This window comes from Chenopodium album, chromosome 8 (assembly GCF_948465745.1).
Source record: "Chenopodium album chromosome 8, dcCheAlbu1.1, whole genome shotgun sequence".
Taxonomy (NCBI): Eukaryota; Viridiplantae; Streptophyta; class Magnoliopsida; order Caryophyllales; family Amaranthaceae; genus Chenopodium; species Chenopodium album.
Genome location: NC_137841.1, coordinates 72155647 through 72211572, shown reverse-complemented (window position 1 = coordinate 72211572; position 55926 = coordinate 72155647). Strand labels below are relative to the sequence as shown.

At 33.4% G+C, this 55926-nt stretch overlaps 5 protein-coding genes across 6 annotated transcripts; 3 read left to right on the top strand and 2 right to left on the bottom strand.

The window, feature by feature from the left end:
- Positions 1–21788: 21788 nt before the first annotated feature.
- LOC145555477 (LEAF RUST 10 DISEASE-RESISTANCE LOCUS RECEPTOR-LIKE PROTEIN KINASE-like 2.7) lies at positions 21789–22945 on the top strand. The gene is made up of 2 exons (XM_081617213.1): positions 21789–22590; positions 22920–22945. Exons 1-2 carry the CDS (start codon positions 21789–21791, stop codon positions 22943–22945), a joined length of 828 nt encoding a protein of 275 aa, XP_081473339.1.
- A 132-nt stretch (positions 22946–23077) lies between these two features.
- LOC145642263 (LEAF RUST 10 DISEASE-RESISTANCE LOCUS RECEPTOR-LIKE PROTEIN KINASE-like 2.1) lies at positions 23078–27394 on the top strand. Its single transcript, XM_081693383.1, has 3 exons — positions 23078–23825; positions 25529–25573; positions 25669–27394. Exons 1-3 carry the CDS (start codon positions 23108–23110, stop codon positions 26799–26801), a joined length of 1896 nt encoding a protein of 631 aa, XP_081549509.1. The 5' UTR covers positions 23078–23107; the 3' UTR covers positions 26802–27394.
- A 25-nt stretch (positions 27395–27419) lies between these two features.
- LOC145642264 (protein PAM68, chloroplastic-like) lies at positions 27420–28164 on the bottom strand. The gene has a single exon (XM_081693384.1). It carries the CDS (start codon positions 28084–28086, stop codon positions 27487–27489), a length of 600 nt encoding a protein of 199 aa, XP_081549510.1. The 5' UTR covers positions 28087–28164; the 3' UTR covers positions 27420–27486.
- An 890-nt stretch (positions 28165–29054) lies between these two features.
- On the bottom strand, positions 29055–34771 carry LOC145642262 (uncharacterized). The gene is made up of 5 exons (XM_081693382.1): positions 34621–34771; positions 32160–33014; positions 31099–31299; positions 30118–30313; positions 29055–29486 (listed from the first exon to the last, which is right to left on the bottom strand). The coding sequence occupies exons 2-5, from the start codon at positions 33009–33011 to the stop codon at positions 29302–29304; spliced, it is 1434 nt and encodes a 477-aa protein (XP_081549508.1). The 5' UTR covers positions 33012–33014; positions 34621–34771; the 3' UTR covers positions 29055–29301.
- Positions 34772–39054: 4283 nt separating this feature from the next.
- On the top strand, positions 39055–44507 carry LOC145642261 (uncharacterized). Of its 2 annotated transcripts, none has more exons than XM_081693381.1 (11): positions 39055–39208; positions 39590–39662; positions 39747–39869; positions 40224–40344; positions 41664–41789; positions 42084–42193; positions 42281–42464; positions 43011–43199; positions 43496–43723; positions 43824–44016; positions 44128–44507. In XM_081693381.1, the coding sequence occupies exons 2-11, from the start codon at positions 39628–39630 to the stop codon at positions 44229–44231; spliced, it is 1413 nt and encodes a 470-aa protein (XP_081549507.1). In that variant the 5' UTR covers positions 39055–39208; positions 39590–39627; the 3' UTR covers positions 44232–44507. The 2 variants fall into 2 exon arrangements, with proteins under 2 accessions (XP_081549507.1, XP_081549506.1); XM_081693380.1 differs by having other exon boundaries at positions 44125–44507.
- The last annotated feature ends 11419 nt before the right edge of the window (positions 44508–55926 follow it).

Below are 55926 nucleotides of genomic sequence, written 5' to 3'. Positions count from 1 at the left end.
ACGTGAATGTTTTAAAGCAATGTTTCTTCCTTTTATTATATTTTTTTGTTACATTTATAGTGATCTTGTGTAATTAAGCAATGATGTTTTTTTTAGCAATTGTAATGATTATTTAGTGTGAAAATTGTCATATGTCACAATCAAAATAATGAAGTAAATGTTATCAATTTGTTGACGGATCACTTTCAAACAATTAAAAAGTGTATACTTGTCAAAGGAATTTTCTATGTTACAGAATATGAAATTGTAATAAATGTATTGTTTCTTCTCAAATCCTTAACAATCTAGCATCACGATTTGATAAGGTCCCCTGAAATATAATCATTGACTTGTATTTCATTCTATATAAAACATTTAAATGAAAAGTCTTCATTTGTAAATAGTCGTTATTGATATGCGACATATCTTATATAAAATACTAGAAGACGGTAAAGAGCTTGTCAATATTATAATCTCTTTCACTTGCAAATAGTGTTTAACTTGAGCCCTTATTAAACGACTTATATCAAAGTCAATTTTAATTTTTGTATGAAGTCATAAACCAAAGGCAGGTCATAAACTCTTGCTTTTTCATATTTTTTCATTTGGTTAGTACATTAGTTAGTAACCTTATATATGTTACATAAAAACGGTAGAATATAACTTCCTTAATTAGTAACAGATAATTCTGATTCATGAAATTAGGTATAGCCATTAAAAAGAGCATTTAGTGTAAGATTTCATAGTGTCATACATGAACAACAATAATGACGTAAACATTATAAATTTTGTTGACGGATCACCTTCAAAGAGTTAAAAGAGTCAGTTTACTTGTCAAAGCAACTTTCTATGTTACGGGGTATTAAATTATAGTAAGTGTATTATTTATTCACAAGTCCTTACTAGACTAGGATCACGTTTTCATAATTTCCTTTACAAAAATAATCGTGACCTGCATTTCAAACTATGTAAAAAAAAGTCAACTAAAAAGTCTTATATTGTATATAGTCCTTATTGATATGCGACATATCATATCTTATACTACCTCCGATCCAATTTACTCGCAACAAAGGAATATTTTATGTCTCACAAATAATACCCCTTTGTTGCGAGTAAATTGGACCGGAGGTAATATAATACAACCATCCCCCCCCCCCCCCCACCTCACCCCCAAAACCATCTTTGTTCATTTTGTTAGTACAGTAATTAGTAACAATGTATATGTGACTGAAAAACTGTAGAATATATAACTTTGTTAATTAGTAACAGATAAGCTGATTTATGAAATTATTTATAAACACAATGAATAATTAAGAAATGATAACTCTTTAGCTATTGAAAAGATCATTTAGTGCAAGATTTCATAGTGTCATACATGAGCAACCCTTATTTTAGTTGACACTAATAGATTTGTTGACGGATCACCTTAAAACAGTTAAAAGAGTTAGTTTACCTGTCCAAGGAACTTTCTATGTAACGGAGTATTAAATTGTAAATAGTGTTTTATTTCTTCAAAATTCCTTACAAAAATAGCATCACGATTTGACACATTCCTTTGAAAAATTAATCATCGGCTTGAATTTAATTCTTTGTAAATAATGTAACTGAAAAACTTAATTCTTACTATACTTGTTATTGTGATGATATTTCTTCTTCTTCTTCATCTATTATTATTATAAGATTATTATTATGACCATTATTAGTATGTTTATTATTACTATAATTATTAGTACTATTATTATTATTATTAATACCCCCCCACCCCATCTTTGTTCAATTGGTTAGTACATTAATTAGTAACAATATACATGTAACTGTAAAACTGTAGAATATAAAACTTTGTTAATTAGTAACATGGAATGCTGGTTCGTGAAATTAGTTATAGAGAAAAAGGATAAATTAGCAATGAAAAGTCTTCAGCTATTGAAAAGATCATTTAGTGTAAGATTTCAAAATGTCAAACATCAGCAATAGTAATGAAGTAAAATTATTACTATTATTATTATTATTATTATTATTATTATTGTTGTTGTTGTTGTTGTTGTTGTTATTATTATTTAACTTTGTTAGTACATTAATTAGTAGCAATGTACATGTGACTGAAAAACTGTAGAATATATAACTGTCTTATTTAGTAACAGAGAATCTGATTCATTAAATTAGTTATAAACACAATGGATAATTTAGCAATGTTAACTCTTTAGCTATTGAAAAGATCATTTAGTGTTAGATTTCATAGTGTCATACACGACACTAATGAAATTGACCCTAAAAAATTTGTTGACGGATCACCTTCAAATAGTTGAAAGAGTTAGTATACCTGTCCAGGGAATTTTCTATGTTACGGAGTATTAAATTGTAACAAGTGATTTATTTCTTCACAATTCCTTACAAGACTAACATCACGATTTTACATATTCCTTTGAAAAATTAAGCATCACATTGAATTTAATTCAATGTAAAAAATGTAATTGAAAAGTCTTATTTTGTATATAGTCTTATTGATATGCGACATATAATCAAATATATATATATATATATATATATACAACAATAAACGACGGCATAATTCTTTTTCTCTCGAAAACAGTGTTTTAAAGTTGTAATAAGTTAATCATGAGCTCATAAATCGGCATTATTTTTTATTGCCTTTCTCACAATACTTGTTAATGTGATTATGTTAGTTCTTCTTCTTATTCATCTATTATTATTGTTATTATTATTATTATTATTATTATTATTATTATTATTATTATTATTATTATTATTATTGTCAATACCCCCTCCCACCCCATCTTGTTCAATTGATCAGGACATTAAATAGTAACAACATGCATGTGACTGAAATACTATAGAATATATAACATTCTTTATTAGTAACATGAAATATTGATTCGTGAAATTAGTTATAACAGAAAAAGATAATTTAGCAATGATAAATATGTAGCTTTTGAAAAGAGCATTTAATATAAGATTTCATCGTGTCATACACGAGCAACAATAATGACGCAAACATTATAAATCTTGACGATGGATCACCTTCAAATACTTAAGAGACTTAGTTTACTTGTCCAAGGAACTTTCTATGTTACGGAGTATGAAATTGTAATTAGTGTTTTATTCATTCAGAATTCTTTACAAGACTAGCATCACGATTTGACATATTCCTTTGAAAAATAAATCATTGGTTTGAATATAATTCCATGTACAAAATTTAACTCAAAAAGTCTTTATTTTATTTTATTTATCATTTTTATTATTGTTATTATTATTATTATTATTATTATTATTATTATTATTATTATTAATGAAAAGTCTTTATTTATTTATTTATTTATTATTATTATTACTATTATTATTATTTTACTACCCCCACCTTGTCTTTGTTCATCTGGTTAGTACTTTAATTAGTAACAATATACATGCGACTAAAATTCATAGCAAATATAAGTTCTTTAACTAGTAACAGATATTTCTGATTCTTGAAATTAGTTATAAATAAAATGGATAATTTAGCAATGATAAGTCTTTAGCAATTGTTATATTCATTTGAAATATATTTTGTTGACGGATCAACTTCAAAGCGTTAAAACCCGTTAGTTTACATGTCAGAGCAACTTTCTATGTCACGGATTTTTAATTTGAAATAAATGTATTATCTATACTTATATATTAAAAAGCGTATAATAAAAACGTTTATGTGCCACATGGCACCCTCGCCATGTCATCTTTTAACTATGAGCATATTCTAATAAAAATGTCTCTTATGAGATTTGAACTCACAACCACAAAAATATGCATTAGATGTCTTACCATCTTATCAATATATTAATCATGGTTTTACACTCGACTCATAAATGTATAAGTATATGGATGGGATGGAGATCTGAACATTTAATTTAATAAATGAAATTCTTAAAAAAAAAAAAAAAAATTGATCCTATGATTTACTAATTATGATCATCGAGATAATACATACAAGCAAGAACATTTAACAATTGTTATAAATTTTAGTTACTTAATTATTTTGATAATAATTATGTCTTTATCTTCATTATGTTATACGAAGTAAATTATATACAAAGGATATGTCTATATAACTTTTTGACAAGAAAAACATGTTTACATAATTAGTCAATAGTTGTTCCATATATAATTAGTTTATTCAAAGGTTTATTGAGAAACTATTACAATTATAAACAAATAATGAATAAATAAATAAATAAATAAAAATGAACCTACCTATTCAATTACAAGTGTTTAAAAAAATAACTCGTGACATCGCCCAGGCAACACACTAGTTTCTTGATAAGTGTTTTATTTGTCCACTTATCATGGCATTTTTAGCACAATTTTGTTGTCATTTTTCCCTCTTTACCCCCCTTTCCGACTCCTTTTTGTGTATGATTACAACTTTTGGCTTCCCCGTTCCTTTTTATGTGTGTGTTCGTGTTTGTAGATGCAAGGAGAAATTGGTCATATAGCATGAACATGAAGAACTATATTGGAAGCAAAGCACAAGAGGAGAGGGCGTGCAACCCCTTAGGAGAGGGCGCTCCTACCCCAAGCTTCACAATCTGCCTCTCTTTATTCCCAGCTAGGAGAGGGCGTGCACCATAGTAGGAGCGGGCGCTCCTACCCCAAGCGCCACAATCTGCCTCTCTTTATTCCCAGCTAGGAGAGGGCGTGCACCATAGTAGGAGCGGGCGCTCCTCCCTGATCTTCCACAAACTGCCTCAAATTGCTGCAGAAGGAGAGGGCGCGCAAGATTCAGGAGAGGGCGCTCCAGCCTGAGGAGCGGGCGCTCCTCTATGTAGGAGCGGGCGCTCCTACATGCAGACCCGACTTTTTGGGCGGATTTTACAATGTTATTTCGGGGTGTATAAATACGACCCTTGGCTTCAGTTTTCTGCATCTTCTTCCTTGGAGAAGATCACCTTCTTCCCTTTAGTCTTCTTAGGCCCTTAACTCTCTAAACTCTTATTAATTAGCTTAGTTTCTCTCAAACTCTATCATTGAAGTAGATTAATTGAAGTTTGTATTCTTCCTTTCAACATTTTCTCAACCTTGAAGCTTCATTAGTAATCTCTTTCCTCTATCCCTTACTCTTTATTTTCTGTTTTTAATTCCTTGAATTGTAGATTTCTCTCTTAATCTTGGTTAATTGTTGTTGCATGTTCAATCTACTTTGTTCTTACTACTCTCTTCAATTTGTTAGATTAATTTTGAATTTAGATATTGTTGTTAGAATGTTCTTCACCATGTTTAGTGAGTAGTTTCTTAACTAGGGGTTGGGTGGAGACCCAACCAAGCCATGGGTTAATTGATGTTTGTGTTTGCATGTTCATTTTGGGTTGATGATTGATTGTTAAAGAATTGGTTAATTGCATGTGTAATTGGATGGCCACTTATTGCTCATGTATTCACTTCTATGCTTGCATTGAAAGATGAGGTCTAGATGTGAGCCATTTCTTGTATGATTATGCTAAATTCCTCTTGATTACGGTACCTCGTTTGGATGATGTAGTAGTCTTAGTTGCGGTAATTAGGAGAGAAATCCCAATTATTTGTGCCTTAGTACTATCTCGAACCGATCGAAAGACAAACCCGAGTTAGTAGTCTACTTCCCATCGTTAAAACTTGGTTGGCCTATCTTGTTAGTCGAGTTTAGTTTAGGAATGCTTAGTGTTGTAGTTTCGAGAGAAGTGAACCTTTTCTTGTATGATTAAACCGAATTTCTATCTTGATTACGGTTCCTTGTTTGGATGATGTAGTAGTCTTAGTTGCGATAATTAGGTGAGAAATCCCAATTATTTGTGCCTTAGTACTATCTCGAATCGATCGAAAGACGAACCCGAGTTAGTAGTCTACTTCCTATTGTTAAGACTTGGTTGGCCTATCTTGCTAGTTGAGTTTGGTTTAAGAATGCTTAGTGTGGTGGCTTCGAAAGAAGACAATGTTGAGTGCCCTCTCTATCACCCAATTTGTGTTCGTGCTTGCCTATTGTTTTGATTCATTGGTTTGGTTGGTATCGATTCCCATTTCCCCCTAGTGTTTGTCTCCATAGTAGTTATCTAATCGAAACCTCCTATTTGTGACCGGACTAGATTACAACCGTTTCATATTCTCGGTGTACTCATACCCATTCCCTGTGGATACGATCCTTTACTTGCCCTAGACTTGTCTTAGGTTAGTTTAGGTAGAAATAGTGTTTGGCTTGAGGGTGATCGTCCAACGACCGAATATCCCTCTACCATTTCTTCTCAAATCCTTCCTACACTAGCATCAAGATTCCATGATTTTCTTTGAAAAATAATCATTGGTTTGAATTTAATTCTATGTACAAAATTTAACTGAAAAGTCTTTATTTTATTTTATTTTATTATTTATTATTATTATATGTTGTTCGCGGATGATATCGTTTTGGTGGATGAGACTAAGGACGGGGTTAATGTTAAGTTGGAGCAATGGAGGCAAAGGTTGGAATCTAGAGGGTTTAAGCTAAGTCGGAGTAAGACTGAATATTTGGTATGTCGTTTTGGCACTCAGAGGGGGACAAGCAATGAAGTGGTGAGTTTGGATGGAAAGGATTTGACCATGAGTGAATGTTTTAAGTATCTTGGGTCGATCATCCAGAAGAATGGTGACATTGATCAAGACGTAACCCACAGAATTAAGTCAGGGTGGCTTAAATGGAGAGCGGCCACGGGAGTGTTATGCGACCGCAGCATTCCCCTACAGTTGAAGGGAAAATTCTACAGGACTGCCATAAGACCAGTGTTGCTCTATGGTACAGAATGTTGGGCTTCTAAGAAAGAGCATATTAAAAAGATGGAGGTTACGGAAATGCGCATGTTAAGGTGGATGTGTGGAAACACTTTAAGAGATAGAATCAGAAATGAGGTTATTCGCAAGAAAGTAGGTGTGGCAGACATTGCAGATAAATTAAGGGAAAATCGTCTGCGTTGGTTTGGACATGTAAGACGGAGACCCGTGGGTGCACCGGTGCGAAGAGTGGAAGAGTGGGATCATGGAGGGATTAAACGAGGAAGAGGGAGACCAAAAATGACTTGGTTGGAAGGAGTGAGGAAGGATATGAAGTGCATGGATTTACGTGAGGATGAAGTTTTGGATCGTAAGGGATGGAGGAGAAAGATTTATGTTGATGACTACACGGAATAATCATATTTGGTTCATGTTAGCCGACCCCACTTTTGGGATTAAGGCTTTGATTGATTGATTGATTGATTGATTTATTATTATTATATCAATGAATACTTTTAGGTTACTATAATATTATGTATCTAATAGCATATGTGAATTGAAGTACTTCGTATTTACCAAAATAATATGTATCGTGATAAAATAAACTACAACTTTTTACATATTCTTAATGGGGCTCTCTAAATCTCTGTAATCAAATGTTACGTATTAGTAGTTAAACGAAATCAAATTAACAAATTAAATCTATCTATATCTATAAGTAATCAAAAACTCTAACCAGAAACGACACATGTTCCCATTTAATTACACTTCTCTATATTATTCTCTAATCCAAGTACCGCATGTGTTATTGCATTTATTAATATTTTAAGTCTATTTCTAAGTCGTCTTTCATTAAATTTATACTTCATCTTCACCTCTCCTCTTCAATTCAACTTTTTCCTTTTCTGTTTTTAGTTTTAGCTCCTCCAGGCCACCCCCTTTATTTAAGACTCCTTTTCCTCGAGGACGTGAAACAAAAAGTAATAAATCTAATATATGTATGTAATGGGGAGTTTTTTCCCGAGGTTTTAGAGAGCCGCATAGGATATAATTTTCTTATTGTGCCATGTAAAAATATAAATTTTATTAGTATCTAAATTAATAATAGATTATTAAATCTTTTATAATTAAATAATTCATATGGCACGTAAGCAAAATTGACAAAAGTGATTTTAATATTTAAATTATAATTAAACAATTCAAATGTCACGTAAGAAAAATTGGCGAATGAGAGTTTTAAATTTAAATTAATTAAACATAAAATAAAATATTTTTGATATTAAGAACTTTATCTAAATATATAACCAATTTTAGCACAGTAATTTAAAAAAATTATTTTAAAAAATCTAGTTATAATCTAAGGACACGATATTATCAATATATATAAGTGGCCTTTTTTTTATAAAACTAATAAAGCAAACTATATATTTCACGTCTTATTATTTTAATTTCTTTTATTTACAAACAATGACCGGAGCATCGCCAGAGCCAAAAACTAGTTAAGAGATAATAAGTTGTTCTATGTTACGGAGTATATATACATATCTCATTCATGTGTACTACAATTTAAAAAACGCTAGTATAAGTAGTTAATTTGTACATAGTACATGTTGGGATAGGTAAATTTACTCAATTAAGTAGCAAATAAATGTGAAATGAATAATACAAAATTAAGGTTATATCTAAGACGATTTACTTTTTACACGATCAATCAAATGATATGATTTTACTTAAGCATATATGCAAATATACTCCAATATTCTATTTTCTACCATAAATTATAAATTCAAATTTTGTAACCTTGTACTATTATATTTATTATAATTATTATATAGCGTAGGATAACTATTATTAGCAGTTCTTATTGAAGGATCTATGTCGTTTATAGTCGTTGTTTAAGATTAATTTGATTTTTACATGATTATTTAGGAACAACTGTTTGATAAGTGTTAATTTCTGTACATATAACATAACCTAACAAGTCCATTTGTTTTCGGGGTTTCAGGGTATATAGTCTGCAAATTGCTAATATAAAAGGTTATTTACTATACTCATTACTAGTAAACGCTAATATAAATAGTTAATTTTTTGTTAATAATCAAGGTCGGTGTAGGATTTTTTACTAATTTAATTAGTATTTGATTAGTATCCAACACATTTGAATTTGAACATGATTAATGGAAAAATATGATTTTACTTAAACAATTGTTATTGTTACTAATTATATATGTATCTTTGTATCATCCAAGAAAGTCGCAAGGACTGAAATTTAATTACCCGTTCAAGTTCAGAATCTAGTTCGAAAATTCGTGGAAATCTTAATACGAGAAACGAATGACATTAATTCTATATAAAGTATATTTTATCTAAATTGATATCATATACTGGAATGTTCAACCTCAATTGTTAAATCTGGAAAAACGAGATAGATAAGAGCAGTGAAATTCATTTAATTAAATTAAACACATGTTAGAAATAAATCGATCATGGTGGATTGTTGATTGTTCAAAATCGAATTCGTTTGTCCAATACACATGCTCGGGAATAGAAAATTCTTATAACTTCATCTGAGTAACAATTGTCGGCGCTGGATTCCGTAATCTTCACCGGCGTCCTGTTCATCTTCTCCGGCGTCGTGTTCATCTTCTACGGCGACGTTATCATATTAACCTGTATAATGGTTGTGATACCATCAATGATAAAATAATAGAAATTTTAGAAAAAAAAAAAATAAATAAAATTTTGTGCATTAAATGCAGTTAGGCGCCAAGAAATTTGGCCAGCCATTTTCCCGCTTCCAGTAGCTTGTTAGCGCCAATGAGGGTGAAATTTTCCCCCCTAAAATTCCCTCTTCTTTTTTTGGCTCTTGCTTAGGTGGCAGCATCTCATTGGGAATGTATATGGAGCCCACATACAGTGAATGTATGTGTATCACTGTCCGGCTACTATATAAGTTGGATGTGCTATAATTGTCATGATTATAACTCGCAGTTACCCAAGGACTGTTTTTGTGTGAAAATGTGTGCATAATATCATAAGGCAGATAATGTCACTCAAAGGCTACTATATAAGTTGGATGCACTATTATATGTCCGTTGTGATTATCAATTGTAAATATTGAAAGACCGTTCCTCTTTAAAAACTTGTTGATAACCTTATAGCACACTTAATATGGAATAAAGATTAGAAGAGTACTCTATAAGTAGCCAAGTAGGGTTGCACTATGTTATGTCATGGGATTTAATTTTTGTTTCTTCTTATTATTAATTTTTTAAAATGCCCTGCAGAACACAGATTATGAGTATGAGGATTGTAATGATCTGATCGTTTCTGGAATGGATAACAATTACGCTTGTCATTGCAACTTCACTGCCAAACCTGAATCAGCGCCTTTCAAGCCTGGTGATTTTTCCACCAAACTTTTCTTTGCGGAATTCATGGATACACCTGCTGCGTTTTCGTCCCTCACTTTTTGCAGTATGCTAGAGGGTAAGGCCTCTCATCATCATTTTACCTATGTTTTTAATACTCAACATTTAAGTGTATATTCTTTTATATTTTACCCATCTCATGTAAACTAATTACTTTTCCAGTCTTACCTGGCCAACCTTCTAAGGACAGAGCTGAGAGACTAGATTTGTCTTGGGTTGTTAGGTTGCGTTACTGATAATGTAAATCTGTATAACATAACTGAGTTTAAATCGATGAATAATATTTTGGATGGCATGGTTTCTTGTTGGTGTATCATTAGATCCTTGATATTTTGTAGTTTTTTTTGTCTGTCGTAGGATTCAAAACGAATGACCTCCTTGTCCCGCAAAATGTATGCCTTTGTATTGTGTAATGCCTTTAATCTTACCTAATGTTTGGTGTTAGTGCTCCGTACGATCAGTATTTTGCTGCTTGATTTGAGTTCTTTGTGATTATGCTCATTATGCCATACATACTATCATAGTTAACACAACCTTTGTGTTTTTTTTTTTGGTTCATGCTGCCGTCTACTTTTTTTTGTATGTAGTCAGAAATTACTAATTAGTGTATCATTTTTGTTTTGGCTGTATTTTTTTATTTTATTTTGTCTCATGAAATTACTGATGCCAGTCTGTTCCTCCTCCTAAACCCAAGGCTCTCATATGACTTTATGCTGAGGGCAGAGGGGAGTGATGAAGGGCTTAATGGTTACATTTTTTTTTTTTTTGAACGGGGCTTACTGGTTACATGATTACATCATATTCTTCCAAAATCTAGCATAGGTCTCAAGGAAGTGTGTGAAATTATTTTTATGAAAGTTATATGAAATTTGTAATATAATAAAACCTTGTTGATGCCCTAAATATTGGAGTGTGTGAGGCTGCTGTGTGATCTGAGGGGTATGTGTTGGCTGTGGCAGGCCTTGATGCTTTCCAAATTCGCAAATAGGCCTGATTGTGGAGCAGTGGGTTTGTATGTATGCTTACTTGCTTAGTTGGTCCCCTGTTTTTTTTAATAGAAAAACTAACACTGTCTCATTCAGTAAGTTATAATGAAAATGAACACATCTCTCTCACACACAATCATGGCTCCTTAATTTCTGATGGTCTACTTTACTTGATGTCCTATAGGTGCCGAAGCTGCATGCGAAGGCGACTGCTCGATATGCCCTGAAGGGTTTATTACTCATCCGGCATCTTTCAAAAGTGGCTTAAAAAAGTCCTTGATGTGAGCATGATGTACAAGAATGTGGGTTGCTGGCATCTAATATCATTAGCAACTAGTGTGGAATTTGAAGTTCATATGGAGTAGTATAAATATTTGTGTTGGAGACGCTAGGCACAACTAAAATATTTGTATAAACTAGGTTCATAAGAGTTGCAAAAGTGTCTTCATGTCATTTTTTCTATTTCATACCTAAGTTTTCACGATCTTTGCACCATTGCCATTGTGCCCCAATTGCTTGGAAAGATTAATATTTTTGGGTCAAGTTAATTTTCCGAGTCAGCAAATTAGCGTCTTTTTTAAAAAAATTTACTCCCAAGTAAGACTCATTTTCATAATGTTAGTCTTACTTTTTATTTTGGACTTTCCAAAGAGAGTCCTATATTACTCTCATTTTAATGGTCCTTGTGCAAAAATGATCAAATTGGTTTACTCTTTTACGAAGTGAGCAACATCAATTTACTTTTTATTGCAAATTCTTTATTGATTATAACCTTAATGCGCATTAATTTACTTTTAATTGCCTGATGAAGTGATTAGTCATTGAACCATGAGCTCCAGCCTAATTGTTCACTTGACAAGTATGTATACTGTTTTAAAATCAGAAGTTTTTAGCATGGAATACATTACTTAAGATTGCAGTCTTGCAGTAAGATTGTAGGACACGTATTTTGCACTTCGACATTAAGCCTCACAACATACTGTTGGATGCAAAATTCTGTCCGAAAATCTCAGATTTTGGCTTAGCTAAATCATATGTACAAACAAAGAGTTTGATGAAATATTTGCTTTGGAAGGATTTGTTTGTATCTATATATAGCTATTCTGCATGAAATAAACAACAGATAATCAATTTACGTTACTAGCTTCCTCATCAATTTACGTTTACAATAAATACTTCTCAGCTAAATCATTTCATCAAGAAATACGTAGAATTAAGTAGTAACCCCTTAAAAATGTATCAATTTGTGTTATTCTAACCTGAATTATGCTTAAATCAATAGTAATATCAATCTCATTATCTCATAACTGCTCTGAAATTTTATTTTATTTTTTATAATTTAAATATCAAAACGTTTGACAGATTTGCCAACAACGTATTCAATCTAGTGGAATAATCAAGATCAAGTCAAACTTGTACGTCAACAGTCAACAGTCTACATCTAATTTTCTTTGTTTAATCAACTAGTGCCTTCATATACTCTAAACACTGCACTTTTCTATTCACTTAACCAACCATCTACCAAATATGGCTCCTTTTCATCTGCCAATAATACTGTCCATGACAATATTCATGGTTATTTTCTGTTTTCCAACCTGTTTTGGCAGTGACCTACAATTGTATGATAGCTGTGGGAATTACTTCAGGTCTGGCAATGTCAAAGCTGGGTTTCCCTTCTGGGGAGGCGACACTAGGCCGAAGGAATGTGGATTCCCGGACTTAGAGCTCAGTTGCGAAAACAATGCTACCACTACTATACAAAGCAAGGGTATGAAATTTCATGTCCTTGACATCAATCAAAATACACAAGTTCTGAAGATGGCCAGGGAGGATTTTCTTCAAGGAATTTGCATGCAGAAATTTATAAACACCACTATTGATCCCGAGCTATTTGATTATGCGCCTGGATCCCGTAATCTTACGGTTCTATACGGGTGCCCCCCTCCTTATACGCCTGATCCTAGTCAATTTACTTGCAAAATCTATGGTACTAATGACACTGATGGTTATCCGGTAGAAGGAGCGATTGGCCCAAGTGGGTGTTTTGCTAGCATTGTGGTCCCAGTTGTTGATTCTTCAGCTGCACAAATAGGGAAGTGGAGTTCGAGTCAAATCATTGGGAAAGGGTTTGAAGCAATCTATAAGGTTCAGGGTGAAGATTTATGTGTTGAATGTGAAGCATCGAAGGGTAGATGTGGTTTTGATCTTAGTAAAAATAAGATATCGTGTCTTTGCCTAGATGGAAGTATTGGAGATACACCATGCAACAACTCAATACCTTCTACTAAATCAGGTATGTTTTCACACTAAATCGAATGCATTGCATTGGTATGTGTTTATGTACAGTATGTGCATATAAAACTGGCTGTTAATTAAAGTCAGAAATCATCTGCTGCTGGTATATAGCCTAGTGTTTTTTATTCTTAAATCATTAGATTTACTTTAGGACATGCTAAGTGTATGAGACTAATAATTCGATTTTTGTCCACCCAAAGGCTGTATCCCTATGTCCATCGTGTGTTCTAATCAGAAAATGCAGGTGTTAAAACCTCATTTTTGACTAAACAACTTCAAAACAATCTGTCTAAGTTCTGGATCCTGGTTTTCTTTCGTTTTGATCATTGTTTTACCCATGTTCCCCTCCTTGGGATTGGTTGAATCCAGTGTATCAGCATATGTATTAGTTGAACTACTCATAAGTTTGACTTTGTCAGCTTAGAAATCTTCTTGTGCTTTAATTTCTCATGGTGGTAGGTATGTGATTAATTTCTCTTAACAAACTATGATGTTACTTGTTAGTTTTTTCTTTCTTTGTTCAGTCCAACCTACTTCACCTCATAAAAGTAAAATAATTGTTCTTCCAGCATAAGATATATATTTCATCGGACTTTAGGTAGAAGTCATGTAATTGACATCAACTTTTATACTCAATAAGCCTTTTATAGCATATGCTTCCTTTCACGATTAAGTTATGTTTTCCCTAACCGAGAAAGCGTAATAGTCAACAAATCCTAGAGAAGAGTGGCCAGTTATCAACTTTGTCACCTAGGATCTAAGCTTTTTTTTTTTTTTTTTTTTTTTTATGCGATGTAATGTCAAGTACCCATACCCATGTTTGAACTATCAAGGACCAGTAACCATGTTGAATTGTCAAATGTCGAGTAAACCACACGGTAGTGTTATATATAAAACATGGATATTGAGGTAGAATGAAAAGTCTGATGAGTTCACTAGTATCAGATGATGAAGGAAAGTTGACCAGTTTGTGACATGGACACATGGTGTGTTCAGCCAATCTTGCAGTCTCCAGGGTTAAGGGACAACTAACTTCAATTGAGGCAGGGGTAGAAAGTGTGACCTAATTTTAAATCATGATTTGTTGTCCTTGCTCAACGCTTTGGCGCAAAGAGCCTCCCAACTCTTAAGTTTTTGCTAGTTCTTCCAACAGAAACTACGGTAAGATAAATGAAATTTCTTGCAAAAATAATTTAGTCCAGTATGTGGAACTGCACTTATTCGAGTCTTTTACTTGAAAAAAACCCTCAACCCTAACAAAGTAGGAATAAAACGGGCGAAAGTAGGGGAATTCCAAGTTAATCTTCATGATTGACAAACTTTATCAATCTAAGGGCATTTATGGTATTTCAACCGATTAAGTTGAGGATATGATTGTAAAATCCGCATGCTCAGTTGGATTACTTCCCTTGACTAAGCATACAAGTAAGCAAAGGCTCGCATATTTGGACTTCATGGGTTATAACATCCGTTAAATGGCATTAGTCAACAACAGTTTGAAAAAATTACATGTTGCAATATTGTTTCAGTATTGGGCATACATATGGCAGAATTTGATTTGGGACAAATGAGGCATCTGATTTAATGAAAAAAACTATTAAGTAAAATTGTAATATTACTTTGTTGATAAATTTGTTAGAAAAGTACTTATATGTTCACTTTTTTGTGAAGAAGGACCTTATATGTTCAAAGTGGTGAACAAAGGTCTTATAAGTCACTTTTGTTGTAAGGAGGGACCTTGACATCGGAATATAGCCATTGACTTTTACTTTTTCGGTGTTGATCATCACTTACGTGGCACGTGATGTTTTGAAAAGGCCATTTTCGTTCATTTTTTCCCCATGTTTTCAAATTTTCTGTCTTACTATCCCCAAATTTTCTCTCGAAATCTCTTCTCTTTCCTTAAAATCAAGAGAAAAAAAGAAGGAAAAGACATTTTTAAAACATCACGTGCATATTACATGATGGTCAATGCCGGAAAAGTGAAGTCAGCGTTTGTTCTACACAAATAATTTAATTTATCACAATATTTATAATTGAGATTAAAATTGTAAAATTGCAAAATTGAAAAAAAAAAAAAAAAAAAAAGAGGGAGTTAAACATAGAGAAAATAAACCTTTTTGTGGCAAATTCAATGAAAGTATGAAACTGAACAATACAAAATTTGGCCAAATTGTCTTATAAAATCATGAAATCAACTCAATTGCGGTGTAATTCAAATAGAGAAATACTTTGTAGATAGGAAGGAAATCAACTCAATTGCGGTGTAACTGTGTAATTAAGGATGTATAATTCAAATAAATTAGAAAATTTGGAATCAAAATAAATTTTAGACATAAAAAATGGGGAATAGGAAGATAATTTCCAATTTATAAATTATATGATTATCATTTGGGATGAGAGTTGGAAACTGAAATTTTCAGTAACTATTATTGGAGGCTCTATCAAGATTCATAATAAGCGTTGTAAGAGTACATTTATCCAAGGGAATAGGAAAGTGTATGATGAAAGCATGAATGAAAATGTTTCATTCAAAGTAATCTATCTATCTATCACTATATACTAAAGGCGAAACCAAAGATGACACGTGTCGTCTGTTGGTTAAAAATTTTCCCGCAAAAAGTTTTTTTTTTCCTTTTTTGTTTTTGTCAAAAAATCTTCTTAGAGAATATTTAATACACGTAATATAATATATTCATTCCTTTTTACAAAAATAATTTTTCTTCAAAAAAAAAAATTTAAAATATTTTTTCCTTCCTAAACGATCATTATTCTTCCTTATATATTATATACTAAAATATTATTTCATTATCTGATATGTTAAGTATCTTTAATTATTTTATATATATATATCTTTATCTAATAATCTATAATCTATAACTATATACTACAGGCGAAACCAAAGATGACACGTGTCGTCTGTTGGTTAAAAAGTTTTTTTATTTTATTAAACATATTATCATAATTTTTTCGTGTTTTATTTTAGTAAATATTAGAAATAATAAGAATATAAATATATCGCAGTTAAATTTTTCATGTGGTTTATATTACTTTTTGACAATTTTACTTTTGAAATTAAGGGTCTGTTCATATTTACTGAACTGAACTGAACTGAACTGAACAGATTGGAGCTGAACTGAATGGAGCTGAACTGAATGGAGCTGAACTGAACTGAACTGAACTGAACTAAGCTGAAATGAATATTTTATGAGAGAGGGAAATTAAGAGCTGAACTAAACTGAACTGAACTGATTGGAGCTGAACTGAACTGAACTGATTGGAGCTGAACTGAACTGAACTGAACTGATTGGAGCTGAACTGAACTGAACTGATTGGAGCTGAACTGAACTGAATTGAACTGAAAATAAGTAAATATGAACAGGCCCTAAATACGAATTATTATGTTACACACACTAACTATAAATATAATTATAGTGTCACACCAATAATAAATTGAAAATTACCGTGCGTGGCACGGGAACTAACCTAGTATAAAAATATATAAAAATATGTAACTAAAAATGGACATTAGGGAAATGCCACATGCCACTTAATATGACTTGCAAAAGTTCCAACTTAAACAGCCAATTTCAAAAGCCATTATAAACAGCCAAACATTCCAGCTGGTCAAACAAGCCAAGTGAACCAGCCAACCGCCAACTGCCAACAGCCATTTGCCAAACAAGGCCATAGTCTTTGTGATTTTTTTTTTAACGAACATTATAAAAGCTACTTCCTTCGTTTTTTAATAGTTGTAACACATGAAAAGTGGGGTTCACATAGTGTAATGCACTTTAAAATGGGATGAGAGATTTTTTAGAATATAATTTAGTAGGCCTTGTGTTTTTTTTTGGTGTAACATCAGGTTCACCATTTGGGCTAATGCGGATTCAGGAATCCAGTCCGTATGTTAATAAAAAAATCAATTGGTACCATATGTTAATAAGTGTTACTTTCGCCGTATTTTAATGAAGGTTACACTTACCATTTTATAGCTATCAAAAAACCGACCCGAACTGGTGAATCTGAGCCGTTCCGAACTATGGAACCAATCCGAATGTTTGAGAACCGTCACTGAATCGTACCCGTTATCAAGCCAAACGATACAACCCGAAATCGAGAACAACCTGAACCGAAGTACTTTTGAAACCGATAGCAACCCGACTCATTGTAAACCGAAACTGTTTAAACCTGACAAAAACCCGATAAATCCAATTCATTTACAACCCGTAACTGGTTAGGATCGAACCGTTTATAACTCGTAATTAGTTATGACCGAACGGCTTACAACCCGTAACCGGTTATGACCGAACCGTTTATAATTAATCCGTAAGTCCGTAACCCTTTATGAGTGAAAAGTGTGAGAGAGAAAGTGTTTTGACTAAAGCGGTACGGATGAGTGTAAGGAATGAGATATGAAGACTGTAGGGTTTGAATTTGGATTATTGGGCCGATTTTGATTAGGTTTTAGTGGATTTAGGGAGATGAATGAGAGGCAATGGATTAAAGATAGGTTTAATCAACGTTTGTGAGAGTATTTTCTTGAGGGGTTTAGATTGTGATCCGTGTTTTAACTGAGCGACCAAAGAAAATTATAGCTTAATAGTTAATAATTAATAGTCAAATTTTAATTTATAAACAACTTGTAATAAAGAAATCATAACTAAGTAATTACAATTTATTGGTAATTTGCTAGTTAAAACAAATTATAAATTTAAGTAAACAACTAATAAAGTGATAATTATTACTATAACGTGTTTGTGACCTGACCAATTACAAGTTTACAACTCGACTCATTCTAATTGATTACTTGATCAATGTAACTTGCTTAAGCTTTTATATTTATGACATGAACTGATTTTGCCCGATTTGTTTTGAACCAAATTCGTTTTAAAATCGACCGAGTTCTATCGGAATCGATTATGATTTGAACCGATTACAACCCAACCCTGTTAGGATCCGATGTATTTTAACCTAAAACTAGTTATAACTTATAAACTGGCAAAACCCGTTTTCAAACTGATTGAGTTCCACTCAGACTGATTACGATTTGAACCGATTACAACCCGACCCGATTAGGACCCGCTATGTTTTGACCCAAAACCCGCCTTAAACTAACAAAACTTGTTTTTAAACCTATCGAGTTCAACCCGAACCGATTATGACCCGAACCAATTACAACCCAACCCGATTAGAATCCAACCCGAAAAGAAACAGTAGTAAAAAAAATACCAAACCGAATCGATCCAGATTTATTTAAAACCGACCCGAACTAACCCGATAATAATTCCAACCCATTACAATCCGATCCGTTACAAACTGAAAACCGATAAACCGAAACCAAAACTAAACCATAAAACCGATTGACACCCTTACTTACCAAATGCGTATGTGTTTTAATAAGATTTACAAATTTTATTTTATTTTTTTTCAAAAAACTATATTTTAATGTTATATATCAATATCCTCTCATGGTCTTCACCAATACCAACTAATCTAATATATATAAATAAAGTAGGCATTTTTGAAGAGCATTCGGAGCGCCACATAAGCAAAGGTATCTTTTTGACCAATTAAAAATTAGATTTCTATTTTATTTTTGAATTAAAAAATTCACTTGCCACCTAAACAAAAGTGACGAATGAGATTTAAGAATTTTTCCACGTAGGTAAAAACAACTAATAATGATTTTTTAGGATTTAATTTATTTAATAAAATAACTATTATCTTTAAAAAAAAATCATCTTTAGATATAGGATTTATATCTAATATTATAAGATAAATTTTGATGGTGTTTGTGATAGTAAATAAAAATTATTCTTTAATTATAATTAAATCAAAATTTGTGATATTTATCACTATAAATTGATGCATCATACTCCATCAACAAAATTTGATATCAATACAAAACAACATCAAATGAATTTTGTGTCAGTTTTATTAGGTCATCAATGAATGGGTTATTTTTTAGCTTAATTTTTAAAATTCATGTTTAAATGTATATTTGTGATTATTGTTTACATTGTGTTTATTTGGAATACTTAATGATTAAATGTGTAATTACAAAAATTATTTTTTTGTGTGATTTTTTATATATAAAATCATGGGATATAAAAATTATCTTATAAAATTAATGGTTTTATCTAAATATTCGATTAATCTAATATCAAATATATATATATATATATATATATAAAGCAGACATTTTTTGGGAGCATTTGGCGCGCCACATAAGCAAAGGTCTTATTTCGACCAATTAAAAATTAGATTTCTATTTTATTTTAGATTTTAAAATTCACTTGCCATCTAAGTAAAACTGACGAATGAGATTTAAAAATTTTGCCACGTTGATATAAATAAATGAATAGTGATTTATTTTTGAAAACTATCTTTTTTTTAAAAAAATTAAAATCATCTTATGTTATTTTTTTTTTGGAGAAAACTAAAAATCAACTTTAGATATAAGGATTTAAATAAATTTTTTTTTAAAACATAGGATTAAATAATTTAAAAAGAACTCATGAACAAGTTATATTTTGATATTAGAATTTAAATTATCAATTAAATAATACTTCGTATATACTTATAACAAAAAAATTTAAGTTTTATCAAAAAAAAAAAAAAAAAGAAAGATTGAAAGATAGTAAACATAAACTACATTCAAGTTAAAAATTGTGAGAAATAAAATGTTCAATTATCATATTTGAAAAGTTATAAAATACAATAATGATGGTAATAAAATTAAATTTATATAAGAAAGATAATTTCAAGTTAAAAAAGTAAAATTGTAATAAAAATCATGTTCAATTACTATAAAAAAATTTCAATTTTAGATTAGATAAAATAATAATGTAATAAGAAAAGTGATATTCTTTTAAAATAAAAAAGTGATATTAAAAATATAAATTAAAAATAATCTAATAAAAAAATGTAAACTACGTTCTATAAAAAAAAATAGTAAAAAAATAAAAATAAAATAAAAATTCAATTTTGGATTAGCTAAAAAAACTAATAAATCATTAAAATAAAAATAATCCTTTATTTTTTATCTTGCAAATAAGAAAAAGTATGCGCTTATCATTTATCATTTATTCTATTAACAAATAAAATATATTATATTAACAAAATTTATCATATTCAATGCTAATAATTTATCAGTACTTTAAATTTAGAAATAACATAAAATTTTATGGGAATCCCAAGTACCAACAATATTTATATGCAAAGAAGCGTATTTCAGAAGTTAAAACAACATAAAATTCTTGGTTTAGAACTCAATAACGGACACAATCAGTGATTCATTATATTTTATTTTAGTATTATAAGATTTAATATTGCCACATAACTAACATAAACCGATAAGGTCACATTATAAATTACTATCATTAAAATATTATATGGTTTAAGTAAGAAAATTATCTTTTGCTTGAGATACATCAACAGATAAAGCCACATTTTTACATAAAAATAATAAAAATTATCCTATTTGATAGACAATAGTAATTAAATTATACTCCGTATTGTTTAACTAAGAAAGATAACTTTTCTTGAGATTTATATATGAAAAAAACACCTGTAAAAAAATGTATGAAAAAACCGTGCATCGCACGGGCTTTCATCTAGTACATTTTAAACTGATTCGTCTCTCTCACATTCAATTATTTTCTACAAATTATTATCCGATTTTTTTTATATACAATTTTTTAGTACTCTAGCTATCCTACTCCCCACCCCCCCCCCCCCCCCCCCCCCCCTTCCCCTCCCCTCCCCTCCCCTTTTTTTTTGAAACAATGTCAGCTAGGCATTATTATTAAAACTAAATCAAATCAAATTTCACCAAAGTTATGAAACTCTGAGGGAAATTGTCCAACCATACACAACTCGACTCACTTACACTATATCTTGGAAGTTGGAACTAAAGAAACTAAAATTATCTTCTCTTCCACCAAATTAAAGGATAAACTACTACAAAGTATAAAATATTAGACTTTTGAAAGTAATTTTGATTGGTTTTAAAAAAAAAATAATAAATTTTGATTGAGGTAGATAAAATACCAGACTTGGTAGGAAAAAAAAATAAGAGTCAAAACTATCTTTGAATGGTCTATAAAGTATAAACAACCACCTAACTACAATAAATGCTAAATTAATACTTTGTATTCATCTTCCATTGTAAACTAAAAGCCCACTAAGCACTAACGGCTACGATGCTAGCGTCGTTTCATGATAGTTTGCCCAGGTGTAGCTATTAACTTGTGACTAGGATGCTTACTCGTTATGAGCATACTCCACATTCTGACATGGCAGGAAAGATTGACAAAGTTCGTTAATCATGAAGATTAACTGGGCAGCCCCCGTTTCTTTCATGAGTTTTATACAGAATGAAGCACCAGCTTTCCAGATCTCTTTCATTAATTACTCTCGATTTCTTCATACTAGTAATCAGCTCCTTAAAATTCATAAGCTCCGATTAAACTGCAGTCAACCTTTTAACTGTGGTGTCGTAGAAAATTTAAAGTATCCCTTCTGGGGAGAGAATAGGGCACCATATTGTGGCCTACCTGGATATGAGCTTCAACGCCTTGGCATTGATGTTCCAATCATTACCATCACATCTCAGAAATATAGATTCTTAAAAGCTGATGCTGAAGCACATAAGCTTACAGTGGCAAGAAATGATTATTGGGATGATCTTTGCCCTTCATCCTTGGTAAACACCAGCATCAATACCAGCCTCTTCGAGTATCCCTTTAACCCCGGCTATTTGACTCTCTGCTATGACTGCCCTGTTGCATCCATGATAAGTTTGGGCTTTCTAGGACACAGTGTTTGTAACGAAAATGGTTCCTTTACTGATGTGTGTTTCAAAACTGGGGTGTATACTTCTAATATAGGGTGTAGGAGTGTGGTAAACATACCAATTCTCAAAACACTAGCTCCAGAATTAAAGAGTGACAAAGCCTCTGTCCTTAAGGTTTTGCGTGACGGTTTTGAATTGCAGTGGAAAACGAACGATGATCAATGCAAGATGTGTGTAGAATCAGGTGGTCAGTGTGGGAATGATCTCCGCGGAAATAAATTCACTTGCTTTTGCCCTGACCAACCTTATGCATCAGAGTGTCCTGCTTCATCAGGTAAATTTAAGAGTTCCACTGAACCAAGTTTCAGTAGTTTACTATTAAGATATTATATAGAGTACTTCAAAATTTTAATAGACTTTAGTTGCTGGTTTATTGGATTGCAAAGAATGATATATGTGATAAGTGTCGCAAATCGTGTTTGTATAATACTACATACTCCGTAGAATACTTGGCATAAATGATAGATGACCTACTCACCACTAGGCAATTATACGGTAGGAAAAAGAACTGTAACACTCGTATAACTTACTTTACCGGTTTAGCTCATCATCCGAGAAGTTCTAATATGAGTATTGTTTGTATAACTATCATTATCAGTGCAGTATGCATTGAAGATTCTACTACGTAATTGTTGGGTTTTAAAAGTCTTTATTCAATTCCACTGTCTTGAAGATTTTTCAAAAGAAGAAGTTAATGAGTCTAGTAGACTGACTGACTTTAGTGAAATAAGGCCAACAAAATTAAAACTCTTCTCCTTTTCTCCATTAAACCTTCTCTAAGACTCAGAAAGATGAAGATCTCTTTTTATTCATCTTTCTTCCTCTTGATCTTATTCCATATGTCTGTTGAGGCTAGCAAATACGAAGAATGCAAAAGGCGGATTCAGTGTGGTGATTTAAACGACATAGGCTACCCTTTCTATGACGAAATAAACCGCCCAGAGTACTGCGGCTATCCTGGCTATAAGCTCAACTGCAGCACTGAATACGGTGAAATCCCAGAGATTTCAGTGACACAGTCATCCGAGAAATACCATCTTCTAAGGATGGATCCAACCTCACATACTATCGGCGTTGCTCCAAAAGACTTCTGGAATACTCGCTGCCCGGATATTTTGTTCAATACCACCTTAAACTACACCCTTTACATGTTCACAGATGATGTTACAAATTTTACCTTGTACTATAATTGTCCTCGATTTCGAAGTCCTGTATCCACAAGTTCAGCAATTTCGTATAATTGTCGCAACATAAATGATACTCTTCCAGGAGTTTACTTTAACATTGATGATGATTATACCCCACCAACTCGATGCCAAAGCAATATCATTGTCCCATTATTCAATCAATCTGTAGACATTTTGAGAGATCCAGACAGCGTAAAGAGTGCCTTTGAAAAAGGCTTCGAATTAAAGTGGAAAGCAGACAACAAAAAATGTGATGATTGCCGTGATCGAGGTGGGGAGTGTGGGTATAATTTTAGCCAGAGAACTTCCGCTTGCTATAAAGGTATGAATCCTTTCATTTTCATTTGGTTATACTGTATCTTTTGAATAACTTAGATTAAATCTTGATTAGATGGTCTGCTTAATTTACGAGACTCCAGACGCAAAAAGCTTTACTATATCTTGTTGATTTGGTCCTCCGATGTCATCAAACTGGCTCTCTGCAAGCTTATTTATGCGTATGAAATTGCATCTCTCTGTTTCTTATAAACTGTTTTCATTGAGTAGGTGACCACAGACTTTAGGATAGGAGGACCATGCCAATAGTTAACCCGTACGGAAGCCATGTAACTCTGACTCATCGTTTCATCTCAAGTACTTACACGTACTCGTATTGGACATAGGTATTCGAGTTTGAGTAAGTGAGTAACATAGCCCGAAAGTACCAAACCCACTCATTTCCTACCGATCTGTGTGTTGGGCTAGGCTTGAATCCTGTAGTTATTTTAAGTGGGTAGACTTCAGATTTTTGACTCTAAATAATAATGTTGGATGAAATTGAGATTTGTAAAGGTAGTAATTTGGGAACACTTAAAGCCCATCTTTCATTTTGTTGGATAAGTATTCGCTTTTTAAAGGCACAAAATCGTTCTAATTTGGTTATACAATATCTTCTAATTAACTAGGATTAAACTTTTGAATATTGTCTGTTATTTGATGATCTGCTGTTTTAAGCCTTAAATAATTTATGTAACTCCATACCAAAAGCTTTATTATGTCTTGATCATGATTTTACTATCAGTATGATTGTACTACGTAATAGTTGGGGTTTTTTTAGACGAAGTCACAATTCCACACTGGAAACGCAGAACATATCCTATAGAATTTTCAAGCAGATACTTCGCCTGTTCTGTTCTTCAAGGACACTAATAGTGACAAATGGGGAAAATAACGAGTCTGGCCGACCAACTTTTCAGTATGTGTTAGTCACAAAATTAAGCAGACTTTCTGTAAAGAATTGAATGTCTGGTACATACCAAAGCTGTTATTCAGCAGACAGCAGTTGTGCCCCCTTTGATTGTTAATATTGATTTCAGAATTATTGATGCAATATGCCTTCGGTTGTTAATCTTATTTCATGATAATTTGGTTTTTGTTAACATTAAGTTATCAACTAGTCATGAGAAAAAGACTGTTGTCAAAACTGGTGGCTAAGCCGCTAAGGGAATGTTTTCTTGTGATTCCTTATCCTTCAACTGGTAAATCTTAGTTCCTTACACTAATTTTTCCTACCTAACTCTAAGTTGAATCTTGATTAGTAAGCCTATTGATCATCTGCCTGAATAAGCATTATGTGATTTCTTACCTAAAAGCATTACTATCCCTTAATTATCATATTTATAGGTTATTCATTGTTTAATCATGAAATCGGTAATAGCTTAAGGAAGCAGTGCTAGATAGCCTAGATTGGTGTAGACTTTCATCTTTCCTTTTTTTTTTTTTTTTTTTCTTTTTCAAAACTGTTCTTTGTCCTTCTAGGCAAATGTACGTAGAAGCATGTTTCATTGCATAACCTTGAAATGCTAGATATTACGTACACAATAATCTCTGTATAAATTTTACTTAAGAACTCTTATGGAAATTGAAATTTCAACTAGACTGTCAGGAATTGAAAGTTTGAAACAACTCCTTAAAGCAAAACAAGGGTAATGGCTCTGATTTACCAACCTCGCTTAATATGCTGAATCTTTAATAATATTTATGCAGGAAAGTACCATAAGGAATGGTGGAAGATTACACTAATAATTACAGGTGATATGTCATACTTTGTTTACTATAAGTACGGAGTAAGTAACTAACTATATCAATTTTGTGAAATCTAATACGAAGTATTTTCCTGCATGTAGCTGTTGGATCGGCCATGGTTGCAATTATGTTGTTTTACTTCACAAGAACTAAGGCATCCCAAAAACTCATCTTAACAAAGGAAGAAAGAAAAGATAGCCAAGATGTGGAATTTATGCTTAAGCGCTATGGAGAATTTGCTCCAAAAAGATATACCTATGGGGAAATAAAGAAAATGACTAGTTGCTTTCAAGAAAAACTTGGTGAAGGCGGCTATGGTGGTGTATACAAAGGCAGACTACAAGATAGCTCTCCTGTTGCGGTTAAGTTACTGAAAAATCATAATAGCAAGGGAGCAGATTTCATTAATGAAATTGCCAGCATTAGTGAGACTAATCATGTTAACATCGTCACTCTTTTAGGTTATTGCTATCAAGGACACATTAGGGCTCTAGTTTATGAGTTTTTGCCTAATGGTTCACTTGACAAGTATATATACTGTGGTCAAAATCAGAATTCGATAGCATGGGAAACTTTACTCCAGATTGCAATTGGCATTGGACGAGGCTTAGAGTACCTGCACCAAGGTTGCAGGACACGCATTTTGCACTTCGACATTAAGCCTCACAACATACTGCTGGATGCAAAATTCTGTCCGAAAATCTCAGATTTTGGCTTAGCTAAGTCATATGTGGAAACAAAGAGTTTGATGACAATGTCTGGAACAAGAGGCACACCAGGATACATTGCTCCTGAAGTGTTTTGTAGAGGCTTTGGCGGTGCTTCCCACAAATCAGATGTCTACAGTTTTGGGATGCTGGTTTTAGATTTAGTTGGTTGTAGAAAAAACAGTATTACTGGAAGTGAGAAGACGGGCAGTGAGCTATATTTTCCTCACTATATATACAAGCAGTTTGAGCTTAAAGAGGACCATGAGCTTCTGGGAATCTCAAATGATGAAGAGAAAGCAATACAAAAGAAATTAGTAATAGTTAGTTTGTGGTGCATCCAAACAAATCCTTCAAGTCGGCCATCAATCAGCAGAGCAGTGGAAATGCTCGAAGGAGACATCGAGTTACTGCAGATTCCTCCCATCCCATCTCTATCCTCTCCTCCTAAGTCACATCATCAACATGATTCATCTACTAACACTGCGACATTAGAACTACAACTGACAAATGGGTCATCTGAATAGGAGATTGGTTCTAAGCAACTTTGGAGATGGGAGCACTGTGAACAACATTTGATTATTTGGTGTCACTATGGCTAAAGCCTATAGTCAATAGATTTCTTTGATTGTTAACTGTTACGGAGTGACAATTTACCACAATATCAACCGATACACTTTCAAAGATATAATGCATCTAAGAATTTTGTAATTGGTTTCCTAAAATCGTTGCTTTGGAAGGATATAAAAAGTCTATCTAGGCAGAAGCAAGAAATAGACATCAGATCATGTTACTAGCTTTTGTACTTGAACTCTTGAAGCATGACAAAAATCTACATTGCAATTGCCTAATTTATGGCAAGCAATATAAAATGAGGGCACATAGAGCAATAATTTGATCAATTTGTAGTCACTATGGTTAAAGCCTACACTCAATAAGCTAGACTCTTCTATGATTGTTAGCATAAATTCAAGGTTATGAATTAGGTTCTTATTCAAGACTCCTAATTTCCGAGCAAATTCTAGTCGAGTTTTCAAGTCGGGTCAATTTAGACAATTCTAGCACTCAAAAAGGCCATTTAGTCCAATCAATGCAATCCTAAAACCAACCAATTATCAGATGCATAAACTTCACAACAATTACAATCAATCAAAATTGTGATTAAAGCAGTCATAAATTGGTAAAACATAGTATCAACAGTATATAATCAATTTATTTCTTAGTAGAATCAGTACCTCTAAGAGATTGCCAGAAAACAGGCCAATTCTTTTGAGCTTCATTCCAACCCCAGAAAGAACCTTCCCTTAAAGGATCCCAACTAGAGGACACAATCCCATAACTAACCCCTAAAAGGGCAGTCCCAAAGAAGATAAAGGACACTATAAAGGGCACCCAAGTTGGTACATCAATTTTTAACCCAACTTTCAAATAATAAAAAAATGGGAAAAATGCTAACCCTATAAACAGAGGTACCCCAACTGAAAATCCCATCCTACTGATCATCCTGTTTGTAACAATTTCTGGGATTATCCCTTGTTCTGCTTCTTCAACTTCATCATCATCTTCATCATCTTCTTCTTCATCTTCTTCATTGTTGATTTTCTTGCTTTTTTTGATCTTTTTATTTGGGGCACCAAATCCTTTAGGGTTTCTGAGAGTGGCTTTAAGGTAGGTGGGTTTTGAGGAGAGAGAAAGTGTGTTTGTGTTGATTTTTGAGGTGGGAATTAAGAATTTTGAAGTGGGTTTAATGGTGGGAGTTGAATTGTTTGGGCAGATTAATGTGGGAGCTCTTTGGTAAGAGCAAGACTCCATTTTTCTGAAGCTTCTCTGAACACTGAATTACTGTGAATTTCTCATTTAGTTGAGTGGTGATGAGGAAAAAAGATAGTCTTATCCGGATTTACATAAAATTACCTGAATACCCCCAATCTATCCATTGAGTTTCTTGATTGATTGATTATAGCCTTATTGGGGTACTCGGACAGTCGGACATGAGACTATGAGTAAAGTCGCAAAATCATATACTACCTCCGAATCAGTTTACGAGTATATCCAACTTAGGAATTTTTATATTTCATATCTCACAAATAATACCCCAAATTTGCATATACGATCCGGAGATAATAGTACGTATTCTCTATCTCTAAAAGTTTGACTCATTTTTAAAGTGTATGTAGTCTCCAATATGCATATTTGATCATTGAATGTTGATATATTTTCACCTATGTGTAAGAGAAAATTACTAGTACTTGTACTTCATATAAAAAAAAATTCATATGTATTTTAAAAACTTAAAACAACTTATATAATAGTGAGCTAAAACTTACTGGTTAAAACTTGCTCCTTTCATGTTTTAATAAGTGTTATAACTGTCAAGTGCGACAGTGTTTTAATAAATGTACACTTCCTTCTTTTTTTTTTGAAAAATATTACAGTACATTTTAATATCATATTCTTTTCCTTTTACGAACATCACCTAAACTCACTATTACCTTTTTTTATTATTTTTTTTCACTTATATTCATTACTTTTTAATAATTTATTAAATCCACTATCTTTCTTTTATACTTTTACCTCTTATTTTATTTGAATCAATTAATTTGACTGTGGTAGTTAAAATGTAACTAATTGAACTTATGTTTACAAAATTGGATTATTTTTACGAAATTTAACTTATTTTTGCATAAATTGAGAAGTACAATACTCATTCGTTGATTGAATATACGATGCCATTACCTAAGCCGATAATTATTTGAACATAAAACTTGGGCCATTTAGGCTTTGGAAAAATAAAATTTCCTCATAACTGTACAAGTCCTTTCAGCGTATTTTAGAAAGATATTTACATAGAGTCACCAGGAAAATAAACATCTAAGGTCATTTACATATTCAAACAATAAAATGATCGCACATATACCTTCTGAGAGTCTTATCACATAAAATTAAGATGTGACAATCTATAAAAACTATGAACAAACTATGTACATGGAAAATGCATGTGGGACTAAAGTAATTTACTTCCAACTTCTAGAGTTGGATTTTCGTGTAAAGGTCTTCAAGAGCAGCATACAAAGGCTCCGCAGCCTTTGGTTTATCCACCGTCCCAATCAAGATATCAGCTGCTGTAAGATAAGGGTCACCATAAAAGCGTAGATTTGCATCTATCCTTGTTGAGACAATATTCCCTTCCAGTGATACTCCCACAAACGCCCCTGTAACATCCAATAATAACCCAAAAGCTATCAAATTCCATGTTCATGGTAAAAAAGAACAAAATTTTGTATACTCTTCTAGTCTAGGGGGAAAAAATTGGCTAAAATAAATACAAAGTACAATTAACCATCCAAAGGCCAAAAGATGAAAGGTTCTGAAATGGAACATCAAAGAGTCGCATGTGTGAACCATGCATTAATGAAAATCCAAAAATCAGCTCAGGCCCTAGCCGTCTGACTATATTCTAAAAATCAGTTTCAATTGATGACATAATTAGTATGAATCAGTAAAAACGAATAATAATAACCACATGTGGCAATAACAGAAAATCAGAAATCAATCAGCATAACTCAGTTTCGATTGGTAATAATCAATCTTAGTCGATTTCATCAATTAAATCTAATCCAGCAAAAAATCAGTTCAGTAGAACATTAAGGTGAAGGAAACGACGGCTTAGTTATTTGGTCAACAGAAGAGAAAAGGATCTAGTGGAAGCATAAATAAAATTGGTGATTACTTAGTATCAAAGTCTTCAATAATGTTTCCTAGACGCATCATGAACTAGTGCTCTAGGATTTCCAGTTCGAACCAATACTTTAAGGTTTATATCATAAATTGATAAAATCATACCTTTGCTACAACTATAAGAGTAGCACATGCCAGATCCTCTATCCCCAGCTCGAAGATCTGCTTCAAGTACTCTTCCTACTGGACCGGCTGCAGCACTACAGCCAGCCCCGAGAGAAAAGTGCATGCGACTACAGAATGTCTTCACAGCTTTGTAATCATGAAGCACAATTATGAAATCTGTTAGCTCACCTCCAATCTGTTGACCAAATTAATAGTATTACAATCATTACCAATACAGAACTGGAATGACAGTAAAAATCACATATACTAGTATAAATTATAAAAAAATAATAATAATAATAAAAAAAAAAAAACACTGTATTATCATGATATCATTAGCCAAAAGTATAACATCTTTCTCATAAACAACTATGCCCAGCCTCAGCAGCATTACCAATTTTTCACAAATCACAGTAAACATTATTCAACCCGGAAGTCAAAACAATTTGGCATACAAGTTTGTCATGGAAATCAAACATAGGCATCAACTTGTGCAATTGATTTCTTACAAAGCAGCAAATGCTGAGATATGAACCTCATAATCGGAAGCAAAGTGGATAAACCTAATAAGTCAGATTCCTAGCAAAAGTGCAGGCATTTCAAGGTATTCTCCAAGACTCCAAGTAGCTAATCACGATTTTCCATTTACACAATCAGTTGTATATTTAATATCATAACTTTAAAACAGGACATTAAACAGAATTCACAGGCTTGCAAATCAAGCAGCTATGGAATTCAAGGATAATAGGATATATTATCCTCAAATACAGTCCTAAGATTTCCACACCTTCACTGAGATGTCTAGAGCCCTGAGAAGGCTGAGAGTGGTATAGTTACATGAAAATAAAACAAACACCAAGTGGTTCCTATTTTCTAATCACACATCATTCTGAGCAAACTTACATCAGAATAAGCATTAAATTTATCCAAAATATGACATTATGACAGCTACTCAAACCAAACAACAGCAATTACCCTTACCTGAACACCCCATCCCAGGCCAACTGAAGCAATTGCAGATGGAGCAGACCATGTTCCATCCATTCTTCGAGCAACTACTAGACCAGTGCCCATCTTATAAGCAACTACAGCACCCATTTTGGCAACAGTTAAAATTGCCAGGCCTTTAGCTCCTTTAAGAATTGCTGAAGGTATAGATCTCTCAGGATTCAATCTTGCAACCTGCACCACTCCGTATAATTCCAACAAAGTTAGATTATAACAGCATTGAATTGTTACATTATTTAATTCCTCTAAGAGGTTACTCAGTCCTCAAATTGTGGTAATTTGTAACAGCATTCTTACTTAAGAGGTTACTCAGTCCTCAAATTGTGGTAATTTGTAATTGTTTGGTTACTCTGAACATTCAATATAAGCTTTATCTTCTTCTCTAATACTGTTATTATTTTCAGCCTCGCATTATTCTGTGTTTGACCATCAAATTGTGAGGAAAAATCAACCCGATTCTAGCACACTCCGATTCTAGCACACTAGTTCCAGATCAGCATACCTATAAACAATACGCCAGAACTAATCCCTCAGTAGACACTTTTCACAGTTTCCACTTACCAGAAACAAGAAGCCAGTAAGCATCCAGCCGTTACCAAAGTCTTGCAAGGGGAAAGTTGAAAATAATGTAATACTCAACATCCCCAAACTAATTTTTTGCAGGATAAATTTGTTACAACATCTAATGTGTCAGCCACTTATTTTTTTACAGGATAACATATACAAGTACCTAGTTAGACAAATCTATCATACAGAAAACTAATACTCAATGTGTCAGCCACTTATTTTTTTACAGGATAACATATACAAGTACCTAGCTAGACAAATCTATCATACAGAAAACTAATACTCAAAGTCAACAGGTAAACACAATACACATCCCCAAACTATGAAAGCATGCTGTGGGGATGTAGTAACTGAAAAAAATGTAACTTTCATCAGGGTAAAAGCAATATACTTCCCCTAAAATATGAAAGAATGCAGTAGGAATCTAGTCACTGAAAAAAATGTGTATTATAAGACCATTTTTGTACCTGACTGTAACTCCTCAGTGTGACAGATGCTTTGTAAATCTCATGCTCCATCGATAGACCAACAGGAAGATTCAACCAACCTCTAGCACATGTCCAATCCGACACATCGTGCTTTGCGACCTGTACAGCATTGCTGATGGTGTTCACTAGTACCCCTTGCAAAGGATCTAGCCTGTCATAGCAGGCATCACAAACTCTCTGCGGGTTCCGTTCCCTAAATTTAACAGGAAGCAAGCACCTCCCTGTTGAGCATACCCGACAAAATATACCCCCACAAAAACGGCAGTGATGTCGTCCACGAGTAAGTGCAGTAAATGGAGCAGTACACTGCATGCAAACTGTAGTACAGCTATCTGGCAGCCACTCTGGAGGTTCAGCTTCTAAAACATTTTTATAAGCACTATAGTTGAACCCACTAGCCTCAAGAAGTGGTGGAGCACTGGGAATATAAACTGATGAATTCAAGACTGTATCACCATTCTTTCCAGATCCCAGGAAAGAAACATTAGAAGTGGGAAGCTGTTGGATGTTACCACCCTTGTTCCTTCCAGTTACAATAGCAATTATCCCAGCCAAAACATTTTTCAAGTTCACATCTGGATTTCTTTTAAATTGTGAGAAATTTGGAGGCTCCTCACTTGAATCGTAGTCCCCATCATTATAATCATCAGAGTCACCAATGTATGGATATAAAGCACCCTTCACAAACTGTGATCCTGAAGGACAGGTGTCATTTTCTGACATAGGCCACGCAGAATCAACATAGTCATCATCATCATAGTGAACTTTTTTCTCTTCTCTTCCCACATTATTCAGTGAAGCGTATGAAACACTTTTTCCAGACATCGCCATACACTATGCCCACATAAGGATTGATCAGACACACAAATAATAGGTGTTATAAACCTATAGCATAGAGAAAAACACCAAAAGCATTAAAAAAAATAGAAAAAAAATAAAGTACAAATCACGAGAGGCTTGCTTAGATTGAACTCTCAAAACCAGAACAAAGTAAGATAAGTGTTGCATTCTATTTCTCATCTATACACTATTCTAAAGTAGAGCCCACAAAATCAAGTTTTTCCTCCTAAATACATTAACTAATTTAAAATGAATGAATTATTGCATTTAATGTTATTATCAAGGACCTAATTGTAAACTCAATTATTAATATTCATCAAAAATAGTATACCCAATGCAAGCAGTTAATTCGTCAATAATGTCTTGGAAAATTTAAATATTTAAATGCATATTATATATTTAGTGTATATTAATTTTAAAAACCAACCATTGCCAAGGGATTATCTAGTTATAGGTATAAAGGAGAGAGAATGCAATGGACAATACCAGTTACTCAAAACTATATGGACTAGAGAATTGACCCGCTGAGGTTAAAAAGTCTATAAAGAGCATGATCAATGCAAGGCTTTCCCAACTCTTCCCTCTCCTTTTCTCATTCCTCCAGCTAATTCTCTCTTTCCTCCATCTCACTTTCCACCAGCTTTGCCCAACTATTTATTTGATTATTTCTCCTAATTTTACAAATACTCCCACCATATAATCTCTCTACTACCCAGCTATTGAATAATCGAAGGAAATCAAAACCCCAATTCAAAGAAACAAACAATTCAAAAACCCAATTGATTTAATGGTTTTACTTAATTACCCAACTCTCGCTTGCTAATTTATCATCTTCCATTTGCAAACGATGCTAACAAATTCAACAACTGATGTTCATTCACATTTAAATAATGTTAACTGAATCGGCAAGAAAAGGATTGCTCCACATACTGCTCTCAAGTCTCAAACTACAATATCTGTGATAAGCACAGTGTTTTTTAAAAAGGTCACGCCAAGTCTCTAACAACCCTAAACTTAAAAACCCTTTGGTTTCCTACGTTCACGTCAAACGAAACTGAATTTGATCACTTCATCAATAGTTCGGTTCACAGCTAGCTATTAATCCATTCTTACTACTCTAATTTTCTACCATATTCTACCCTAGAGAATCAAATTCCATTAACAAAAAACAATGCATCCCTTTTCCATGTAAACATACCACAAAATCAATACAGAATGCCAAATTCTCAGAAGAAAAAAAAAAAAAAATCATCTTTATGATCAATAATAGAAAACCGATTACATAGTTATGTCCTAACATTAATGAATATAAACAACAGCCCGCAATTAGCAAACAAATTTGATTCAATCATCAAATTATGCTCAAAAAATCACATAAATTCTTCTTGCTTTAGAATACCAACCTAACGCACAAGTAGCAAATTTCTAGCAACACAATCGCACATTATAATCTTTAATAAATTCAGTAATTATAACCAATTGCTCAATAATCCACCTTAGAAGAACCCTAAATTGACTATAAATAACAATTAAATCAACGAAAAACCCTAAAATAGTGAAATTGATATTCAATGATACAAAAATAAAATAAAAATCTTACCTCAGAATCTGCTTCAACGGAGGAGAGAAAGCTGAGAACACGTTTCAATGGAGGAGATGAAAAAGAGGAGGTTTGCGTAAAATTGATAAGGTCGAAAAAGGCAAAATATTGTATTGACGAGAAGAAGATTATTTTTTTGAAGGAAACAAAAGAGGAAGATTACAAGATCAATCAAACTAACACGCATACAGTGTAAACCATTAGATTTAGAAAATATCAACCGTCATGGTTTTTTTTTTTTATGTCACTTGAAATTTTTTTTATCTCTCTTAAAAAACAAAAAAAAAAAAAAACTTTTGAAGCATTTTATCACATTTATTAATTCAATTATTTTAATTTTTATATAAGGCCCCTATTGGAACAATTTTTTATTTTTTTATTTTTAAAAATTGTGTATACTTTCTTCATTTTAAAAAAAAAATGCATCACTTTATAAATTGCAGAATTCTAAGCAACTAGAGTGTACCCGTGCAAAATGCACGGGATATATAAGAAAAAATATATTTAAAATATGGAAAGTTGATCTTGATGTTATGACTTATACTTGGGCTGCAATGGTCGGTTTTTGACTGGTCGACTTTGTTGAACCCTGTTTAGCTTTGCTCTAGTGAGTATTAATAATCGTATTAACAATGTGCTGACACTTGTTCTGTCGTGCTGACACCTGCTCTACATATGATATTCCTTGCTTTGCTTAGAAGCTCAAAAAACAGTGTCTTACTCTTTTATGTCGGTGGTCACGCAATGTAGCTAGATATTATGGGGTTTACTTTGTCAAATTTATAGAGGTTACCCGTTTAGTGTTATAGGGGTTACTCGGTTAGTGTCATATGGGTTAGTGCATGTCTTGCTCTAAGAGTTATATACTTTAATCTATTGCAAATAGTTATTCAGTGAGGCCAGTTGCGCAAAAACGTGTTGTACTTTTTATTTTTTTTTATGATAAGAGAAGTGGAAATTGTTTAGAGGGTAGTGCCTAAGAAAATGCATATAATTAAAGGGTTGGGGATTTAGAGTACTATAGTCAATTGTTGATACAGGAACTGTATATTCGTGCTAATGTATGACATATATTATACTATGTACCAAAAAATACTCGTAAAACAAAGTGAAATGTTAGTACATACATATTGTTTTAAAAAAAGTGAAATGTTGGGGGTTTTGAGTGTTATAGTGAATTGTTGATAAAGGAACTGTATACTCGTGCTAATGTATGACATATATTATACTATGTACCAAAAAATACTCGTAAAACAAAGTGAAATGTTAGTACATATTGTTTTAAAAAAAGTGAAATGTTGGGGGTTTTGAGTGTTAAAGTGATTTTTGTTGATAAAGGAACTGTATACTCGTGCTAATGCATGTCATATATTATACTACGTAACAAAAAAAAAAAAAAAAAAAAGTTAAATGTTAGTAGTAGTTTCTTGAAAAAAAAAACAAAAGGAAATATTGGATGGATAGTTATTGTTTTTTTTTTTATTTTTTAAATGATAAAAAAAAAAAAAAAAAAAACATAAAGTTGTTGGATAGGTAGTTATTTTTATTTTTTTTAAAAAAAAAAATCTTAAATGCATGAGAGTTGAGCATTTGGGTTTTAGAGGATTTTGGTGAAAACTGTCTCTACAATTATAATATAGATTTTAAAAGATGAGATAGATGGAGAATTTAAAAAAAAAAAAAAAAGGACCTAAAAGAAATATAGATAGAGTTTATTAAATAAAAAAAAAGTTATGCAACTAATTTGAAATTTCCACTTTAGAAAAGTGATGCAATTAAAAAAAAACGAAGGAAGTGTATTAAGTTACGCCTTTTCTAGCTTTGGTTGCAATATCGTGGGCTTTCTTAATTGTCATAGGGACTTAATAGCAAATACAACGGGGCTTGCCCAGTTAATCTTCATGATTGACAAAATTTGTCAATCATAATCTCCACCTCAGCTTTTGTGACCCCCACTTGATGAATCAGCAAGATGAAACATCATTTTATTTGACGCGGTAACCGCAATTGGGTTAACCATTGAAAAGCTTCGTACTCTTTCTTGCTCCATTAAAGCTTCATCAACCTCCATTCCACCATTGAAGCTAGCTTCCCCATCTCCACAACCTTTGAAGCTTTCCCGACACCACCATTGATGATTCCCCAAAATCCACCAACCTTCCCCAATCTTAAACGAAAACCCTATGAATAAAGGGTGAAATTAATGGCATGGTCAACCCCTAAGGGTAGGGATGACCATGTCCTCCATTCAAGCTCTCTCCATTGAGCTTGATTTTCGAAGATGGGTCGTTAATGGTAGAAGTGAGGTCGTCGATGGCAAAGAGAGGAGATGAAATATACATGACGGTGGTTGTGATGATGGTTGTGGTTGTGATGGTGGTGGAGTGCTTTCACGTTTGACATCGATCGCCGATTGAGTGAGCTCTTCTCTTGGAAGTTACCTCCATTGTTGAGAGTTTGAGAAGAGTGAGGAGAGAGAAAGTTGATGGAAAATGTTATGTTAACGGCGTGAATTGTGTGACTGTGAGCTGGAGTAGTGATATGGCAAGAATGCCAACTGTCAATGGCAAATTTACCATACCATCCCTAATTTAATGATGGAAATCTCATTTACACCCTTATGATTGACAATTTTTGTTGATCATGAAGATCAACTAGTATTTCCCCAAATACAACTATCTCAATTTGATGTTGCTTCACGAATAAGTTTCAATTGTCGTCTGATATATGAATCGAAATTGCTTATCTTCAACACAATTAGTTTTTATCATCAAGATTCATTCGTTTCTGGGTGCTTACAACTATCTCAAATTCTCAATTTAATGTTGTTTTACAGATAAGTTCTACTTATCTTTTGATATTTGAGTCGAAACCTTGCGGACAATTGAGCACAATGGCTACTTCAGCATAATTAGTTTTGATGATTAGGATTCATTTGTTTGTGGATGCTTCTTCAATGGCCTTCCTTTTATCGATATGAGCAACAAACTTTTAATGATAGGTTAATTAAAGTCATAGACCAATAATCAAGATAATTATGAGTGATAATCACCAACATCCGACAAAAATGCAATATCATTTATGCAATCAAAGGTAAAAATTTTCTTAACTAAAGATAATACGAGTAAGTTTTTTATTCCGAATATAATTAATTTGACCGATTTATTATTGAGGAGAAAATACAAGTTTATCTTCATGATAAACAATTGGTGTTTATCTAAGGTTATATTGGCCTTTGCACCTTATAGGTTGAGAGTATTAATGTAATTTCCAAATAACCCCAAGCAGATTCGTTAACGTTGTTCGTTATCTCCTCCATTAACACCACCATTCTCTCTCCTCCATCACACAAATTTGATGAACTTCAATGGAGAATAGGCTAGCTACAATGGAAAATTGAAAGTAGATGACATACCCTACCCTTTTAGGGTTAACAATGCCCAATATTTCACCATGTTTTCACAGGGTTTTCGTTTCGCGACCTGCTCATTATTGTTAGTGCTGGTGTTAGCGAATTTGAAGGTGGTGCGTGGTCGATCCGTTCGCGTAGTTGTTGGTGGTGTTGTTTGAGATAGGATGAAGAAGAAAATGAAGCTGGTTAGAGGAGGAAGAAGGTGAACTGACGCCGGTAATATTGCATCTTTCATTACACGTGACCACATTGCAATTACATGATGTGTCACTTTTCGCCAAGTGTCGTGCCACATAGGATAGAGTTATATAGAATTCAATTTGTAGGATAAAAAAGTTAGTTTAGGATTTTATTTCAATCAAATTTGGATAGAATTTTAGGATAAAATTGTTAATTTAGAGTTTTATTTTGATAAAATACCAATATTTTTATCATAAAATTTTATTTTTTTAATATAATACAAATTAAATTATAATTTTATTGAAAAAATAATTAGATTATAACTTTCATAAATTATCATATAAATTTATTTTTTGTATCACAATATTTTTCTGGAGCGAAGGAATTAGTTCAAAATGTACCTCATCCATTGTTTATAATATATTCTAATCAATTAAAATAATATACTTCACAATCTAATATAATTTTATTACTGTGTGTAGACCTGTAAATCAGGTCGAGTTACCTATCATTTTAGGCAGGGTCATTATTTCAGGTTACGAGTCAAGAAATATTTTTCACCAATATTATTATTATTAGTCATTATTACATGTCTACAAGTTTAAATCCTCACAAAAACACATCAATTCTTAACTAATTTTGTATCAATAATATGTTTTAAAATTTGACATATAGATTAAAAATATATCTTAAAATTCATAAACAACCCGGACATCGCACGGGCACAAAACTAGTATATATATATATTTTTTTTTTTTTAGAAAAACAAAAAAATTTATTTCCAAGATAAAAAACTCTCCCCTAAAAAAAAATAAAATTACTCGTACCCAAAAACTCTTTAAAAAAAAAAAGGTGTGTGTTGAAGACTCGAAGTTGCTTCTCTTTATTACTCTCCCAGAAAACTCTGTATATCTCTGTTTCCTATTGAAGCGCACTCCACGATCGCCATTGAGGCGCCTTCTGATATTGCAATCCTCCATTGAAGCAGCTTCCGAGGTAAGTTGTTTCTTTTTGTAATAATCGAATATCAATTTCACAATCTAGGGTTAATCGTTGCACTAATTTAATTTAATTATCAGTATATTAAATTAGGGTTTGAAATATTTGAATTATTGGTTATGATTACTAACTAGCGATTATGTTGTTAGAGATGAAAATTTTGAACCTAATTTGATTCTTGATAATTGAATCAAATTCAAACATGCCTTTTCTTCCTAAAATTATGTGATGTAATAATTGAATTAAATTTTTAACCCTTTTGATGTTGGATTGAACTATGAAATTGGACCTCTTCTACTTCCTGATTGAGTGCTTATCTTATTAATTAGGGTTAAATTGAAAATATTGTTGAGTTTTTGCTTCGCTTTTGGTTGTTAGGATACCCGGGAAGTCAATCCTGGGAACTTTGGTGAAGCATGAGTAATTCCTTGAGTTTCGAACCGTTTAACAGGTGATTTATCATGTCTATGTAGAGAAGTTTTTCTAATTGGATGTTTTTTAAATGGTATAGTTTGCTTACTTAATCTTTGTACAGGTTGGTGAAGCTTACGGCCCGAGCATTTTATGATGACATCTCAACAAAAGGTGATAATCAACCCAAGACGAGCCGTAGTGATAATCGGGGGACGGCGGTGGTTATTCTTGATGCACTCACTAGGTATTTATGATATGTTCTTTCGAATAATTGTTATTAACTTTTTTATATATTCTTATTTGGGAAAACTTTGTTGTATAATTGTTTGTGTGAGTTCATAGATTTGTTGAGAGAGCTGCATTTGTGATCAATTCTAAACCCTAGCTAAAATGTGTTTACCTTGGCCAACTATGGATGTACACACGCAACATCACTTCTTTAGAATATACAGTCATTATAGCGGAAGGAAACACACAGATGAATGCTTACTACATATTGGATGGATAATTTGTTTTTCTGTTCCCTTTTTTCAATTGCCATTGTTACTGTCTCTCAAATGATTGATCTCTGGTTTTGATGTACGTTGCGCAATTCTAGGCGTCAGTGGGTGAGAGAGGAAGATCTTGCAAAAGATTTAAAACTTCATTTGAAGCAACTTCGTCGAACATTGCGGTTCTTCGAGGAAGAAAAGCTGGTTATGCGTGATCATAGAAAAGAGGTTACATTTGCTTCTATTTAACATACAAAACTATGTTATTGGCCTTTTTGAACCATTTGCCTGTGGCCTTGTTCAAATATATATTTCATATAAATTGTTGATCTCATATTCTTGTCAGAGGCCTGTAGCTTATTGACTGTTGCCATTTACGTGTGTAACTGTACCAATATCTCCTATATGGAATTTTGTGCCAATTAAGTAATTTCTTTGGTACCATAAATTCTTATTCTTGGGCAACACTCCTACTCCCATTTCTACCTCTTCCGCCTTCTCTATCTAAATTAGGTTGAAAAGATTCAGAACATGAGTGTTTTCATCGCTCTATTAGAAATTGTATCTTTAATACGGTGGTTGGTTGTTTTATTTTATTTTTTTAAAATTTTGCTTCATCATTTGGTTGGATTTGGAGGGGTGTGGGGGTGGGGTGAGGTGAATTATCGTGTAAGGATGTAGAATCCCATTCCCCTCCTGTCAACAAGTCTTTAGAAAATTAAATTTCTTTAAAGAAATTGGTGACTTTTGCTGTTGGTCTTTTACTCTTTTATCCGGGAAATTCCGTGTTCAGTGTTAACTGTCCTGCCCCATTTTCTGGTAAGTAAATACATTGTCAAGCATTATTATTTTAAATCATTCGTCATGAATCATGGGAAACATCCAAATTCGATGATTTTGGAGATGGGATTTTATGACTGTAAATTTAATTAGGAAGGAACTACTTGAGAGAGAACACTTTACACAGAAGCAGAATGCATTTGGAGGATGATGGTGATGGTGGTTTTAGGGGGGCAGTGTTTTTTCACATGCTTGTGTATTGTCAATACGGGCTTACAATTAACTAATGCTAACTTGATACAGTAGGGTTACCTGGTGGTTCTTGGTACTGATTTCATCTTTATATATATATATGAGACTTTTCCCTCATCTTAGGATTCTCTCATGATTGTAATACATATTTCTTTTAGTTATACTGATGTACCTAAAGGGCTGATAAGTTTAGGCTGTAAAACAAACTTCTTGTTGCCTGATACAATATATTGTATTTTTAGGTTGCAATTCCCAGTTAGAACAATACTTGATGGTGTGTAGAAGGAAGTTGTTCTGAGATACCGTGACATAGTTATTTTTAAGCAGATTGAAAATAAACTTCATTCTCTTAGTGGATTCTGTGGTTGTAAAGTGCTGTTATGTTGGTTTTCTTTATTTTTTTTTTTCTTCTTGTTGCTTCCAGATTTCCAATATATACAGCAAATCTTGCATTTAGAAGCTTTGGCTTTCGGAAAACATGTCTGTTTTTCTCATGTGCACTTAATAACCTGCAGACAGCAAAAGCGGTAAAATTGCATAATGCAGCACTTTCAGCCACAGTTAATCACCATCATGGAAGAGAGGGTGAAGACAAGATTAAGCTGCACACTCACTCATACTGTTGTTTAGATTATGCACAGGTTGGTTATCATTGATGTCCGTGATTCTCTTGTTATATATTAATGGATTTTTGTATATGTTCTTTCCTTAGCAATGAAGTTCTGTTGCTATCATAGTAAGCTACATTTTGTATGCTGGTGGTGTTGTCTCATTATATGCCTCGAATTCATTGTTGTTACCACCTTGCCATGTTAATTTTTAGTTTCAAACTTAAGTTGCTTGTGAGTTGCCTATTATGTGTGGAGTGAAATTATTGATTTATATGAAAATATTAGAGGATTTTTCAAAGGCTGAAAATCTGTAATTTCTTGCAGATTTATGATGTTGTGAGGTACAGAATGCATCGTATGAAGAAAAAATTGAAGGACGAATTGGATAGCAAGAACACAATCCAGGAATATATATGTCCCACCTGTAATAAAAGGTTGGAGTCACTGTTTTCTTTAGCTTAAAAACTTTAATGTATTCCAGCATTTATGGAAACTAAAGATTCCTGATGTTGTATGGCTAGATATACGGCTCTTGATGCAGCAAGGCTTATTTCTGAAGATGGTGAAAGTTTTCTTTGTGAAAGTTGTCAAGGGGAACTTGTTGCAGAAAGTGACAAGTTAGCTGCTCAGGAAGTAGGAGATGCTGATGAAAATGTGAGGCGGCGCCGCCGTGAAAAGCTGAAAGAGATGCTTCAGAAAATGGAGGTTTGTGAGTTATTAAGCAGCTTTTAAGTGGCTTTTAGTGCCACATTTAGTTTATTTTGCTGGTCACTGTGTGTGAATATTATCTTTCATGTTCAATTGAACTGAATAAAGTATTGTTTAGAGTGATATCTTGAAATATTAAATGTATCAATTACATGTAATGAAATGGTCACTTTTATGTTGTCAGGTTTTCTTTCTAGATTTTTGCATGTACAGCATCCTTATTTAGTGCCTTCCTTTTTGTAAACTTTTATGTTGATGTTTGAGAAGTCTGACTACCTATTCTGATATTGTTGCTCTTTTTATTACAGTAATTTCTCTTTTTATTGGTGGTAACGATTAGTATCTTTCCTGAGTTGCCCTAGGGATCTCTAGGATCATTGCTGTTTCTATTTACTTCTGCTTTGCTATTTACACTTTTTTTTTTCCTTATCTTTGTAAGAGCAGTTCTTCATTGTTATACATGTATATGCTTTATATAAGTAGTCCTGCAGTTACAATATTTCTATGTTTTCTTGAGGATAACATAAGGTAATCAAATTTCAGGAGCAACTCAAGCCGTTAGTTGAGCAACTCAATAGAGTCAAAGATCTAGCAGTTCCCGATTTTGGAACTCTACAGGCCTGGGAAGTAAGGGCTAGTGCTGCTGCTCGTGCAGCTGGTGGGGATAATCCCAATGATCCCTCTAGGTCATATCAAGGTGGAACACCAATGCCTTTTCTTGGTGACCCTAAGGTGAGGTACTTCTATCTTTAACAGTAACTGTGTTTGTTTGCGTGCATGTACAGCTCCTGTTTTTAGTGCTGCTAGTTGCCTACTTTTCTGTGGCAAGTGTTGTCAACAGCTACCAGTTACCAATCTTTTTTGGCCCTCCCTCAAACCTTTTTTTTGTTGGGGGTTGGGGTACGGGGAATTGAGAGACTTGATTTATGAGGATGTCATTACATCTCACATGTCAGCTGTTAAAGAGGGGCTGACATCATGCATCTCATTATGGTGGGTTGATGTTTAAGTTGACGTTGTGTTTCCAGATTCATGTTGCAATCAGTGGTGTGGAAGATAAGGAAGACCCTAAATCTGGTACTGGAAATGCACCCATGAAAGTTCTGCCTCCTTGGATGATCAGACAAGGTATGAAATTAACTAAGGAACAACGTGGTGAGGGGGAAGAGGAACCGAAGCCTGATGTCACTTCAGAGCCCTCTGATTTATCAGATGACAAAAAGTCAACTGTTGTCAAGGATGAAAAAACCATCCAGGTTTGTCTTTTATAGTTTACAATTTGATTAAAAGATTGTTAAGTGATACAAGCCTTATGATAATTGCTGTACTTATTGGCTTGGCCGGAAACTTTTGTAGGATGAGTATTTTAAAGCATATTATGCCGCTATCTTGGAACGACAACGGGAACAAGATGCCAAGGGGCAGCAGGATGTATCTAATGGAGATGTTACAGGTCAAAGTACATCTTCAGATCGTCAAGTTGGCATGAAATCAAAACGTGAGGACGAAAGCGAAGATGAGGATGTGTGGGAAGAAGCTACTCCTTCAGGTAAATGTCTCTTTTTTATAGTCTCTAAGTAGTTGCATTGAGCTCTGCTTACCTTGGTAGCTATGGTGTAGTATTGCATTCGTCGATTGATTAATGTTAATTGATTAGCAGGGAACACAGGAGAAAGCTTTACAGTCGACTTGAACGTTCAAGCTGAACCTCTACCAGAGGAAGAGGATAACGATGATGATGATGTTGAATGGGAAGATGGTTGATTCTTGGATTCGTGAAACCCAATTGTTGGAGAATGGTGATTGTACGATGACGATGATGTTGGATGTGAAGATAGTTGATTCTTGAATTCGTGAAATCCAATTTGATATTGGAGTTTTGTTAGAGAATGGTGATTGTTATTGTAGTGAAAACTAGCTGCAAACACTCCATGCACTGTTATAAGTCCCAAGTTCTTAACATTAAAAATTGCTTATTACGGAGTATTATTATTATTACTCTACCTATATTCTATATCCAAATGTTTGTGCCATGTATCATTACATTTTCTGTAATATTGTAATTAAATTATGTCAGGCTACGTATTATATAAACAAGCTTTCACATCACTGTTTTGAAGTATAGAAAGATCATCAAAATGTAGAATTAGATTTCATTTCTATTACAATCTCTTAAGATTTCAAATAGGAAGAACAAAAAAAATGGAGGGATTATTTTTATAACTCCATCTTATTTTTAGATACATTTCTTTCTACTATGTATTACTTTCCTTTCTACTTAATAAACGCACTATATTTCTATAACGTCAAACGAGTTTTCTATTTATTTATTTATTTATTTATTTTTTTAATTTATTTTTTTTTCTCATTCCTCTTTAAAAATTGTCTAAGACTTCCACCCACCCTATTGGACTCCCGGAGGATATTATGCTGCATGGTAAACATTTTGACAATTTTTATTTTAGAGCGAAAAAAAGTCAAAAAATTCCAAAATTGAAGGCTAAGATCCATGTTTTTAGAGAAATTTTAGAGGTTTCGAGGCCCGGTGTCGAAAAGCCTTAAAATTTTAGGGGATACATCTCGGGGTCATATAATGTCGTTTGGAACCATTTATGATCATTATATGTTGTCATAAATGTTAGTGGTAGGCTTGATTTAATGAAATCAGTGCAAATTGTAAACCGGTAAATTGACCGTTTAAAGGCAAATTGGATAGATACACCCACCCAATTGTACTCCCGAAAGGTATTAGGGACCATGGTAAAGATTTTGGCATTTTTATTTCCGGGCGAAAAAAGTCAAAAAAATTCCAAAATTGAAAACTTATATCCAAGCTTTTTGAGAATTTTTGAGGTTGGGTACGGTGTCGAAAAACCCCTTGAGATATTAGAGAATACATCTTGGGGTCATATTATGCCGTTTGGAACCATATATGATCATTATATGTTGTCATAAAATGTTCGTGGTAGACTTGAGTTAATGAAATCGGTGCAAGTTATAAACCGATAAATAGGCCGTTTAAAGGCAAATTAGATGGTTCCACCCACCCAATTGGACTCCCGAAGGGTATTAGGGAACATGGTAAACATTTCGGCAATTATTATTTTCGGGCAAAAAAAAGTCTAAAATTTTCAAAATAGAAGGCTAATATCCACGCTTTTTGAAAAATATTGAAGGTTTCGAGCCCGGTGTCGAAAAGTTTTGAAATTCTATGGGATACATCTCGGGGTCATATAATGCCGTTTGGAACCATATATGATCATTATTTGTTGTCATAAATGTTCATTATATGCTTGAATTAATGAAATCGATGCAAGTTGTAAACCGGAAAATTAGTCGTTTAAAGGCAAATTGGATGGTTCCACCCACCCAATTGGACTCCTGGAGAGTATTAGGGTCCACGGTAAACATTTTGGCAATTTTTATTTCCGGGCGAAAAAAAATCAAAAAAATTCAAAATTGAAGGCTAATATCCACGCTTTTTGAGAAATTTTAGAGGTTTCTAGGCCCGGGTCGAAAAGTCTTGAAATTTTAGGGGATACTTCTCGGGGTCATATAATACTGTTTGAAACCATATATGATCATTATTTATTGTCATAAATGTTCGTGGTAGGCTTGAATTAATGAAATCGGTGCAAGTTGTACACCGGTAAATTGGTCGTTTAAAGGCAAATTGGATGAATTCCACCCACCAATGGGACTCCCGCACGGTATTAGAAACCATGCTAAACATTTCGACAATTTTTATTTTCGGGCAAAAAAAAGTCTAAAATTTCAAAATTGAAGGCTAATATCCACGCTTTTTGAGAAATTTTGGAGGATTCGGGGCCCGGTGTTGAAAAGTATTGAAATTCTAGGGGATACATCTCGGGGTCAATTATTGCTGTTTGGAACCAAATATATATAATCATTATTGGTTGTCATAAATGTTCGAGGTAAGCTTGAGTTAATGAAATCGGTGCAAGTTAAATACCGGTAAATAGGCCGTTTAAAGGCAAATTAGATGGTTCCACCCACCCAATTGGACTCCCAAAGGGTATTAGGGACCATAGTAAACATTTCGGAAATTATTATTTTTGGGCGAAAAAAAGTCTAAAAATTTCAAAATTGAAGGCTAATATCCACGTTTTTTGAGAAATATTGGAGGTTTCTGGGCCCGGTGTCGAAAAGTCATGAAATTTTAGGAGATACATTTCGGGGTCATATAATGTTGTTTGGAACCATATATGATCATTATTTGTTGTCATAAATGTTCATGGTAGGCTTGAGTTAATGAAATCGGTGCAAGTTGTAAACCGGTAAATTGGTCATTTAAAGGCAAATTGGATGGTTTCATCGACCCAATGGGACTCCCGAACGGTATTAGGGACCATTGTAAACATTTCAGCAATTTTTCCCCGGGCGAAAAAAAAGTCAAAATTTCAAAATTGAAGGCTAATATGCACGTTTTTTGAGAATTTTTTATGATTCGGGACCCGGTGTCGAAAAGTATTGAAATTCCAGGGGATAAATTTTGGGGTCATTTACTGCCGTTTGGAACCATATATGATCATTATTTGTTGTCATAAATGTTCGTGGTGGGCTTGAGTTAATGAAATCGGTGCAAGTTATAAACCGGTAAATAGGTCGTTTGAAGGCAAATTGGATGGTTCCACACACCCAATTGGACTCCTGAAGGGTATTAGGGACCATGGTAAACATTTCGACAATTATAATTTCCAGGCAAAAAATATTGAAAATTCCAAAAGGGCTAATATCCACGCTTATTGAGAAATTTTAAAGGTTTTGGTGCCTGGTATTGAAAAGCCTTGAGATTTATTATTCTAAGGAATAAATCTCGAGGTCATATAATGTTGTTGGAACCATATATGATCACTATTTGTTGTCATAAATGTTCGTGGTAGGTTTGAGTTAATGAAATCGGTGCAAGTTGTAAACCGGTAAATAGGTCGTTTAAAGGCAAATTGGATGGTTCCACCCACCCAATTGAACTAATGAAGTGTTTTAGGGACCATGGTAAACAGTCCGACATTTTTTATTTTGTGGCGAAAAAAAGTTAAAGATTTCCAAAATTAAAGGCTAATGTTCACGCTTTTTTAGAAATTTTGGAGGTTTCGGGGCCCGGTATCGAAAAGATTTGAGATTCTAGGGAATACATCTCGGGGTCTTATAATGCCTTTTGGAACTATATATGATCATTATATGTTGTCATAAATGTTCGCGGTAGGCTTGAGTTAGTGAAATCGCTACAAGTTGTAAATCGGTAAATTGGTTTTAAAGGCAAATTGGATGGTTAACTCACCCAATTGGACTCCCGCAGCGTATTAGTGACCATGGTAAACATTTCGGCAATTTTTATTTTCGGGCGAAAAAAAAGTTAAAAAATTCCAAAATTGAAGTCCAATATCTACACTTTTTGAGAAATTTTGTAAGTTTTGGGGCCCTGTGTAGAAAAGTTTTGAAATTCTATGGGAGACATCTCGGGGTCATATAATGTCGTTTGGAATAATATATGATCATTATTTGTTGTCATAAATGTTCGTGGTAGGTGATGTGTGTCATAAATGACACCCATTTGATGAGCTTTTAGGTTGTTTTTTTTTCCTCTTTTCATAGCTTTCATGCTTAATAAATGCCTAGTTTTATTGTACAAGGTCTTAGTTTTACCTTTCCTCTTTTATTTTGTAGCCTTTGTGCATTTTGTTGGTTTTTCTACTCTTTTCTCCTTCATTTGCTCTATTTCGTGGTTGTAGGTATTGTACGAGGACCGGAGCTTGATATTGGTGATTTACTAAGGTGGAAGATGCTTTTGGAGCAAGCTCATGGCAGAGCAATAGGAAAGCTCAAGATGCAAGGAAGTGGGTTTTCCAAGTTCTAGCTCTTGCGCTCTCAAGCCGTGCTCTTATGAAGATGGGGTGTTGAACCCACTATCAAGTGTTTTTTGGGACTGCCACTCTTAGTGTTCATCGTCATCATATTGCGCGTTCACTCGAAGACCTTAGCGAACGCACGAAACCGCGAGAAGATCGAAGAAACCCAGGAGAATGAGGGCGCATAGCCCACGGGCGCGGGCGCGCAACCCTGCTGCGCGGGGGCGCCTCCCTGGGTATTCGCCTTGCTCGGTTTTTGTTCGTACCTCCTATATATATCTTTGTAACTCGATTTTTGGGGCAAGTATTAGAGCAAGTTTCATTTTAGATTTAGACCATAATTTTAGCTTTGTTGAGAGCTTCTCTCTCTAGTTTTTAGGGTTAGTTTAGGAGTAGATTTTAGAGAGAGAAAGTGAGGAATTTCAATGGTGATTGAGAGATTGAAGATTCAATGGTGACAATTGTGTTGAAGATCTTCTCTATTATCGATGAACATTCTTAACTCTATCTCATTTTTATTGCTTTGTTTGATTTCATATTTGTTTGGTTTGATTGTGATGTTTAATTGTTGATTAGTGTAATTGTTCTCCATATTTTGTTGATTCTTGATTTCTTTAGTTGTTTGTTGATTAGATGATGATGTTTGAGTAGTTGTTTGGCTAGGGATTGGGTGAAACTTGTATGATTGATTGATTATGCTTAATTTGGGGATTGTGTTGATTAATTGTTGAGATTAAAGTGATTGTTGGAAGTTTGCATGTGTGTAATTCGATTAGGCCTTGAGAATTATGCTAGATTGCATTGTAGTTTCTAATGATACGGACCATTGATTAAGGAATTGCAATTGTCGATTGAGCTTGATTAGTGATGCTCCTAGTTAGAGTCTCTCGTAGTTGGCGCTAGTTTGACCTCTAGGAAATAGCTTGTTGACTCTTTTGATTGAGCTTGCCATTAGTCTTCACAACCATTGATTTGCATATTGTTCCCGAGTTGCTACAATTGTCATGATTACTTGTTGATCCCCGTTCCTAGTGCTTTATTTGTTTGGTTCTTCGTTTTGTTAGTTGGTTAGTGTTTACCTTTAATCCTTAGACTTCGACCTAGCTTAGGCGCATAATTGAGAGCGCTTAAACATTATCGTTCCTTTAGGTTCGACCCTTGACTTGCCTCTATACTAGTATTCAGGTTGGTTAAGTGTTTATAAATTTAGTTAGACCGAGGGAGGATTAGTTTCAACGACCTAGTTCCACCCCTTGTCAGTAGGCTTGAGTTAATGAAATCGGTGCAAGTTGTTAACCGGTAAATTGGTCGTTTAAAGGAAAATTGGATGGTTCCACCCACCCAATGAGACTCCCGGACGGTATTAGGGACCATGGTAAACATTTTGGCAACTTTTATTTTCGGGAGAAAAAAAAAATCAAAAATTTCAAAATTGAAGGCTAATATCCACGTTTTTTGAGAAATTTTTTAGGATACCGGTCCAGTGTCGAAAAGTATTGAAATTCTAGGGGATACATCTCGGGGTCATTTAGTGTCGTTTGGAACCATACATAATCATTATTTCTTGTCATAAACGTTCTTGGTAGGCTTGAATTAATGAAATCGGTGCAAGTTATAAACCGGTAATATAGGCCGTTTAAAGGCAAATTGGATGGTTCCACCCACCCAATTGGACTCGACTCATGAAGGGTATTAGGGATCATGGTAAACATTTCGACAATCATTATTTCCGGGCGAAAAAAAATCAAAAAAATTCAAAATTGAAGGCTAATATCCACGCTTTTTGAGAAATTTTATATTAGAGGTTTCTAGGCCGGGGTCGAAAAGTCTTGAAATTTTAGGGGATACTTCTCGGGGTCATATAATGCCGTTTGAACCATATGTGATTATTATTTATTGTCATAAATGTTCGTGGTAGGCTCTAGTTAATGAAATCGATGCAAGTTATAAACCGCTAAATAGGTTGTTTAAAGGCAAATTGGATGGTTCCACCCACCAAATTGGACTCCCGATGGGTATTAGGGACCCTGGTAAACATTTCGGCAATTATTATTTTCGGGCGAAAAAAAGACTAAAAATTTCAAAAGTGAAGGCTAATATCCATGCTTTTTGAGAAATTTTGGAGATTTCTGGGCTTGGTACCGAAAAGTCTTGAAATTTTAGGGGATACATCTCGGGGTCATATAATGTTGTTTGGAACCATATATGATCATTATTTGTTGTCATAAATGTTCGTGGTACGCTTGAGTTAATGAAATCGGTGAAAGTTGTAAACTGGTAAATCGGTTGTTTAAAGGCAAATTGAATGGTTCCACCCACCCAATGGGACTTCCGGACGGTATTAGGGACCATGGTAACATTTCGGTGATTTTTATTTTTGGGCGAAAAAAAAGTCAAAATTTTCAAATTTGAAGGCTAATATCCACGCTTTTTGAGAAATTTTTGAGGATTCAGGGTTCGGTGTCGAAAAATATTGAAATTGTAGGGGATACATATCGGGGCCATTTAGTGTCGTTTGAAACCATATATGATCATTATTTGTTGTCATAAATGTTCGTTGTAGGCTTGAGTTAATGAAATCGGTGCAAGTTATAAACCGATAAATAAGCCGTTTAAATGCAAATTGGATGGTACCACCCACCCAATTGGACTCCCAAAGAGTATTACGGACCATGGTAAACATTTCGGCAATTATTATTTCTGGGCGAAAAAAAGTGTGAAAATTCCAAAATTAAAGGCTAATATCCACGCTTATTGAGAAATTTTAAAGGTTTCGAGCCCGGTATCGAAAAGCCTTGAGGTTCTAAGGAATAAGTCTCGGGGTCATATAATGTCGTTTGGAACCCTATATGATCACTATTTGTTGTCATATGTTTGTGGTAGGTTGGAGTTAATGAAATCGGTGCAAGTTGTAAACCGGTAAATTGGACGTTTAAAGGCAAATTAGATGGTTCCGCCCACCCAATTGGACTACTGGAGGGTATTAGGGACCATGGTAAACATTTCGGAAATTTTTATTTTCTGGCGAAAAAAGTGAAAGATTTCCAAAATTAAAGGCTAATTGTAATCCCCCGTATTTTTAAATATTTTATAAATGAAATTTTATTTTATTTATAATATTTATTTGTACTTTTCCGGAATTTAATTACAAAAGTTTCAAATTATTAATATTGGTCAAAAATTATTTTAGCACAAACTATTTTATGAACCTATGTTTTACAATTCATGATCATACAAACAAAGCCTAGTCCATTTCATTTACCTAATTGGCCCAATAATTTTGTGAGGCCCAATCTTCTTACTTACCCTACAACATTATCTCCTATAAATACCCCATTAATCCCCAAAAATTTTCCACACCAAAAGGTTAGTCTTATTTTCTCTCTCCTTTGTTTTATTAATTTGTATAATTATAATTATTGATTTATGGATTTTGATTTTATTGTTTGAAAGTAATTTAATTAGTATCAAGTTGTATTTTGATGACTAAACTTTATAATTTCAGATTTTATAAGTATCATAATTTTCAAATTTTGTAAATTTTATAACCTAGGGTTTTTAATTATTGAAAATCATGATTTTAGGGTTTTTATGAACACTTGATTTAGGGCTTTTATAGTAATGATGTTTTGAAATTTTGGTGATTATAACTAATGATTAGTTTAACTTAATTCCAGATTATTTTGAACATGTAAATTCGTGTTTTAGTTTTTAGATTTTCGTTCGTTAATATTAATCCCGTTTTAATCCCGATCAGATTCTGAACTCATCCGATTTTGATGAAAAAATAGTGTTTTCCATGTGGAAAAAACGTTTTAAAAAAGACTCACTACCTTTGGTATTGAGCACCACCCTCTCGTGGCCAAATTCAGCCTTTAAATATGATTTTCGGGCAGTTTTTGATTTTAACGAAGTTTTTTTTTTTTTACTTAAAATATTATCCTTGAGTTTGATTAATAAAATTAATTATGTTTAAAGTTAATTAAACATAAATATATATTTTTATTGAAGTTTTAAGTGTTGGAAATAGTTTCTAAGTACTACTTTTAATGTTTTATAAAGAGGGTTTAATCACCCATTAAAAAGGGAGATTTTTAGGGGTTTTTATATAATTTTCAGATTTTTATTAGACTTTGAACTTGCTGTAATTTCATGTATAAGAGTGTATTTTAAGGTTTTTATGAAGAAAATTTAAAGAACTATATATAAGCCTTTAATTTTAACTAAAGGGAAGGTTTTAAAGTGTTGTTTGATTTGGATTTTGAAGGTTTTAAAGTAAGTTAGTATTGCTGTAAATTTGATTGATTAGGTATTGATTGAGATGTTATTATTTGGCTTAGGAGAGGAGTTTATTGAAGGTGATTTCTAGTTAGTAAAGTGGCATACCAATTTGTTTGCTCAAGGTACGTACAAGTTACGAAACCTTTCTTTTAGGTGCATGTTTAAGGACGACGGATCGAGAACTTAGTATCATGTATAGGGATGACTGAGTTAAATTGTTTGGTTATACATTGTGAATTTCGTATAACGTGCACTATTTTATATTGCAAGTATTATTTGTGCTCTAATTATGCAAGGTGCGCTTAGAGGCAAAGGTATATTATTGGTGTAATGATTAATTTATTACTCATTCATGATTATGCAAGCAGGATGAGTAAAGGAAGAATTTAAGTCTTCTAAGACGAGGTTAAGGTTTTGGGGTGCCTTATGCACTCAAGGTGTTTATACACCGAGGTAGTAAAGGAATAAATAATAAATGTTGCTTGCCACTAATAAATCAAGAATTGAAATTGAAAAGTTGTTTTACTTGATTGAATTGATATTGGATTGATTGTATTGTTATGCATATGAGTCATCACCAAGTCTAAACCTGTAAATCACGTAAAGTGCAAGATGGATGAGCAATAAAACTCTGGATTTGTGCACTTCTGGAGTAATGACAATCAGGGTTGGGGTACATGGGGTATTAGCTGTGTACTTTTCTCGAGGCCATCTGATCTACGAGTCTCTTATGTCAAATATCTTTCAAAACTAGGAGTTAGGTGAGATCTCATACTAACTACGGTCACGGAGTCGCGCCCGTGGTCGTTGGATGTTTATTGATGTTTCCGAAAGGAGGCATGGGGTTTTTCTTTTATTGATGTTCCAAATGGAGCATGGGTTGGACAACCTTGTCTATTGCGTAATCCAATGAATAAAAATAATGATTTACCTATTATTAATTAATGGAGTCTTAGTAATATAAATAGTTGAGTCGTGTGTTGAGTCTATAATTTAATGATGCATGATGATTGATTATTAGTAGCATGTTATGGATTTCTTAATTTATTTTGCAGCTTGTATGTACTCAGCTTTGCTGATTGCGTGCTTTGTGTGTCTTTCTTTGGTCATGGCCTTCGCCTTTCAATGACCCTGTGACGATCCAATTTTTACACTTGTAATATTGGGGAGCAGAATTACCACAGGTTCTTACACATGCAGCATTCATCAGGGTTGTGGGATCTTGAGTAGAGAGTTGATTGTTTACATTTTATTTCTTTTGCAAGTTTGAATTTACTTTAATTCGATTTTATTTGACACTAATTCTTTTGGGTTTGAATTTATTCGAACACTGGAATTAATCACTTACTACTTTTATTGGGTTTTGAATAAGGGCCTTAATGGTTCCAAATTGTATGACTTAATTTGGTTTCATTCGTTGGTTTTGAAACTTATTTATAACTGATTTAGTTTTTCCGCTGCTATTTTCTGATAAAGCCTTAACGTTTGAACACGTGGCGGCAGCACGCCAGTAATTCTCTTGAATGTTGTTCAGGGTCCTAACAATTTTAAAGAGAGAATTATTGGGGTGTTACACTAATGTTCACGCTTTTTTAGAAATTTTGTAGGTTTCGGGGCTTGGTATCGAAAAACCTTGAGATTCTAGGGAATACATCTTTGGGTCATTGACAGGGTAAAGTCGTATCTCCTAATAAAAAATAATTACCTAAATCACTAACTACAGTAGATAGAGAAGTAGGGTCGAACTCCATAGGGAAACAAGTCTTTTTAATTCTAATTAATTATTATAATCTAAATTATCTAAGTAACCAATATTTTAGATATGAATTCTATACTACGAAGGATGGGTTTAGGGAGAAAAGAATCAATAATAAGGAAACCTAGGGTCACAGGTTCACCAATAATTAATATTCCGGGATAGAACGAAGCAATTAATAATTAACAATGCATAAATAACATGATTAACAGGCTCTCGCAATTTATTAACCAACATGGATCTAACAGGCTCTCGCAATTTATTAGACCTAAGTTCCTATTAAAAAAAAGCCTTTAAATATTAAATCAACATCTGCTCGATTCATCAATTCAATATTGCTAACACATTCACAATCAAATTACATATGCTCGATTCATAATCTAATTGCAAAGAATTAAAACAATTCAATAGGAAATTATCATGCAATATCAACAATCAATAATTACAAACTATCCCTTCATATTAATTATGGATCCCCATAAACCCTAGAATTAAACTATTCACTAATCATCATAATTAAACCAAGCAAATAAATAAATAAGAACATGATCAAGAAAGCAATTAAAAATAACTGAAATTAAAAAGGGAAGAAATTGTACCAAACTAAATCTGGAATTAATGAAGGGATTAAGAACAAGAGTTAGAGAGAATTTAAGAGAGAGAAAAATACTAAGTAGAGAGAGGAAGTCTAAGAGAAAGAAGGTACGTAATTAATCCGTACAAAATGAATATATACTTCTCTTAAAACAAGAATTAACTAAACTTAATCAGGTTCTAGAAAAACACGCGCCCGATCGGGCCCGCCTTTCTCTCATTGCCCAGCCTAAAGTGCCGCGCCCGATCGAGCTAGCAGCTCACCCGATCGGGCCCGCCTTCCCTTAATGGCACTCCCACGCGCATCCGCCCGATCGGGCGATTGCTTGCCCGATCGGGCCCGGTCTTTATCTTCAAGGTTTTGGACTTCGATTGGGCTAGATTTCTCGGCCCAATCCATATTTCCTCTCGGGTCTCGAATACGTGGTCCAATTAACCGAACCCTTAATCACCGGCTCGATGGCTCTAGCCGGCCTTGGGCTCCAAGAATGGTCGTGTTCCTCCAATGCTCGTAGTCGCTTCATAAAAATCCCGGGAAAATGCTCCAAAGGTGCAATTCCCTGCAAAACTTAACCAGAACTACGAAAATACTAGAAAACACATATTAGTAATAAAAGTGGCCCTAAAGGGCCAAAAACACTACTAATTATGACCAAGGGACGGGGGTAAAATACTATATAAAATAGACATATCAGTCATATAATGCTGTTTGGTACCATATATGATCATTATATGTTGTCATAGATGTTAGTGGTAGGCTTGAGTTAATGAAATCAGTGCAAGTTGTAAACCGGTATATTGGTCGTTTAAAGGCAAATTGGATGGTTCCACACTTCACTTCCACCTCCACTTCCACTAAGAGTTTAGAATTTTAAATGTGATGCATTTATATAAAAAAAAGGAAAAATAGAGGAATTATTATAGTTGTATTTATGGTAATGATCTAGTGGCGTAATTA

Coding starts and splice junctions, on each gene's coding strand:
- LOC145642264 (XM_081693384.1), bottom strand. CDS start 28,086: ATGGAGTCTTGCTCTTACCAAAGAGCTCCCACATTAATCTGCCCAAAC.
- LOC145555477 (XM_081617213.1), top strand. CDS start 21,789: ATGAAGATTAACTGGGCAGCCCCCGTTTCTTTCATGAGTTTTATACAG. Junction 22,591..22,919: donor AGAGTGTCCTGCTTCATCAG/GTAAATTTAAGA, acceptor TTATCAGTGCAG/TATGCATTGAAGATTCTACT.
- LOC145642263 (XM_081693383.1), top strand. CDS start 23,108: ATGAAGATCTCTTTTTATTCATCTTTCTTCCTCTTGATCTTATTCCAT. Junction 23,826..25,528: donor AACTTCCGCTTGCTATAAAG/GTATGAATCCTT, acceptor ATATTTATGCAG/GAAAGTACCATAAGGAATGG. Junction 25,574..25,668: donor GATTACACTAATAATTACAG/GTGATATGTCAT, acceptor TCCTGCATGTAG/CTGTTGGATCGGCCATGGTT.
- LOC145642261 (XM_081693380.1), top strand. CDS start 39,628: ATGAGTAATTCCTTGAGTTTCGAACCGTTTAACAG. Junction 40,345..41,663: donor TGCGTGATCATAGAAAAGAG/GTTACATTTGCT, acceptor AATAACCTGCAG/ACAGCAAAAGCGGTAAAATT. Junction 42,194..42,280: donor TGTCCCACCTGTAATAAAAG/GTTGGAGTCACT, acceptor TTGTATGGCTAG/ATATACGGCTCTTGATGCAG.
- LOC145642262 (XM_081693382.1), bottom strand. CDS start 33,011: ATGGCGATGTCTGGAAAAAGTGTTTCATACGCTTCACTGAATAATGTG. Junction 30,314..31,098: donor GCCTGGGATGGGGTGTTCAG/GTAAGGGTAATT, acceptor TTTGGTCAACAG/ATTGGAGGTGAGCTAACAGA. Junction 29,487..30,117: donor CTCTTATAGTTGTAGCAAAG/GTATGATTTTAT, acceptor TGGATGTTACAG/GGGCGTTTGTGGGAGTATCA.